The sequence below is a fragment of the Hibiscus syriacus genome, unplaced genomic scaffold, assembly GCF_006381635.1.
Source record: "Hibiscus syriacus cultivar Baekdansim isolate YM2019G1 unplaced genomic scaffold, ASM638163v2 tig00110893_pilon, whole genome shotgun sequence".
Lineage (NCBI taxonomy): Eukaryota > Viridiplantae > Streptophyta > Magnoliopsida > Malvales > Malvaceae > Hibiscus > Hibiscus syriacus.
In genome coordinates this window covers 7,584,992-7,657,080 of record NW_024062901.1, presented here as the reverse complement: position 1 = coordinate 7,657,080, position 72,089 = coordinate 7,584,992, and the positions used below count along the sequence as shown (strand labels likewise).

The 72,089-nt window shown below is 33.7% G+C and overlaps 3 protein-coding genes, 1 long non-coding RNA gene and 3 pseudogenes across 6 annotated transcripts; 1 reads left to right on the top strand and 6 right to left on the bottom strand.

Moving 5' to 3' along the window:
* Positions 1-1,704, bottom strand: part of LOC120145672 — a 6,081-nt pseudogene extending 4,377 nt beyond the window's left edge.
* Positions 1,705-21,590: 19,886 nt separating this feature from the next.
* LOC120145302 (uncharacterized protein At3g17950-like) lies at positions 21,591-23,436 on the bottom strand. Its single transcript, XM_039159180.1, has 3 exons — positions 23,223-23,436; positions 23,007-23,159; positions 21,591-22,139 (listed from the first exon to the last, which is right to left on the bottom strand). Exons 1-3 carry the CDS (start codon positions 23,232-23,234, stop codon positions 21,696-21,698), a joined length of 609 nt encoding a protein of 202 aa, XP_039015111.1. The 5' UTR covers positions 23,235-23,436; the 3' UTR covers positions 21,591-21,695.
* Positions 23,437-29,183: 5,747 nt separating this feature from the next.
* On the top strand, positions 29,184-31,575 carry LOC120145143 (actin-like). 3 transcript variants are annotated; one of them, XM_039159034.1, is made up of 5 exons: positions 29,184-29,283; positions 29,901-29,973; positions 30,067-30,460; positions 30,628-31,241; positions 31,498-31,575. In XM_039159034.1, exons 2-5 carry the CDS (start codon positions 29,914-29,916, stop codon positions 31,561-31,563), a joined length of 1,134 nt encoding a protein of 377 aa, XP_039014965.1. In that variant the 5' UTR covers positions 29,184-29,283; positions 29,901-29,913; the 3' UTR covers positions 31,564-31,575. The 3 variants fall into 3 exon arrangements, with proteins under 3 accessions (XP_039014965.1, XP_039014966.1, XP_039014967.1); XM_039159035.1 differs by having other exon boundaries at positions 29,198-29,285; positions 29,906-29,973; XM_039159036.1 differs by having other exon boundaries at positions 29,245-29,278; positions 29,897-29,973.
* A 25,254-nt stretch (positions 31,576-56,829) lies between these two features.
* LOC120145285 lies at positions 56,830-57,543 on the bottom strand. The gene is made up of 2 exons (XR_005518117.1): positions 57,444-57,543; positions 56,830-57,107 (listed from the first exon to the last, which is right to left on the bottom strand). It is a non-coding gene; the product is annotated as an uncharacterized LOC120145285 (long non-coding RNA).
* A 155-nt stretch (positions 57,544-57,698) lies between these two features.
* On the bottom strand, positions 57,699-60,174 carry LOC120145671. The gene is made up of 6 exons (XM_039159447.1): positions 60,124-60,174; positions 58,736-58,933; positions 58,586-58,648; positions 58,396-58,482; positions 57,851-58,088; positions 57,699-57,775 (listed from the first exon to the last, which is right to left on the bottom strand). The coding sequence occupies exons 1-5, from the start codon at positions 60,172-60,174 to the stop codon at positions 57,927-57,929; spliced, it is 561 nt and encodes a 186-aa protein (XP_039015378.1). The 3' UTR covers positions 57,699-57,775; positions 57,851-57,926.
* Positions 60,139-62,104, bottom strand: LOC120145670 (annotated as a pseudogene).
* Positions 62,105-64,484: 2,380 nt separating this feature from the next.
* LOC120145669 lies at positions 64,485-66,920 on the bottom strand (annotated as a pseudogene).
* Between the last annotated feature and the right edge of the window lie 5,169 nt (positions 66,921-72,089).

Sequence of the window (72,089 nt, the reverse complement as noted above, 5' to 3'; positions counted from 1 at the left end):
GGCCCCAGCTTCGGCAATGGCCACACGATTATTTGCATTGCATTTGGCAAGAAATCGGATTTCACATGCAGCCATTCTCTGGTCTTCAGGATTGCTGGATGCAAGCTTGTGAAGGAGAACTTCAATCTTAGCACGTTCAGCAGGCGAGCAGGTAGATATAGTTTTACTGGGTCGAGAACTACTAGGTCTTTTGGGTGGTTCAATACCATTTGCCTCACACCATTGAGCTATTAGACAATGCAATACATAATTAGGTGTAGAGCAGAGCTACTGAGCATCTGTTGTGTCTTTGGGCATGTTCCATGCCCTTGCTCCAGCCATTTCTCGATGCAAGAACGTTCATAAGTCTACAGAAGAGAGTAATGGAACCTGTTATGGATATATCAAAAAGGTTCTTATAAACAAGACTTTAGAGACTGCATGCATGTGCAATTGCGCAAAACATGTATACACAAGGTTCTTATAAATGTCATTCGATTAGCATCCATTTGTTTGACGACATTAATTTTAGTTGTCATGCAATTTATATTGAACATCACAATAAGGCCAGGACCATATCCAGAACTAACTTTTAATGGCATGATAATGTGAAATGATGCAAAAAGCAGGTCAATTACCAAATAAATTTATCGAGCAAAATTGAGCATGTACCGTCATTTAAGTAAATAAATGAGGAAGATATTTTCAAGACCGAAATAACTAAATTCGTTGAATTGAAAATCTCGGTATATCATATTCATGAACAAGAAATCTACAAATATACCTGCCCAGTTGAAACAATGACTGGATCCTTCACTAACTCCAGGGATATTGGACAGCGGAAATCATCTGGTATAACTGGAGTCTTGTGATTTTCATCAGTAGTTGCTTGCCCACTGCTACTTGGAGGAAGATTCTTTTCTCTTGAAGGAGCATCCAAGCTAGGATTTTCTGTTTGTATAAAGTCCTTGATTTCCTTCAATAAATTTGACATCTTTTCAAATGTTTGACCAGGATCTCCACCACTAGCAGAAACCATCTCATGTAGAGCAAGCGATTCTTGAGTAAGTTCAGCACTCCCCACCAATTGTAACTTCTTAGCCATTCTTCTAAGCACATCTGGATCTAGTATTGCATCGCTTTTGTTGTATGATGATAACAGATCCTCGTACAGCTCAACAACAGGTGCATCAACTCTTCCTTTAGATCTTCTGAACTGAGCTGGTACAAGTTCCACCTAAACATAGAAATGTTATACATGTAACTCATTCTTATGTTAAAAAAAGAAAAAACGAAGCAAGCTGAAGTTGCTTTAGGCCTCTCCAAATCTACTTTAACTGTGTTCAGAGTAGAATAGATCTAGTTTTGGTTGCTATCATCCAGTTTTTCCATGCTTATCACATGCAACTCCAAGAATTACTATCTTCCATTTCTAAGATGACAATGATCCATTAAACCATCCTCTGTTCAAACAGTAAAGGCCCCATTATGACAACGGAAGAGTAGAAGATCATAGGAAATTCCTCTCAAAACCTCCTCCAATCGAGCTGTTACTTCAAGAAATCTATGCATGATCTGCTCCCTCTCTAGAACCTGTTAGCAGGTCACAAGTAATTTCTCAACAAATGGCCAGATGTGATAAACCAGTCCACCAACATATGTGGTTTCAGGCAGAAAATCATTCCGAACAGAGAACTTGACTTCATGAGAAAGGAATAAGGCCATCCTTTTCTCAGCAAAGTATTTAGACCATTAATCTAGCACATTCATGAAAGTAATTTATCAATAAATGGTCGGATGTAGCGAGTGATAAACCAGTCCACCAACATATATAGTGTTTCAGGCAAAAAATTATTCCGAACAGAGAATTTGACTTCACGAGAAAGAGCAAAGCATTTAGATCATTAATCTAGCACATTCATGAATTGAAGCCAATAGCCACTACGAATGGCCACACATTACTGCCCATTAAAAGTAGGGGCATGAGAATAACTTTTAAGGTGAACTTCTTTGTCAACTTCAAAAAAAAAACCAAAAGAATTGAAAATACACTGAGCCATCACTGATGATTCCAAGAAAAACCCCAAAACCATTGAATATCACAATGCAGTTATGCGTCGTTGCTTGAGCAGAATTTCCCAGAAACATATAATCAAGGCCAGAAACCTAGGGAGCCATATACCGGTGCTGCTGCTAATCGCTACCTCCCCTCCCCTTTTCTTCCTCCTTCATCCCTCGCTCAAATTTTGATGACCTCAAAGAACTTTCTGAATCAAAGACCAGAAACACTGCAACAGGAGCTTGACAAAGTGACTCACAGATGCAGAAACAATATCTCCAGAATCATAATGAAAGGGTTATTCTCATCCAGTATAGGCTTCCAAACATGCTATGCTGACCGCATATACACAGTCAATTACAACTATAATGATGACACCAGTTAGTTTCAGCCTAATATTAAATGCAAAATAACATAGCCAGAGTTTAGCAGAAAAGGACCAAGAAGGTCATATTAAAAAATTATTCAGATTTGACATAATCTAGACACAATGGAGCAATCAAATAAATGAACGTTGTGATGGTGTTAATCATCTAAGTGTTGTTTTAGTAATTTTAAAATTAAATTTTATAAGAATGATAAAATCTTTTAAGTTGATCCAATCATACCCTAAACAAAGATCGGTGAATCTTTTTTCAATTTTAAAAAAGTAAAACCTAAAATTAGTCGAGATAACTCATAAAGTTTTAATTTTGAGATGAAATTTCGATAACGTCAAGGAATGCTCAAAGAAACCTACAATCAGAATATGTCGAAGACGCCTCTACTTGGTTGTATCACCGAAGTCTTCCACTAAGCAAACACAGTGTAGAACTCCTTTTACATTAATACCTCTACATCTCATCTAAGCATTGAGAACCCTGCATGAATATGTCTTTGCCCTATAATTTATACCTCCACATCTAGCTAAGAGAACTTTTACATGGAAAAACTTTTACATTTGGACATAATGGAAATGTCTGGGCATCCTAACATAGATCTTTGCATCTATCGTTAAGGATTTTGTGTAATGCCTTTGCATCCTAATATATGTCTTCGTATTATACGTCAATGATTTTGTACGAAGAAGCCTTCAATACAATATCAACGTCCACATCTAGCATTGGGATACTTTTGCATGTAAATGTAAACCTCAACATAAAACATCAGAAACTTGGCATGAAGAAGCCTTCACCATATATAGACCTCTAAATTTAGTGTTAGGTTTTTATTTAGAGATGCATATACCCCAACATATATATTTGCCTCTAACATTGAGAACCTTTGCACAAAGAAATCTTTGATCCTTCTCTAAGTAATACATTATAGAAAGACCTTTGTTCATAATTATATAAGAGATTCTCAACCTTCTTGATTACTTCTCCACTATTAAGCATTGATTTCTTACTTTGAAAACTCTCAAGGTAGAGTTACTTGGAGTTACCTTCAAAGAATATTAAAATATCTTCATCACAATATTAAAATGCATACCACATATAAAATATCTTCGCACTTAGTGTCGAAAGCCACAAGAAGGAGAAACCCCTATCAACCAGGTTATTCTAAAAAGGGAAACCAATGATGATTCAAATAATGTAACAATAACCAGTGCAAGCATGCACTATCGTTTACCAATTAGTAAAAGTGGACACAGCTAGTGCGTCGAGTATCATATCCACATGGATTAGTATTACTTCAAAAAATTATTGTGCAATAAAACATAAAGGTTTGTATAACTGATGTAGCAATGTAACGAAAAACATAATAGAACAAAAGGAATTACAACACAAGTAAATGAAGCAATGATCAATTCATGCAAAAGATTGTGAAATGTCAAACATCATCATGCAATTAACAATGGTGTAGCAACATGATTGATGCGTCTAGCATTAACCTAGTAGGTTATTCTTCTCTAAAAAATATTCACCAACAACTTAAAAAGATAGACTATATTTCTATAGCAATCCAAATAAACACACTAAGAATTCTATGACAAACCAATCAGCAAAAAATCTCTTTTATGATAAACGTTTCTCTCGCATGAACAGATGCTACTCATGATGCAACTCATCTCTCGACACATTACTGCAGTTTATATCTCTACAAACAAGTAAAAATAATGCTCAAGCAACACCAATCAAATTTACTAAGGCAAAGCGAATAAACATAAAATTCATCAAGTGTATTCAACCATAATATCCAGGTTTAACATCTTAACATAAGATAAAAATAAATCATCTTAAACAAAATAAATCCAATTCTCAAGTTCGATTCAAATTACTAAGATGATGTCCAATGGATCGTCGTCCATCGCTCTTATGATTGTTGCTTCCACGTCCAAGTGTTATTTTCCCTAAGGATTTTATGCTTCCAAAGTCAGTGATAAGAGAAAAAGAACAAAAAGAGGCTATGAAAATTAGGGTTTCCAATGATGAATAAGTTGTGTAAAAAGTGTATTATTTATAGCCTCCAAAAGTCAAACTTTCCACCAATAGAAAAATTCTTTTTTTAAAAAAATCATTTTTCTTTAAATTCCAACATTTTTTCCGTAACTATGGAAAGTTGTCTTATTTTAGAAATTTCTCTTATTTTGTCTATTGATGTATCGATTACTACAGTAAAGATTTCACAATCATGTCTATCAACTACTTACAACAACATCTATAGCATCAACTGTTGCAAAATAATGAAAAATAGTGTTGTAGTATTACAATCTAAAAAATTTCGTTTCAATAATAAAGTTAAAAAAATGTGAAATTAAAATAGAACCTGTAATCGGATGAAATTGAATATGTAGAAGAAGAGTTTTGTTGAGGCATGAATGAACAGTTTCCTTAAGACAGATTCGTCCTCTCCTTGGTGCTTTGAGTAACGTTTGACGTCGGTCTCCCAGAATACAACACAAACGTTCACAACAGTAAGCACAACCGTAGTGAACAATCGAACACAATCTTTGTCTTTATCTATCATCGAAAAATGACTTTTGAAGAATCGGAGAATTGAAAGGAAAGTACATGAAAGAAAATAGTAAAAGTTGTGTGTTGAAATGTGTCACAACTTAGCCTTTATATAGGGAGAGGATTGAAAGGTTATGACCTTTATTGAAAGGTTAAGACCTTTAAATGAAATGACTTAACCATTTGATTAAAAATCATAACCTTTTAATCAAAAGGTTATCATGGAAAGACATGACCTTTAGAGTGAAATGAAATAACTATTTTCATGAAAAGACTTAATTATTTTCATGAATAGTCATGATTCAATCAATTCATTTATATTTTTCCTACATCAACAAATGTCACAGCATCAAAGCTACCAACTCACTCTCAATATGCAAATCATGCAAAATGTATAAAATAATCTAATTATGATCCTAAAAATACTAAAGTGCAAGCTTAACCTATGTAGAAATTCTATAAATAATAACTCTTTTGGAGAGTTATCACACACCCGAACCTAAGTGTTTGCTTGTTCTCAAGAAACTAACATGCATGAAATGCAATAACGATGAAATTATGTTGTCAAACTAAATTATTTTCCAAACTCACTTTTTCAATTCTCAGAATTTAAGATTGCTTCCACCAATGTAGTAGCATCATGATCTTCAATTAAAGAATGTATTGTCAACTTACCAAATTTAGAATCCATAGCGTATTGTAATGTGCAAGCAAGATGTATTCAATCAATACTTATTTAAATTAGAAAAAAATTGATCTTACTCATTTAAAATTCCAGAGTTGTAGAAACATCTTCCTCATTTATTTCTTTTGTTGGAACCACTGTCTGGTACCTCTAGTATTTTTCCCTTCTTAATGCTAGAGCTAGTGTTAGACACCTCTAGCATTTTTTTTCCTTTTCAATGATGGAGCCAATATGGAGTACCTCTAGCATTCTTTTGTTTCAATTTTATTACTATATTAAGTTTTAGGCACCTCTAATAGATTGGAAATTTGTAAAATATTTTCTCTTTTTTTATTTTTTTCTCTAGAGCTAGTTTTATGCACCTCTAGTATTTTTTGTCCAATTCAATGTTAGAGTTAATGTTGGGCACCTTTAGCATTCTTTCAAAAGTTTGAGTGTATGCTACAGTACCTATTACTGCTGTGAGATTTGTTGGGTTCAATTATTTCTAATGTATCTAAGTATTGAAAGAATACACCTATTGTGTTAATTCTTTTTTATAGAATTTTAAACTTAGCAAGAATCTAAGGAATTCCTCATATATTTTAAAGTTCAAAATTTATCCTCATCAAACATCATCAAAAAGGCTAAAAAAAATCATTAACTATGGTAGCATTCCATCATAATGTAGTGATAGTATATGAAAACAATGCACAATATAAAAAATAACACATACAACATGACATTACAAAAGCAAATGCAACATGAAAAAAAGAACAACACGCCCCTAAACATGCGATGTGCATTATCCCTAATGTATGCAAACAAAGAAATAAATCATTAATTTAAATGTATAATGTAATGGGACAACAATCCCCTAGTGAGTTGGGTCAGCATTGGTTGGTGGCATTTTTCTCTCAAGCTCATGTTGTGACATTGTGACCAACAATAACAGTACAAAACTGAGGATGATGTGGTGATCAATATAGGCACATTACCTGAAACAATCTCAAGATAAAATCATTAAAAAAATTAAAACACAAATCTAATCTAATGTCATAAATGTCTTATTGAAAGCATGTAAAAGCATGATTTCACATAGTGAAGTGGAAGTTTGTGGTAACTTGTCATGGTTCTAAAAAAATGATGTCTCTTTATGTTTGTTGATGGTTGTGTTACTCTAGGTCTTTTATACTTTTGAGATCGAAACATAGTTCAAAGAAGGACTCCCGCTTGCTGGAATCAGTCATGAAGCACACTTCTTTATGGTCACCATAAAAATGTAATGGCTTAATGAGATGAATTTTCAGAGATGATCTTTCATCTTCAAATCCTTGTGAGACCTTTCTTGATGCCTTATGATAACTCCCCAAAGGAGTTATCATTTAAGCTTGTTTTACCTAGGTTTAACTTGGACTTTAGCACAATTAGGAGCATATTAAGATCATTTGTGCATATCTTTGCATAATTAGCATAATAGGAACTAGTTGTGAGACTTTGGGTAAATTTTGTTTTTTATTTCTAAAAGATGGAACATTGATGATGTGGCATTATTGTATGCTATTGGTAACACTGAGAAGTAACGTTGTACCGAAGCCTCTAGTAGAGGATTAAAGGAAGCATGAGACTCCTACTTCAGCGAACCTTAAGTAGGTAATACTTGACTATGATCATACATGTACCTACTGCTTCGTACCATGTTTTTAGCATGTTTGTGTTTATGAGACTCTTAATGTTGTTGTAGATTAGCGATTATACTTCTAGGCTTTGTAAGTTCAGCATTCAGATTTTTTTGTTCACATTTTAGCTTGAGTCGTTAGTGGAGCACTATCATAGCAGGACTTCCAACACCTCTTCCAGAGTATTGTACTATAGTTTTAGTGGCTATGTTTATTCATAGAACCTTACTTCTGTATTTGGTTTAGCAAAATTTGTGTTGTATTTGTTTTAAATTATGTGTCACATAGCTTCGATCTATAAAATTGTTTTAGTAATTGTCATGTATATATTTTGGTACCATTTTGTATCTTTTGAAATGAAATAAACATGTTTTGAAAATTAGGGGTTACCACGGCAGCCCAATGTGGCACTTTAGGCATCGGGTTTAGGGTGTTATAAGAATATAAAAAGATAACACAATTAATATTGTTGCAACACAATTGATGTCTCTAGTATTAACCTAGTAGGTTATTCTTTTCTCAAAAGTATTCACCAACAACTTACAAAAATAGACTATATCTCTATAGCAATCAAAATAAGCATACTAAGAATGCTACGACAAAATAGTCGGCAAAACTTTTTATGCTAAGCATTGCTCTCACAGGCACTGATGTTGCTCATGATGTAACTCATCTCTCAACACATTATTGGGTAGTTTATATTTCCACAACAAGCCAAAAAAAAGCTCAAGCAACACCAATCAAAGTTACTAAGGCAAAGCGAATAAACATGAAATTCATCAAATATATTCAACTATAATTTCTAAGTTTAACATCTTAATATAAAATAAAATAAAATAATCTTAAACAAAATAAATCACAATTCTCAAGTTCGATTCTAAAATGCTAGATGAAGTTCAATCGATCATCAGACACCGCTCTCACAGTTACTCCTCCCCACGTCCAAGTGTTGTTTTCCCCAAGGATTTCATGCTTCCATGGTCGACGACAAGAGGAATAAATAAAAAGAGGCTATGAAAATTTGGGTTTTCAAGAATGAATAATGTGTGTAAAAAGTGTATTATTCAAGCATCCAAAGGTCAACCAATAGAAAAATTCATTTTTGAAAAAAAAATTATTTTTCTATAAATTCCAACCTTTTCTTTCAGCTATGGATAATTGTCTAATTCCATAAATTTCTCTTGTTTTGTTAGCTGACGCATCGATTGTTATAGCAACGGTTCTGCAACCATGTCTACTAACTACTTACAACAACATTTGCAGCATCAACGAATGTCACAGGATTAGAGAAACAATATCACAATAAAATATCAAAATTCTCCCAAAAGCAACCAACTCACTCCCAATATAAGTCATATAAAATATATTAAAGCAATCTAAATAAGATCCGAAAAATGCTAAAGTGTAATCTTGACTTAAGTAGAAACGCTATAAATAAAAACTTTTTTGTAGAGTTATCAATAAGTAGACTTTATCCCGAAAATGAGAGTATTGAAATATCTTTGTCATCCAACGAAATCAAGAAAGAGTCATTATAATTTTATTGCGAGTATCATATTAAGTTATTTTATGCAATTTCTCTATCAAGGGTATAATTTATTATAACTTCAAAGATAATCTCTGGAAACTACCAACTTTCTGTCAACAAATAACCTCATATAGATCTATCAGCTTGACAAAGCCTCCAAGAAGCTCATACCCTCTTGACATAAGCCTATTCAACTACAATATATAGACAAGATCTGTGACAAAATCAACGTGACATACCAAAGCGAAATCCAATATCTAACTTCTAGATCTATCTAATTCATTAATCTATAAAATTCATAACTACCTTATTACTAACATTACCAACTAGGGTCATTATAAATACCCCTCATCCAAGATCGAGAAAGGGGTTAAACCTTCAATTATACACGCAATCGTCATCTTTTTTATGATCAATTTTTTTAGAAGGACACCAATCAATAATTATTCTCTCACTAATTACAATTCTTTACTCAAATTACAAGGAAAAATCGTCAATGACTAACGAGAATAACTGATTCTCATCATCAAATACCATTTCATCTTTAAGACATTTAAAAAATAATTTTTAAAACATATGTATCGTTCATTTTCTTTTATATCTAATCATCTCGTATTTAATTTACACATCATTTAAATATTTTATTGTACAATGATTAAGGGGTAAAATGGCCACAATAATGAGGTTGGGAATATTTAATTCCCAGAATAATGTGTTCCCCGGATTAATTCCCATCTAGGGTGAATTCTACAGTACAAGGAGAAAGTCTCCAAGAAATTTTGGCTTCTTCAGGCAAAAATGAAGCCTCCGGGACTACCTGACATCTTCAAGCCATGCAGAAGACCCCGAGATTACTCGGCGTCTTTAGTGTAGAGTGGTAGGTTACCTCCGACTGGGAAACAGGTAAGTAATAATGACATATTAATTATTCATTAATAATCGGGTAGGTTGGTGGTTAGTGGTTGAACGAAAAATTAAAAAAAATATCCGGGATTTTATAAAATGGTGTCTTTTGGTTGAGAATTGGGGAGTAAAGTAGTGGTGAGGAAAAAAGAGAAAAGGCAAAATCTGGAGAAGAATTGAAAGAGTAAGCCTCCGAGAAAGATTATTAAAGAAAATTTTGAATGAAATTTTCTTTCAATCTTTAATCTGTTAGTATTATTTGAATAAAATTTTATTCGTATTCGAATAAAATATCTTTATTTCATATTATTTAATATTAAAATATTAATTTTAATATGTTGTTACAGGTAAAGAAGAAGTGAGTAAGAAATTCGAATAGGTTTTTTATAACATCAACTTGTTGGAAGAAACTCTTAAGTAAGTGTAAAAATATATTATTTAAAGTATTTTACGATTTATTGTTTACGATTTATTGTTATGTAAATATCATTATTATAATTTTATCATTATTGATTTAATATTTGTAGTAGAAATGTTAAGATAATTAGATGAACATATTTGATTTAATATTTGTAGTAAAAAAATAATATTTATTATAATGACGAAAAATAATATTTATTATAATGACGAAAAAATAGCACCATTAATTATCCGTTAATAACCCGGGTAGGTTGGTGGTTGGTGGTTGAACGGGAAAGTATAATGAATACCCCTGGATGTTATAGAATGGGGTGTTTTGGTTGAGAATTAGGGAGTAATAAATTCGAAGTAATAGTAAGTACTTATAAAAAAAATCAAAGTAATAAATTTAATCATTATTATAATGTAATCATAGTATTTAATCATTATTTTTATAAAACAATATTGTTAATATTTTACATTTTTTGCAAGGTTAAATAAATTTTAGCAGAAAAATAATTTTTATTATAATGAGGAAAATAATATTTATTATAATGATGAAATAATGGTACCATTAATTAGCCATTAATAACCCGGTAGGTTGGTGGTTGGTGGATATAATTTCCATTAATAACCCAGATAGGTTTGTGTTGGTGGTTGAACGGAAAGTATAATTAATTAGGGAATAATAAATTCGAGTAATAATAAGTAGTTATAAAATTCTGAAGTATAAATTTAATCATTATTAGAATGTAATTATAGTATTTAAGCATTATTTTATTAAAAAAATATTGTTAATATTACATTGTTTCAATCTTAAATAATATTATAGCAATTAATTTAATTTAATTTTAATCATAATTTAATTTTCGTCATTATTATGTTTGTACTTTTTACCTTATGATAATTAGTGTAATTTGAATAAGATTGACTTAGTATTTGTAGTAAAAATGTTAAAATAATTAGATCAACATTTGATTTAGTATTTCTAGTAAAAATGTTAAAAAATATTGTTAATATATTTACATTTATATAAAAAATATTGTTAATATATTTACATTTTTAACTTTTAATAATATTTATTATAATTTAGTAAATAATTTATTTTCATTATAATCATAAATGTAATTTATTGTCATTACTATAATTTATTTTAATTTATTCTGAATATATATTTTTATGTGTAAAGAAAATGAGCAACAAAATTTTCTGATTGTCCATTACAATGAATAGATTATGGAAAATGAGGGTCGGAGTTATTTTTCAGTCTGAAGCATCTATTAATATGATTAAAAGGGACATCACATTGTAGAATGAATGAGAATATATAAAGTAAAATCCGAGCTACAGTTGATGGTTTGAGGTATAGTTTTATGGTATGTCCCAATCTAGTCAGGTATGTTGTAAACCACTTGAAGAATATGATGATATTACAACTATGATTGAATTACCTGACCAACAAATATTCCAATTATTGAGTTATTGTTGAGATGCATAATATATCTGTTGTGCCTAGGTCATCAAGAATATGGTTGGAACTTCATCTCAAATGGCTTTCGAAAGTCAGTTTGATAACTCGACATATAGTCGATAAAAACTTCGTGGCGATGTTGGAAACTACAAACAAAGTTGGTGGAACATTTGGAGCCGCAAAGTATGACACTGAAAATCGCTGGTGTAACACCCCCAAGTATTGGTCAAATTATGTGTTCATTAAATTTATAGTCAAATATTTATAGTTGCAGGAATACATGGACCAAACCCGTAATTAGACCATTTTCCTTTATCAGTAAATTTAAACCCCTTCTTTAAATCGTGAACCTTGATACTCAAATCCCTAAACCCTAAATTATCAAACCTCATCGACCTTCCTGCGCGTCGCCGTCCGGCCAACATTGAGCGCTCCATGCCACCAATCAACTCCCCACCAACCGCGACCAAAGCCCGAGCATTATCAAGTCGTGAAACACCATATATCGCCGTGAATCGATGATTGTTCACACGATTAGAATCCCAAATTTCGCCGTTGTTTTCTTCAAATTCTGGTAAGAACCTGACCCATCTCGTCGCCTCACAATAGTCCAATCGTCGTGGGTAAGTTACCGATCACTTTTATGGTTCTTTTCAATTGTGATTTTGGCTTGATTTGGAAATAAATTGGTTATTTTGGATGTAAGGATGATTTTGGAGTAATCGGAACACCAACCGGACCTCCGTCGCCACCGCACACGCTGCCTTGTCCACGCTCAAAGGAAATTTCTAGAATCGGGTCGACCCAACCCGCCTGACCCACTGAGTCAACCCACACTGAGTCAACTCGGTTGATTTAACTCATTGGATCGTTGATCGTTGACTTTGAATGAGTCAACCCGTTGATCCTTGACTTTGACTGAGTCAACCCGTTAACCGTTGATTTTGATTTTGACCTAAAGTCAAATTTTCTAAAAAACCCTATTTTATGCTTTTCGATGTCCCAAGTCCGATTTTGAAGTCCGTTTTACCAAATTCGCACTCGGTAAGCTATTTTTCAATGTTTTATCGATTCAAGTTGGTTTCTAAATTAAGTTCAGTTTTTGACGTAATTTGGTTGCTTGGCATCCTAGGAATTGAGGCATTGAATCAAGTTTGAGGGTGATCGAATGGAGATTAATTGGTCGATCGTATGGCACAGAAACCGAGGTAATACATTACTATTTCATGCTTTATGGAACATGTTGGTATTGGTAAATGTATTAATGAAAATGTTTGTTCTCATCTGTGTAGTTAATTATTCCTACATTTGATACGAATGAGGTAAAATTTGGTAATTGAATATGGCTTAGATTACTAATATAAGAAATTTGTGGACCGTTAGAATTAAATTACAAGTTCTGTGATTAAGTGATAAAGCAATCAGCCCTGGATTTGTAATTATAATTATCTCATTAAAAGTTAAATGACAAAGGTACTTGGATGAGAAATTATGAGAATACTTAGGTTAAGTGAAATTACAAAAATACTCTTATGTTGTAAAAAGACAATAATTGTCCTTGGAAGTTGGATAATAACTATGAAAAGATATATTGATCCGATGAAACTATTGATGTGCATAGAAAATACTAGTTTTGCTTAGAAACCTGGATAACCGATTTCTAACCCCAAGATGGAGAAAGATTTAGGAATTGTGAATTCTTGGACAAAATCGCCTGATAAATAAATCACTAGAATGGTGCATATATTTGAATCAAAGAAATAATGAGTACCCTTGATCTATAAATAACCAAAATACCCTTGGAATGCAAATGACCCAAGATATCACCAAGCTCAGGAATGATTAGATATCCTCAAGCTTTGAAATGGCTGAAATAACGTTAAGCACCAAAATGACTAAATTATATGACCTAGTTGAACAGAATAAAGAACTGTATGTATTCAAATTTCAGAAATGACAGAATTATTCTAGAAACTTCGAAGTGATCGGGATAAACTTGACTAATTGAATTGAGTACCTCGATGACCTTGAATTAAGTGAATGAATTGGATAAGTCTGAAAATATTGATGATCAATTTGACAAGAATTGTTTGTATTAAAAAGTTAATATTATGGAAGTGCAACGTTTTGACCGATTAACGGTATTATTGATGGAACTTGTACAGTTCAAGTTAACTCGATATTCTGATAGATTGACACAAGCGTAAATGCTCTGAATCTTTGTTTTTCCCTTATCCGCTCAAATCACTATGAATTCTCTAAGAACCTAATACCCAAAATGCCCCTGATTTTCCTGAATAATAGAATCACTCCGGTCATATCTGAAAACATAAGTAACTCAATACAAATGACTCTGAATACCCTTCTAATTTCATAGTGCCTCCGAAAAATGTATGAATACAATATGATCTTGATAAATCACATTTTGATAACTGATGATTCCGTCAGCTAATGAACTCTTCCAATAGTGATTCTAACTTCCGGAATTATCCGGAATTATATCGGTATACTGAAGATCCGTGTTTCTCTGCCCGATAAGATTATCCAGTATCTCCGAATATATCTAAAACCTCTAGTGTATTTCCTTATCACAAGGATGTTTTCTCTGATTTCTGTTATGATTTCTGATATCATGGTTACTGACTGAAAATTTTTATTTATAGGTTCTGCATCGACTGGTAATTCCTTATGGACCTAAGGTGACCCTTGGGTAGGCTCTGCGGCCCCGAGAACTTTCTTAGGTAGGCCTATGTGGCCCAAGAACTTTCTTGGGTAAACTCTCAGACCCCAAGGTGCCCCCTTAGGTTATGCAGTTCTGGGGAGCTGCATATGGCCATTCGGTTGGAGGGACTATTATGGTTTTGAAAACATGTTTTAAATGGTTTTGTGGGAACACACTAGACACCCTATCCTGATCTCCTGAACCCAATCTTCTGAATATTTCCCTTTGAACGAAAAACTTAATGTCTGTTACTACCTGAGATATCAGTGAGACCTCAGCTCAGCCTAAAAATCTATAGATGTCTGAATCATTAAGGAAACATATAATTATCTGTTATCTGCAGTTCTTCTTCATCATATGGTAGTTCTGTATTATTGAGCTTTCCAAAGCTCACTTTTTTACTCATCATTTCAGGTTAAAAGAATCGTATCAGCGTAGCTATCTACATCGGTAAGGGAGTTCCACCGGCGTTGCTTGCGGAGTACGGTGTATGTGTTTAGGGGGCATGTAGGGTGTATTTTGTTTTATATTTGAGTCTAGAAATTTATTTTATTTATGAATATTGGTAAATTTTAATTTGTTATTTATAATGTTTTATGACTTTACGTGTTTTAACATAAATTTTTATTTTTACCTGATTTTTATTGTGGGTCGCTCCGGTGGCCCTAATGTGACACCCCGGATCGGATCGGGTCACCCATATCGGTCTAAAGGGGTTATAGCTAGGAATAAATACTTGATGATTTCAATGAAGATGAAGAAACTGAAGAACACATTTTGGCTGAGGATGAAGATATTTTCGATGGTGATGAACCTGATATCAATATTGATGAATATCTGACATCGTATCAACCTACCCTCATATGCACAAGATATTATGATGCAATGAGGGCACCTGAATTCCCAAAGATGCCACATTTAACTTCAGGCTACATGACTGAATCATCTGAAAACCCTGGTGAATTATCAGTTGGAAAGCAATACAGAGGGAAAAAAAGAAGTTACACTGGAGAATAAAGAGTATTGCATAAAAGGTCATGTAGATTGCAAGGTTGCAGATTTCAACCAGAAAACTTTGTACGTGAAGTGTGTTAAATATAGGCCCACGTATAAGTGGCTGATCAGAGTATCCAAAATGCAGAGGCAAGATGTTTGGGTTATCACAAGGTACAATGGTCCACACATATGTTTGCAAAACTCTATCGAACAAGACCACTGATTACTGGAATATGATGTAATATGGCAATATGTGAAGGTGTTGGTTGAACAAAATCCAAGGATCACTTGCTCGTGTGTTAGCTGCATCTATTCGAGACCAGTTCGGATATAATGTAAAGTACGAACCTGTTTGGCATGCAAAGGAGAAGGCAAGATGATGTGATTGTGGCCGCTTTCAGGCGTGGAGATATCCGTGTACTCATACAATCGCTGCATGTATGCATACCTGAATAAATTCATACACTTATGTTGATGAGTTATTTCACTTATAGAGGATACTAAATATATAGCCATGAGTTCAGACTGATCCCAAATGAATCATATTGGCTGAAACAACATCATGGTGAATGATTGCCAAATCTACTGCTTCGTTGAAGTCCAACGGGTCAACCTGAGTCTGCTCGTATTCATACCAGGATGGATAACCATATTAGAGAGAAATGTCAACCGAAGAGATGTGGATTATGTAGAGGTGAAGGTCATTCAAAAAGAAATTGTCTAAACCTTCCACGGTACAGGCCTCACTAGTAATCTTATTTCTATTTGAATGAATAATTGAATTTTTTGCCTATTTATATTTCAATGAATGTTTAGTTTTATCTATTTTTTTAATTAATATGATGGATATTGTTGAAGTTATATTTTAATGAATGTGATTAATATCAATAGTTGAATTAATGTGATTAATATCAATATCTGAATTAATATGATGGATATTTGTTGAAGTTATATTTAATGAATGTGATTAATATCAATAGTTGAATTAATGTGATTAATATCAATATTGAATTAATATGATGGATATTTGTTGATGTTATATTTTAATGAATGTGATTAATATCAATAGTTGAATTAATATGATTAATATCAATATTTGAATGAATGTGATGGATATTAATTCAACTTAAAATTTATTAATTCAAACATATAAAGCGTTTACAACTCTTGTTGGTGCCGGGATGTTGTTGAATAATAATGTTGAGGTGCACGTTAGTTTCGTTGTGGTCGTTGCGGTTGTTCATGAGTTTGTTCATCATAACCAACGTGCTCATTCACCGGGGGCATATGATCTGGTGTTGTAAATACATGCCCACCACCACTCTACTCTTCCACCTGAGGACAAATACTCGTATTTGACATCATAGATGTCATCTGATAAAAATCATATGTTGCTCCAAACATGGGAGAGAACATGGGTGATTGATGAGGAATAACCTGAGGAGTATAGGCTGTAACACCAGAATCACCAAACACTTGATGAAATGATCCTGTACCGCCAAAATATTCTGATGGGATAGTATCCATTGTCGCTTGTTCTGCTCCATGGTGAAATGAACTCCCACTCCGTCTTGGTTTCTCGGCTTTACCAATTTTTTTTTCTTATACTGTATAAATTGTTGTCTTTCTATGTTCGTTGTCAAGAACGGCTTTCCATGTTCCCAATAATAATTCAGGTAATATGAATTCTGGAAGTCAAAGTTATCCGCTTGAATGGGAGTGAGAGTTGGCAAGTATGAAGCCTTGTTGTTCCAATGATTAATATAGTTGGCATGCCTCACAGCCTAATCCTCACTGTGCCTACCCCTTCCATCTAATCTGTGGAGAGCGTCATAATTCTCTGGAATTTGCGGAATAGGTTGGTGGAAGTCGAACTGCCTCAAAACTCTATCGAAAAATTGGAACTCAACAAAAGAGAAATAGATCAATGGTGTAACAGCACACCAATATTGACAACCCTCCCACATGTTGTAACACACGACATAATTTCTCCATGATCATACGACCTCCAAATAAACTACAAAACAAAATTATATAATTATTAAATAATTAAATAATTATAAAATTCAACTAAATAAATAAACAATATTAAAAACTAAATAAAAATAAAATTCACTAATTAATTATATATATACCTCAACTTTACATTTGATGCCCATCTTAAATCTAAACTCTTTCACATTATCGTGTCCCAACCCCGTTCCTCCATTTTATGCCTCCATCTGTATATCAATCAAAATAAAATTCGCTAAATATTTTTCCTATACAAAATATTTGTTAATTAATTTAAGATAAAATATTTTAAATCAAAATATTACCTTCCGACAATAGGAAAGTCAATTGTAGTTCGACTAATCGATGTTAACCATGGAAGTCTGTGCCAGACCCACGATTATAATAACATCAGACATCCACTGATTTCCATCGTACACACATCATTTACAAGTAATGAAGCCTTGCACATATCGCGATACAAGAACGTCAATATTGTCGATCCCCAACTATACTGACGGGTATTCAAAAAGTTACCCAAAAATGGAAGATATTGTATATGAAAAAGATTACCGGTCCGACATCAAGACTCCCCCGATCAACCGTAATATATATGCTCGAGTGCATATATAATGTCTTGCTCAGTACTATTACGACCGAGCTTAAACTCATTCGCCAACCATGATAATCTCAAACGTGACCCTTTTGTAAATGTTTTTTCTGGCACATTCTCAAGGTACACCCCGCACATTTCAAACAAGTCCTAATTATTTTTCCCACCACTGCCATTCCATTTGTAGGGACCCGAGTTGTAAAGCCACGTCCTCTAAAGTGATCGTACATTCACCACACGAAAGATGAAATGTATGAGTTTATGGTCTCCACCGTTCAATTAATGCACTGATCAAACCAGTGACCAACCTATATTCTCTTACAAATGATACATCGTAAAGCCCACCATTTGCAAATTCTGGACAATAAGTTCATCTGGCTTCTCACAAGTGTTCACTCGACTACGAATGACTCGTTGTTCGTCATCCTACAATTTGTTAATCCATGTAATTAGAATTAATTCATCGTTCTCAAATAAAATATATTATTCGATCATAATATTAGTGCTCCCAAATGACTAGAAATGTGTCGATAATCTAGTCTCAAAAGAACATTTTGTTCTGCTATGCTTCAACAAATCTATAAAAAAATTAAAATTTTCAAATTATAATATTAATCATAATTAAAGAAACTTTAAACAACAAAATCTATTAAATCAAAATAATAGTCTAATTAATTTATTTTCAATAAAAACAAAACAAAAAAATTTTAAACTAAACTTATCAAACCACTCAAATACAATTTAATATGTAAAATCAAAATAAATATTTCAATAATTTATATTACTCGATAAAAAATAAAAAAATAATTTAAACTAAACTAAACTTACCAAACTACTCAAATACAACTTAATATGTAAAATAAAAATAAATAGTCTAATAATTATAATTTAAAATTAAAACAAAAATTATACTAAAAATTACACGAAAATTTAAATTTAACTTACCAAACCACTTGAATACAGTTTAATCTATAAAATCAAAATAAATAGACTAATTAATTTATTTTTATAATAAAAACACAAAATAAAACAATAAATTTTAAACTAAACTTACCAAGGTACTCAAATATGATTTAATTTGTAAAATAAAAATAATTAGTCTAATAATTTATATTACTCAATAAAAAGATAATGTAATAATTTAAACTACACTTACCAAGTTTTATTCATATACAACTTAATATGTAAAATTAAAATAAATAGTCTAATAATTATAATTTAAATTAAAAACAAAAATTACACTAAAAATTACACGAAAATTAAAATTAAAATTATCAAGTCACTCGAATACAATTTAATATGTAAAATCAAAATAAATAATCTAATTAATTTATATTTCAAAGAAAAATTAAAAAGGAAACAATAAAAGTTACACTAAATTTATCAAATCGCTTGCCAGAGCACTCGAGTTCTTTCTTCCTTCGATCGAACTCTCAAGCTTACCAAGATGCCCAAATGCTCTCTTTTCTCGGACTCACTCAAATTCTCCAAATTTTCTCCCTCACCTTTCACCCAAATTTTAACTCCCCATTGTTTTATCACTTACTGGTGCTCCATTATTGGTGTAATAATGACACCATTATTATTACACCCGCTCCCCCGTGTAAAGTCTGCATGTCGTTGATTCCCACGCAAGTCATGCATCAGCTGGTTCAAAAGACGCCGCATATTCCCGAAGTCTTTTGCATGGATTAAAGACGTCGAGTGTTTCCGAAGTCTTCATTTTTGCCTGAAAACGCTAGGTAGTCTCAGAGGCTTCATTTTTTCTTAAAGACGCCGAGATTTTTTTAGAGACTTTTTCTTTGTACTGTAAAATCATCCTAGATGAGAAATTAATCCAGAGACCGCATTATTATGAGAATTAAATATTTCCAACCATGTAAGAGGAGCCATTTTGCATGATTAAGGTGAAAAGAGTACGTAAAAAATAAATAATAAAAGAGTACGACCATTTTTTTGGCGTTTGCCATTTTGGCTTTTCAGATACAAACAAATTATTTATTTTAATTTTTACAAAAATAATTTTTTTATTTCTAATTTTTTATATAGAATTAAGAACTTGATTATATATCCACTTATGAATTATATTAACACCATGATACCAATCATTGTGTGAAGGAATAAATATATAGGACAGAAATTATGTACATGTTTATGTTATGGGGGTGATTATCCTCTTTCTAAAGATAATATATCAGAAGATACGTAATGTTATTGTTTATAAAGTCTATAATTTTCTTTTTTAATATACAATTATTGCCATCTATCTCTTCAAACTGTGATATTTTTCTATTTAATATTGTGATGTTCTCGTCACGAGTGCTCATCCTATCTACCACATATAATGGAATACTCGATGTGAAAATAAATAGTCAAAATATCATTTTTGATATAGCTTATTACGGATTAATTACTATTTCTCAAAAGACATGTATAATACCATATAAAATGTTTCCGTTATAAACTTATTGACCTCTTTTCTTATTTTTAATGTGAAATTAATGTTTTTCACTTGACTTCAATGGCGAAACCACAGCTTGGTAGTAAGGGTGGGCACGTGCTCACCCTGAAATATAAATTTTTTTCGATTAATTACATATTTTACTAGTGATGTCCACCCTGAAATTTTTCATGCTCATCTTGAAATCTGATTTTTTTTATTAGTTACTTATTTTACAAACGGTATCTTTCCTAAATTTATTTGTACTCGTCTCATTTAAATATTTTATGTTGTTAAACATATGTGTGTTTACCCTTAAAAATATTTCTAGATCCGTCACTGTTTGACTTAATATAAAATAGTTCTTAAACTACACCTACTCTTTTATTTAAATGTCTAAATTTATTTTCGGTCAATACATATATCTAACGTTATATTTTAAATGTCTATGTTATAACATCCATTAAAAAATCATTAATTGATACATATGTTTATATATATTTTTTTAAATTGTTTTTTTCTAAAATCTTAAGAAAAACTTAAATCTTTAATTTCAAATCCCTCTTATCGTCGCGAGCCACCGGTCGTTGAGTAGTATCCATCAGTCGCCGTTTACTCATTAACAGACGTCGACTTCAAATCTCTAAATTTCTAATTTTTAAACCCGAAATATTTGTCCCTTACTTTGCTTCACGTTGGCGTGTCATTCATTACCCTGCCTTCTCTCATTTGCAGATCAAAATTCACCCATTACCTCGTTCACTATCCTTGCAGATCAAAAGGCTTTTTTTTATTTGATTTGTTTGTTTTCAGCCGCATCAGAGGAGATACAATTCCTGGGCGTTCAAGCATGGATGACGTAGGGAAACTAGAGTATTTAATGGTTTGAAAAATGATTTTAAAAAATAAAAATAAAAAATATATACATGTAAGTTAAAATTTTTTAACGGTCATAATAAGATAAATATTTAAAATATAACTTCAGAAACATTAGACATTTATATTAATCGAAAATTTTTAGAAAAGTTTATAATTTGGGATATTTTATGTTGAGCATTTTCTCTTTTAAGACGTGACACTTGTATGATTGATGGTCATAACCCATGGGCACACTCTACAATTCCTAATCGATAAAAAAGAAGAGGTTGGTTCATAAAATTTTAAAGGTCAAAACATTTAATATTACTAAACGGAAGTGTAACAATAATAAATGACAAGGAAACTAAAGTTTAGTCCTTACTATAAATCCTAAAGCATACGAAATTGACTGTAGACCGAAAATTTAGCAGCAAAGGCCATAATTGGAGGTAGGGTTCAGGGTTGTCCACATATGCAGTTGAGCATAACTGGAACTCCATGACTGTTACCATCATCAGTGTCTGCAACATGGAGTGAAGTGGTTCTAGGAGGAGCGATGCAGCCGTTGATGAATAGTGGGTTTGATTCTATACTGGGTTGAGCCTGCAGGGCGAGCTCGTCGGGTCCATCGACGATGGAACCCCTTCTATATCCGCCGGCTGCTCTTCTTTCCACCGCAAGGAAATGGCCAAGCGATGGAACATTGTTTGCATTCTGGGTATCATCCCTTGAACATAAAGAAAACAGCCACACTTTTGATCTGTTGTTTTTGCTTCGTTTTTCTCTTGTTGCTTCTGCTTTTCTTCCTCTTATGGATCTTCTTGAGAGTTCCAAGATGCTTGAAACGCCGATTAGGCTCCCCAGTGTGATGCTCTTTTCAAGGAAAAATGACCCAGTTGACTGAAAACCAATCAAGCAAGAGATATTGGTACAAATCCACCAGCATAAATCACTGGAAGCAAAGGTAAATTTATGCATAGGATTCTTAATTTCTCAGAAATATTAGTTCTATATTGTTATCCTGAGAAGATGATCACATTTCAAGGGCTGTTAGCCTATAGAAGCAGAAATTTCCAACCCAGAACCTGTTAGAAGACATGTTGATGATACAATAAAATGAAAACCAAGATTTTACATGGGAAATCTTTTTAAAAAAACCACATGTAAAAGAGTAAAATTTTCAATAATTTCGATAGTTACAGAAGGATTTAGAGAAAACAACTTTACCTCTAAACCCAACAGAACCAAATCGAACTGAATCAAACTCTAACCAGGGATTTAAATTGTGGTTGCGATCGCTTTGCGTTTATCACGATTGAAGCAATAGCTGGTGTTATTACGTGTACCGTAGTTATAAAATAACGGTTTCAGACAACACTTTTACCGCTACATAACGGCTGCTGTTTCGATAGCTTATGGTTATTTAAAGCCCGACTCTAACGTAACCAAATCAAAGTCATGCTGAACATTAGAAATTGAATCTCAAACTTGTTTGATGCAAGTGAACTAGCCTATACTTTCAGAAAACTTGGTCAAAAAGAAAAAAAAAAGGAGAAAAGGAAGATTGAATGCTGCATTGACACTTATTGCCCTCCTAAAACAAGCAATTCTCCGGTAAGAGAATGATCTAATAGCATTGTTCAACCTTATTAAAAATAGGGTATTAACCGACTACTCAATAATCAACAAAAGAAAGAAACCAGTTCTCCAGTATAATCGAAACAACCAAACCAAAATATGTCTAGTTTTGCAGTGAGACTGAGTGACCTGTGTGTCCGAATCTGAAGATGAATCTGTTGAGGAAGTTGGGGAACCAGTGGGTACAGTGTTGAATGAAATGGAGCCTGAGTAGTCGTGGTTTCTAGTAGGCAGTCCAACCCTCACATTCAGGGGCTGCAATCCCAGTGGCCAACCTTCTTCCTGCAATTAAATCAAATTAGAAAAAGGGATAAATCAATCAGAGAGAGAGAAGACAAGCACTACCTGGTGAGCCATGCCTCTGCTAAAGTACTACCCAAAGTCGGATTTTTGTATGACTTGATTGATCTTAGTAAAACTAGATTTGAAACATGAACCCTGAAAACAAAAGAAAACCCTAAAAGCTATAGATTAGTGAGAACTTGAGCAAGTTCAAGTAAATGTAAATGAACTTTGAAGAACAATATAGGTTCCATTCATGTCATGAGAGAGAGAGAGAGAGACGGTGAAAGGACAGTAAAAAAACAAGTGAAAGATGGTCAAAGAAATGGAAATAAATGAGTAAAGCATTATGTTGTTCTGCTTTGCAAAAGAAAACAGAAACAAAATCATTATGTAGTTTGAATAAAATAAATTAGAATGAGAAGATAAAGGTCCAGGAGCAGTTCAGATGCATGAAAATTAGAACTTGTATAACCTACTTGCTATTGAATATGTTGTTCATGATGCCATGCCATCTATCATAAATGACAAAATTCGTATGAGCTTTATTTGGTAATGGAGTGAGACAAAGGAGGATCCAAGGAAGTGGAAGAGAAAGGGGCCAAGTGGTTAACTTTTGCCCTGTTGGAGGGCAATAGCAATTCACATAGCCATTAAAAATAAGTCTTTTTTAGAGTAGTGTTTGTTTTTACTGTGTAAGGTCTGCAAAGCTCTTATATATGCGCCGCGCAGACCACGCGTAGACATTGGATTTGTTATTTTAACCTCTTCAAAGGGGTTTTATATTTAATTTTATATTATATTTGATTTTAATTTTAATATTAATTTTTTTAAATAAATTAAATATTATTTTTTTAATATTATATTATAGATATTTAATTTTATATCATATAAATTATTTTATATATTATTAAAATTTTATATTTATTTTAATTATTTTGATTTAAGTTTAAATATAATATTTTTTTGGATTTGTTATTTTTAAATTATATTTAAACTTTTTATACAAAATGTAAGTATTTAAACCACATTGCTTAATAAAAAATGATTTCATTGTTTGATAAATAAGATTTTAAAATATAAAATATTATAAATTATGTTTTTAAAATTTTAAAATATAATCACAATTAAATAAAAAAAATAATCATAAAATAATTTGATAAATTAAAAAATATTTTCTAAAAATATCATATATTTATAAAAATAAATTATGAATATATATTTAAAAAAATTAAAAGTATTACATAATTGCATATTTAAAAAAATCATATAATTTAATGATCATTATAAATTTTATTCTATAAAACTTATAAAACTAATAATACATGTGATTATGTGAGACTAATAATAGAATTAATAAGGTGGTGTTTGTTTTTCTAAAAAATTTATAATTGTAGTTGTATGAATTATTTAAATTTCAGTATTGTAAAACTAAAATTATTTAAATCTCAGTATTGCAAAACTCTTTTAAGTTTAAAAAATCAGTTTTTTTATATTTCAGTTTATTTTAGCAGTCTGCAGACGTTAAAAAACAAACAGTCTTCTTCTTATAGACTGTAGACTTTTGGTCCACCTATTCTGCTTCAGATGCCTATAGATGTGGTCCACAAACTGCAGACCTTTTACATCTGCAAAAATAAACACCATCTAAATTTTAATAAGTGTGTACCTTTTTTAGGTTTGGTCCACAAAAACAGTGGCGTCGGCCCATGTTTTCAACTTTTAGGACCCTGCAATATTCACGTAATAAATCGAACGGTTAAAAAAATTAACCCATTAGGTCAATCCAAATTTTATTTTGAAACTTACGGTATAAGAAAAACTTATTACGTTTACATAACGAGTTTGTCCGACCATTACGTGGACGTGACAAATTTTAATAAAATATAATTTTTATTAGAATTTATTACCTTGGGATGACAAGTTTTAATAAAAGAAATATTTTGTATTAAAAATCATCACATCAACGCGAAGAGTTTCAAGTCATTATAATAAATATCATAAATCTAAATTAATTTGGGAAATGATTTAATGAGTATTTTTTTACCCACTTGATTAGTTGGGTCAATTTTGTCGAAATCTCTACTCTATAAAAACCCAATGAACGACTGTTCCGCGTTATTTGATGTGTCGTCGGCCAAAATCAAACCAACTCTTTGATAAATGAAGTAACGTATAGTCTAATGGGATGAGACACTAAATTCTTTAAGTAAAGTCAATGATTCAAATATTGACGTTCTTGTATGAAACAAATTGAGTTTGGAGGGTTCCCCATAATGGGTCTTTACAAAGTCTGATTTGAATTAGTTGATCAATTGATCGGATATCATTGATTAATTTTAAAAAAAAAGAAGTCCCATATTAATAAATAGATTGTGTTCATATATGTTTGTTTGTTTTTAAAGATGTTAATGTTTAATTATTGTTCGTTTAAATTTTAAATATTGTTTTTATGTTGTTCATGTTATTTTGTAAGGTGTTTGTGTTCTCTCGTTTAGCGTTTGCAAACATATCGATTTATATGTTAAAAAATGTTAACTAAACAAATAAACAAAAAAAAAAAATATTTTAAACAAAACCAACAAAATAAAACTAATTCTTAAATCATGTAGGCTTTATAGTTTGAACTCAAAAGTTTACATTGCGTTCAGTTTAATTCATACTTTCAATAATATTTAAAATAAAAAAGAAAATCGGATAAACAAGTTTATAAACGAACCCAATAAATAAATTTGTTCGTGTACATAAACAAATCGAAAACATATTTATTTATATTCGTCATTTATTAAATAAACATAAAAATTATATTTATAAAAATTTATTTAACTTAAATAAATATAAATAAACTTTATACAAACAATTCACGAGCCTTTAATTGTATTTATTTACACCCTTAAGTAAATAAAAAATTAAATTAGCTGACTATTTTTCCCATATGTAATGGGATAAGGGGGAAGTAGGGTAGTAGGCTGCCTCCAACGTTAGGTTGAGAGCAACTTCCGTACTTATTTGTGATATAAATATTTTTTTATTAAATTAAAGTAATTATAAAGTAATTCTAATAGAATATTAATGTTAAAATTTAAAACCTCTAAAAATAACAATAATTTTTAATTATGAAATAATTTAGTTCGTAGGTTATGACAGATTATCTGTCAGGAATTGCATGCTGCACATTGGCAAAAGCTAGAAGTGGCACGCAGTAATACACTAACCTTGTAATCATTTTTACAAGGTTGTTTGTGGGATGATGAAGAGCATGGCTGACTATTTTTCACTTTTGTTTTCGGTTATATACTTCACGGAATGAGACTTATTATTCATTCTTAATCTTCCCCAAAGCATGTAGACCTAATTCATTTTGGTCCTTGAATTAAAAAAAAAAATCTAATGTAAATGTAGCTCTCATCGTGTTTTCTAGATTAATGTGACCCTTCAACTTATAAAAGAAATTCAATGTGACCCTTTGACTAATTTTTTCTATCGTTTACCGTTAAATTGATGATGTGGTGTTCACGATGCTGACGTAGTAGTCCACTGTAGTTGATGATGTGACAGATGAGCTAAATTATTTTTTTTTTGATTTTGTTAAAGGACTAAATCTTTTTTTTAAATTCAATGACTTATTTAATTTAAAAAAAAATAAAAAATATTTTAAATTATAAATATAAAATTATTCAAATATTTTAAAAATTAAATATAAAAAACAATAAAAATTAAATTATTAAAAAATATAAAATTTTAAAAAGTTGAATATATATCATAGGTTATACAATGATAATTTTTTATAAAGTATCAAAGAATTTAAAAATATTTTATAGATATATTATAAATGACATATACATGTTACACTGTTGATAATTAAGATTTACAAAATTTAAATTAATCGAATCTTATAATTTTTAGATTAGTCTAAATTTACTATGCATTCTAATTATTTTTCTTTAAGTCTCGATATTTTTTATGACAATGTTGATAACATGTATATATGTTATATATAATATATGTTTTTAAATTTTTTGATGATTTATTATAAGTTATTATTTTATAACATATGATATATATTAAAATTAATTTTTATAATAGTTTTAGTATTTTAATATAAATATACACTTTTTAATAATTTAATTTTTATTTTTAATTATTTTATATATTTAGTTTTTTAATATTTGAATAAGTCCTTTACTTTTTAAAAAAAATAGGCCTCGAACAAAACCTAAAAAAAACAATTTAGTCCATCTGTCATGTCATCAGCTACAGTGAACTGCCATGTCAGCACTGTGAATGTCAGCATTTTAATGGTCAATGACGGAAAATATTGGTCAAAGAGCCACATTAAGTTTATTTTCTGAGTTTAAGGACTACATTGATCCAAAATATATAATGATGACCACATTGAGTTTTTTTTTTAAAGTTCAGGAACCTCACATGCCTTTTTGCCTAAAATAAATTTAGATACACTTTAAATAATTGAGGACTAATGTGTTCTGAAAAGGAGATAACGCCTCTAAATATACAAATTTCAAACTTATGAGGGTTTGATGAAAGATATTGGATAAAATATTTTACAGTACAATAATCAAATAAGACAAAAAAAATCTGATAAAGAGAGTGGTCATGACTGATAAAAAAAAGTAGATGTACTCAAAGTTGCATTTAACTCAAACTTAAGAGCCAATTTAAAATGAAAAGGAATCAATTTAAGATGAAGAATATAATTTAAAAGATCTCTTGTATTAGTTTTGATGTCATTTCAAATACTTAATTAGAAAAGTTAAAACAATTATAATTGATCTCTCCTCATTCTTTTTTTTTAGATATCACTGATACATATAGGGTTTTTTTTTTTAATGAGAATAGCAAAAATTTATTACATACACGTAGATAAAAGAGTCATTGATATCTTTATTTAAAATGAGAAACAATTAAGTTGAAAACAATAAAAAATAATAATCGAACTTTTAAATTCCTAAATGATAATATAAAAAATTATTTAATACATTAATGATGTAAGCTTTAATTTTAATTAGGTATGGTCATGACATCCGAATCCGACGGGTTCCGACCCGACCCGACCCGATCAGATTGGGACAATTTTTTTAAAATAAATTTCGGGTCGTGTCAGGTCGGTTTTTTTAAAGGTGATATTCGGTTCGGGTCATATTCGGGTTTAGGGGAAAAAAATACCCGACCCGAGAAATATAATTTTACCTTATATATTTAAGAATAATTACAATAATACCCCTCTATATATTATTTTTTCAATTAAATCACTGTTTTTATTGAATAAATTATTATTTTGGGTTGGTCGGATTGGGTTCGAATTTTGTCTCAAAAAATCGGGACGGATTCGGGTGAGATGGAGGGTATATATTTTTCTGGTCGAGTCAGGTCGAATGAAGAATATAAAATTTTTGGGTCAAGTCGGGTTGGCCGAAACCCAACCCATGTCCATCCCTAGCTTTAATAAATAATTAGTCATTATTTATGTCATCAAAAGATTTTAAAATTAAAACTATAAACTTATATTATGTATGAAGTTGGATTGAATTAGAAATGGGTGAAAATAATTTTTTTAGATGAATAAAAGTAAAATGACTACTTAATTAATTCTACTAACAATCTCACTTTCTAATCCTAATATATCCTAATGTATAAGAGCTTGTACTGGAAATGATCATCCGACTCAGTTGATAGAGTGTAAAATTCTTAATCTTGAGGTCGTGGGATCAAATTTCACGGAAGACATTTCATAATTAAAAAATCTACCACGAAAACTGCTCTAAACCTATCAACATTCATAGCTTTATCTTAAGGAAAACGAAGGCAAACAAACCCCCTGATTTTACAGCATATTCAAGACTGGGAAACCGGTTTTACCGGTATAGAGACCTGTTGAAGCGTTCCTTGATCATTTTTCACCCAAGATGAGCAAACAACCGAAGCACCCTGTAAAAGGGCTAAAATAAGTATTAAAAAAAAATTCTCTGCGTTTTAAATTTCAAAATTGTAATCATTTTTCACCTGCCATTTTATTTTATTTTTTCCTTCTTCTTTTGGAATCCAAAGCGGGGGCATCTCAGATCGTCTTCTCTGGTTTTTCCACTTTTCCTTTTTGCTTCAGGTGAGTTCTCTTTCCTTCTGTTTGGTTACCGAGAAAGTATATGGGAAGAATATTGACTAGTGTTTATACTAATGTTTCAGGTTTCGATTTTATAAAATAATATACTTGTTGATTTTTTTTATCTGATTTTGATTCGCATTGTGATGATTTGGTAGGAATTGTATTGAACCAATTCCATTTTAATTAGTTTAGTGTTTCTTGTTTGGAATCTTTGGATGATTTGTGATTCTTTAGCTTCTAGTGTCTTGGACTAGCATGATATACCATCTACATTAATGTTCAATAAACTTCTTTTCTTTTTGTATTTCTAATTTATTTAGCTATGAAAAATTTTAAAAATGTGAATGTGATTATATGAAGGGATTTTCTTCTCTAATTTAATCATAGTAGTTTTCTTTTTTTTGAATAATTTCTTTGTGATGGATTACTTGATTACGGACTAAAACAATCATAAATTTTCTTTTGAATATATCTTTGAATTGCAATATCCCGGTGGATGGAGATTCATTGGCTTTATACTTATATCATCGCTCATAACTGATTCAGATCATGCTTGTTGAATTGTGAACTGCTTCCTTTATTGTTCTGATTCTGATCTAGTTCTCATAATATTTCAGCTGGAGATACAATATGGCAGATGGCGAGGATATCCAACCACTTGTCTGCGATAATGGAACTGGAATGGTCAAGGTATCAGATTACTTTCATCTTTTTTTCCTAAGGTTTTTTTCTTTAGATTTATATATGATTTCCCCCCCTAATGATTCATTTTACACTTTCTAGGCTGGATTTGCAGGTGATGATGCTCCAAGGGCTGTCTTCCCTAGTATTGTGGGCCGTCCACGACACACTGGTGTGATGGTTGGAATGGGACAGAAAGATGCATATGTTGGGGATGAGGCTCAGTCCAAGCGAGGTATTCTGACTCTGAAATACCCTATTGAACACGGCATAGTTAACAACTGGGATGATATGGAAAAGATTTGGCATCACACCTTCTACAATGAACTTCGTGTGGCTCCTGAAGAACACCCAATTCTTCTCACCGAGGCACCTCTCAACCCAAAAGCCAATCGTGAGAAAATGACCCAAATCATGTTTGAAACCTTCAATGCTCCGGCAATGTATGTTGCTATCCAGGCTGTTCTGTCACTCTATGCCAGTGGTCGTACAACTGGTAAGCAAATGATTACTCATGATCTCATGGACAAATTTTGAGCTAAACTACCTCAAAGTGAAATTTACACTATGATTTGTTTTTAGATTTATTAGGGCAAATTGCTATTTCTCCCCATTGTCTCGTCCTATCCATGTGTTAACTGTTCTCTACGATATTTTATGTAGGTATTGTTCTTGACTCTGGAGATGGTGTGAGCCATACTGTCCCTATTTATGAAGGATATGCCCTCCCACATGCCATCCTCCGTCTCGATCTAGCAGGTCGTGACCTTACTGATGCCCTGATGAAAATCTTGACTGAGCGTGGTTATTCATTCACAACTACAGCGGAGCGCGAAATTGTGAGGGACATAAAAGAGAAGCTGGCCTATATTGCACTTGACTTTGAACAAGAGCTCGAAACTTCCAAAACTAGTTCTAGCATTGAGAAGAACTACGAGTTGCCTGATGGCCAGGTGATCACCATTGGTCCTGAGCGTTTCCGATGTCCTGAAGTCCTTTTCCAGCCTTCCATGATAGGGATGGAAGCTGCTGGCATTCACGAAACCACATACAATTCTATCATGAAGTGCGACGTGGATATCAGGAAGGATTTGTATGGCAACATTGTTCTCAGTGGTGGAACTACCATGTTCCCAGGAATTGCAGACAGAATGAGCAAAGAAATCACTGCCTTAGCCCCAAGCAGCATGAAAATTAAGGTGGTGGCTCCACCTGAAAGGAAATACAGTGTCTGGATTGGAGGCTCCATCTTAGCCTCTCTCAGTACTTTCCAGCAGGTATTTTCTAACTCAAAATGCTGACTGACTGCATGTAGTGGCTGTTAGTGACTAATTGACTATTCAATTCACATAACAGAATCTATGCTCTTACCATTCATACATTCACATAACAGAATCTATCTTCTCACTCAACATGGTTTGGTTAATTGCACATTTGCGAGATTTGGACATTTTCATTCTCATTTCTCATCGCTCTAGCATGCTTCAGACACATACTAAAGACGAACATTTACGTATTGTCATTGGAATGCAGATGTGGATTGCTAAGGCAGAGTACGATGAATCGGGCCCATCTATTGTGCACAGGAAGTGCTTCTGAATCTTCAGAAAGCAAGAAAAACATTGGCCTGTTCCTCCCCAAAATGATTTCAGCTCTCAAGAATTTGTTTTTTTCTTCTTGTTTTCTTAACGTTCATTGTGGATATAATGATAGAGTTCAAATTGGTTAATTTTATTTTCCCGTTGAGCAGTTCTTTATCATTCAATGGCCTGTCAAGGTATTATGCTTATTGTGAATTCTCAATTTTTTCCATTTCCTTTATCTTGTTTATAAATGAACAATCTTGTTTAATGCCTCTACTGCCCAGTAAAGGTTAGGGGGTGTAATTAAGTCGAGCTTAAGTTTGATTTGAAATTTGGTTTAAGCCTGATCGAATTTCACTTTTAAAACTCAAAGTACAATTCAAATAAAAACCAAGCATTCAAACATACTCTGTTATACTCATTTTACTCGGTAAATTATACTAAAAAAATTTGGATATAATCCCATACATGGTCACTAACTGTTTCTTCAACCCACGAGAGAAGGCGGTGAGCCAAATTTGAATATCTCGAAAGAATCTGCTGAGAAGAGCACAAGTGGCTCGAATTCTAAGTTTGCTGACCTTGGTATCGAATCAAGAGTTTCGAATGTCGCTCCGGCTGTAATTGTGCCGAACGACACTCATCCCCATCCCGACTGAACAAGGTGAATAATAAAGGGAAGAGTGTGCAGGCGATAGGAACTCAAGGGAGGAAAACAATGGATACAGGTGGCAAATTGGCCGCGAGTGGAAGCTCATCTGGGGCTATGGGTTTCACTGAGCCTTTAAAGACGAGTACTGCAGACACATAAAACTGTGTGTTGGCCCATAATATGCCAAGTGTCCAGGGTGGACAGGAAGTTCAAACAGTGTACCGTGAGCCTAATATTAATTATGGGAACCATACTGCTGTGACGATTTTTGAGCGCATAGCAGACAAATTTCGTGGTGAAAGGTCGTGGTGGTACATGAGTCTCAGTGGCTAAGAGCTTGCGGATGAAATTTTTTTTTACCATAAACCGCAAGTGCGAATTGTACTTTCAGATTGTGTTCAAACAACAACTTCAAGAATTGATGCTGCTGTGAAGGACACCGTTACGGCTATGAACAAAATAATTCTGTTGGGTAAGGAGAACAAGGAACTGTTGATTGCAGCCAACTTGGGCAGTGAATCGGGAATGGAGGTGGGTAGCCTCCAATTCCTCAGTAGGTTTCGTTATGTTAGATTTTGTCTTCTGGAATTGCCAAGGGGCTGTTAGCCCTTCTTATCGTAGGTATTTTCAGCATCGTGTTCGGGACCATAGACCAAATTTTGTAGCGCTGCTTGAGACAGAGTAAGTGGCACGAGAGCGGAGTCTGTGGTGGCTAAATTTGGTTTCCATAATTCTTTTCGTGTCGAGGATAGGGATTTTAGCGGCATAATTTGGGTGTTTGTGGAGTTGCGAGGTGCAAATGGACATCATGTCTATTTTCAATCAATTTGTTCATTGTCAAGTTATAACTGATGATCTTGCACGACCTGTTTCTATTACGGTGGTGTACGGCGGCCCGCATTTATCTGACTAGAGACATTTTTGGACTCATCTTGGAAATCTAAAACCATGCCAAAACAATCCTTGGCTATTGGGAGGTGATTTCAAGAAGAGAGGAAAGGTGGAGCTAATAGGCGGGTGAGTGTAAGCCGTGACTTTGTCAATTTTGTTATTACTTGTGCTTTGCTAGATATTGGTTTTCAGGGGTTGCCATTTACTTGGTCTCGGGGCGGGATCCATCAACGACTAGACCGATGCCTCGTGAATTCTAATTGGTTGACTATGTACCAGGACTCTACGATTTTCCATTTGGATCGTGCGGGTTCTAACCACTGCCCCTTATTACTTCGGATGAAAAGTCTGCAGGAGAATCCAACCAACAAACCGTTCCAGTTTCTTTGTGCATGGCAGCATTATTGGGGAAACCGGGTTATTTCCCACACGAACGTAGTTTTAAACTTGATCTGAAATGTCAAGATCAAAACCACCAAAGGTTGCACAGCGGACAAACCCGTCAAACTATTGAATATTGAAACACAATGGAAAAACCGAATAAAGAATAATAAAGGAGAGAACACACCAAATTTATGAGGTTCGACAAGAATATCGTCTACTCTTCGGGCACCACACCGGATGATAACTTCACTATCAACAAAATATTACAACAAATGAAATTCTTTAGAATTCCCAAAGTGAGAGAATGAAGAAAACAAATGGAAGAGAGAACTTGTTTTGGGATGATTTCTAATGAAATACTTATGCCTATTTATAGTTGAGTTTTAAGGACTAAACTTATAAATAACCTAATATTTTAGGGACCAAAATGAAATTCCCATGTGCAAAGTTGACCACCTACCAAAGATGAATTTTCTACTAAGTTGGCCACCAACCAAGATGAAATTCCCATGTGCAAAGTTGGCCACCTACCAAAGATGAATTTTCCAACTTGTCAAATTTGACAATTTACAAGCCAAACATAACAACTCTCCACCTTGGCTTGAAATTACCAAGCCTACTCAACTTCTTCAACTCCCCAAATTTGATGTTGTGCCTCTAATTGTGCTCACAAGTTCCATATACCCTAAGGTGCTCAAACTTTCAGGATGTTAATCAAGTTCAAACAATGATTGAACTTGATTATTGTTACTACCTTGGTCATCATATCTGCAAGATTTTTTGTTGTCGCAATTTTCTGAAGCAGAATCTTTCCTTCTTCAATGATCTCACGCACAAAGTGATACCTCACGTCGATATGCTTAATCCTTGAATGGTATACTTGATTTTTCGCTAGTGAATAGCGCTCTGACTATCACAAAAGAGACTAATGCGACTTTGAACAACTCCCAAGTCTTCCATCAACCCGTTAAGCCAAATTGCTTCATTCATAGCCTCTGAAACTGCCATGTATTCTGCCTCTGTAGTAGACAAAGCCACCGTAGATTATAAAGTAGACTTCCAACTTACTGGGGCTTTAGCAAGAGTAAACAAATACCAGTAGTTGATTGACGCTTATCCAAATCACCATCATAGTCGGAATCAACATATCCAACTACACACTGACCAAGTGCTTCATCTTGTTCAAAAACTAAACCAACATCCATAGTTTGTTGGAGATACCATAGAATCCATCACAGCTTGCCAATGTCCTTTTCCAAGATCATGCATGTATCTGCTCACAACTCCAACTGCTTGTGAAATGTCAGGACACGTACACACCATTGCATACATCAAGCTCCCAACTGCATTAGCATATGGAACTTTTTCCATATAATCTCATTCTTCGTTAGTTTTAGGAGATAACTGAGAACTAAGTTTCAAATGAGAAGTTAGTGTGATACTTACATGTTTGGTATTTTCATTCATACTAAAACATTGTAATACTTTCTCAGATACTGCTTCTGAGTTAAACAAAGCTTCCCTCTATGTCTATCTCTTCTTATCTCCATACCAAGAATCTTCTTGGCCTCACCTAGATCTTTTATCTCAAAGTCATGATTCAACTGAGCCTTTAATTTGTCTATCTCCTTTTGACTCTTCGAAACGATCAATATATCGTCAACGTACAAAAGAATATAAACGAAAGATCCATCTTTGATCTTTTGCAAATACACACAATGATCATATTTGCTTCTAGTGTACTTTTACCTCCTTATAAAGCTATAAAATCACTTGTACCACAGCCTCAGAGATTGCTTCAATCGATATAGCGATTTGTTCAGCTTACAAACCCATTTATCACAACCACCATCTTGTATCCTTCTGGCTGAGTCATATAGATCTCCTCTTCTAAATCACCGTGCAAGAAAGCTGTCTTTACATCAAGTTAAGCTACCTCCAAATTCAACTGTACTACCAAGGCCAACAATATTCTAATGGATGAATGCTTCACGACAGGGGAAAATACTTCATTGTAGTCAATTCCCTTCTTTTGAGCGTAGCCTTTTGCTACCAACCTTGCCTTGTAGCGAACATCTTTCTTGCTATGAGATCAATCTTTCTTTGCAAATACCCACTTGATCCAATTGCTCTTTTACCTTTCGATAATTGTGCCAGTTTCCAAGTGTTGTTCTTTTGGAGAGATTGCATTTCTTCATCCATGGCACTTTTCCACTTATCACTTTCCAAGCTTTGTATTTCTTCTTGGTAAGTGATAGGGATATCATCATCAACAACTAGAAGATCATAGGCCACCATATCAACAAATTGAGCAGGTCTACGAATTTCTCTCCTTGTCCTTGTAACTGTAAGTGGTTCTGGTGTCTTTAATGGTTCTTGGGTTTGAACCTCTTCATCTTTTGATTATTCTATTGGATTTAAAGAATCAGCTGCATCAATTTCTGGGATCATCATCTGCTGAAACTCCACCTGTTTTGGAGTATGCTCCACCTGCTGCGGATTACTACTTGTCTGGACAGCTTCATTTGTTACCTTCTTTACTAGGGCATATTCATCAAAGGTAACATCTCTGCTACAAATTATATTCTTGGTGTCAAACACCAAAGGCGGAATCCCTTCACTCCATGAGTGATTCCCATAAAGAGAGCCTCTTTTGCTCTCGGATCAAGTTTGAATTCCTTCACATGATAATAAGCAGTGGATCCAAATACATGTAAGGAATCATAATCAGTAGCAGGTTTTCCAGACCATACCTTCAATGGTGTTTTTCCTCATATAGTTGATGATGGCAAGCGATTGATGAGATGGCCAGCATATGTCACAGCCTCAGCCTAAAATGCCTTACTTAACCCAGCATTAGACAACATACATCGAACTTTCTCCATTAGTGTTCGATTCATACGCTCTTCCACCCTATTCTGTTGTGGTGTATTTCTAACAGTGAAGTGTCGAACAATACCATACTCATGGAAAACGTCAAAAGAATGGGTCACTTTTATATTTCCCTCCATTATCCATCCTAAGACGTTTGATTTTTCTACCAGTCTGGATCTCGATCATATTTTTTCATTTAAGGAAAATTCGAATCACTTCATATTTAGACTTTATTGGATACACCCAAACTCTTCAAGAAAAGTCATCTATAAAAGTTACAAAATAATGGTTTCCTCCCAAAGACATTGTCTTTGAAGGACCCCATACATCTGAGTGAATATAATCCACAATACCTTTTGTATTATGTATAGTGGTGCCAAACTTCACTCTCTTCTACTTTCACATAACATAATGCTCTCAAAAGTTCAATTTGCAAGCCTTTTCACCTTCAACAATCCTTTCTTTTCTAGAATTTGTAAGGATTTCTCTCCAGCATGTCCCAACCGCATATGCCACAACTGGGTTGTGTCCAAATCATCGCCTCTGGAAGCTGCTGTAATTGCTCCAATAATTTTACTACCTTGGTAGTAATACAAATTATTTTTCATGATGCCCTTCATCATCACAAGTGCACCATATGTGACTTTTAAAACTCCATCTCTCATAGTGACTACTGAGCCTTTGGATTCCAATACTCCCAACGAGATGAGATTTTTCTTCAAACTGGGCATGTATCGGACATCAGTCAGAACTCTGGCTGATCCATCTTGATTATTCAATCCAATTGAACCTATCCTAACAGTTTTATAGGCATTATCATTGCCCATATAAACAACTCCTGCATTTAGTTCTATTAAATTGGAGAACCGCTCCCGATTAGGGGATATATGATAGGTACAACCCGAATCTAATATTCACTCATATAAATGGAATGTTGTTGATGAAGCAACCAATGATATGTCAGAGTCATTTGCATCATGCTCTATAACACATGCATCTGGAGTAGTTTTTCCTTTCTTCTTCAGCTTCGGACAATATTTCTTCCAATGACCTTTCTCACGACAAAAGGCACATTCATCTTTTCCCAGTCTGGACTTCGACTTTGATCTCCCTCTCCTATTTGGCGTTTAACTTTTCGAGTGACCTCTTGCCACCATGGCCTCCGCTCCTTCGTACTTGATTTCCTTCTTGGTTTTCTTCCTGAGCTCATAACTATACAAAGCAACAGTTACATCTTTAAGGGTAACATTATCCTTACCATAAAGTAACGTTGTCTCAAGGTGCTCAAATTCATCTGGAAGAGATGACAACAACATCAAATCCAAATCTTCATATTTGAAGGTTTCATCTATGGCCAGTAAGTCTGCCGCTAGCTCATTGAACGCAGTGATGTGTTTATTCATATTGGTGCCTGGTTAATAATCAAATCTGAACAATCTTTTCTTCATGTGGAGATGATTCTGAGAGCTTTTCCTTAGGAATTTTTTCTCCAATGCTTTCCATATCTTACTTGCAGAAGTCTCGTTCTTGTAGCCATACTTCTACTCCCTGGAAAGACAAGATCGAATTGTGCTGTAAGTCAAACAATTGATTGTACTTCATTTTTTCTCCTCCATATCTACATGTTTTTCTTCCTCAATGGTGATGTCTAGACCTTGTTGGAATAAAGCGTCTAACACCTCGACTTGCCACATGCCAAAATGACTGGATCCATCGAACAACTCCACTTAGAAATTTGCATTTGACATCACCCTCCTCACCGGTCCAGATGAAGAGCTTGATGTCTCAACTGATCCGTATTTTGGCATTTTAATTCTAACGAACAATATTCAATAGCACGAACTGTATCCTTTCAACAATGGGACCACCAGGATAACCTCAACTGAAGTTCTAGATACCAATTGTTGGGGAAACCATGTTCTTTCCCACAGGAACATAGTTTCAAACTTGATCTGAAATGTCAAGATCAAAACTACCAAAGGTTGTACAGCGGACAAAACCGTCAAACTATTGAATATTGAAACACAATGGAAAAATTGAATAAAGAATAATAAATAAGAGAACACACCAAATTTATGAGGTTCAACGAGAATATCATCTACTCCTCGAGCACCATACCGGATGATAACTTCAATATCAACAAAATATTACAACAAATAGAATTCTTTAGAATTCCCAAAGTGAGAGAATGAAGAAAACAAATGGAAGAGAGAACTTGTTTTGGGATGATTTCTAATGAAATACTTAGGCCTATTTATAGTTAAGTTTTAAGGACTAAATTTATAAATAACCTAATATTTTAGGGACCAAAGATAAAATTCCCACGTGCAAAGTTGGCCACCTACCAAAGATGAATTTTTCAACTTGCCAAATTTGACAATTTACAAGCTAAACATAACAAGCATCATCCTAACTTCAAAAATATTCTTCGAGAGGTTTGGTCTACAGATAGAGATGTGGTAAGCAATCTTGAATTGGTCCAGACGAAACTTTTTTATTGTAATGTTCAGCTGTTTGGCCATATTGGGGCGTGGAAAAGACAGGTCTTGGTACGACTAAGGGGCATTGATCGTGCTTTGCAAAATACTTACTCTGAGTTCCTCATTAACTTAGAAAAAAGTTAGAAAAAGAGCTTGAACAACTGTTTGAACATGAAGAAAGTAGTTGGATTCAAAAATCCCTATGTAATTAGTTTATCGATGGTGATCACAATAAAAAGTTCTATCACTCGTATGCCAGATATAGACGTAAGAGAAATACTATTCAAGTTCTTAAAAGATCAGATGGCTCTTGGTGTTCGGATCAAGGAGAATGGTGTTGGATTGCAATTGACTATTTCACTACTCTTTTTACAAGTGATGGTGATTAGGGACTTTCCCACTATTCCCACCGATGATTTCCTCATTTGTCCACACAATCTATCGATGTTAGAGGAGTGGTTTTTATTATGGAGTCATTGAAGGCTCCTGGATTCAATGGGTTTCAAGCTTTATTCTTTTAAAAGAATTGGGATGTGGTGGGAGCTGATGTGTGTCACCTGGTACGTAAGTGTTTCGAAAAGAATGTTGTAACAACTGAAATGAATAGAACAATTCTTGTGCTTATCCCCAAAACTGAAGTTCCAAAATCTATCGCACAGTTTCGACCTATTAGCATGTGCAATGTTCATTACAAAATTGTAATAAAGGTAATTGTTAACTGTCTGAAACTGATTCTTCCTAGCTTAATCTCGAAAAACCAAACAAGTGTTGTTCTAGGATGTAGCATCACCAAAAATATTATTATAGTTGTTAGGATTGATGAAGTTTAATTGGACAACCGAATATATTGCCAAGAGGGGGCGAATTTACTTTTTGATATTTTTATGGAGTAAAGAGTAAAACAATGATAAATATTTGTGCACAATGATTTATAGTGGTTCAACTTTCTCAACCAAAGTCCACATCCACTACCTAAGCTCCTCACTTAGGATTTTCCAACAAATCCACTAATTTGTTCTTTCTTTTTCAAGGACTAAGAGATAAACTTTACAAATTCCATAGGTTTTCAAAGACTTAACTAGAACCAAAAACCCCTTTACAAGGAAAAAGATGTAAACAAAAAAAAACCTCTAAAAAGGAAAGTGTTTACAAATTTAAAGCTCACAAAACAAAATATTTACAAGAGAAAGAGAATAAAGAGTTAAAGAGCTTTTCTCTTGTTGATCAATGCTTGGATAGGTGTTGGTGACCTTCTTCAAGTGTATTGAACTTGTATTTATAAGTTGGAATGTATTTATGGCCGTTTCTAGCCGTTGAGGATGATTTGGAGCCGTTGGGGATGAAATTTTGTGCAAAATAAAACTACCCATAACAGAGGGTATTAGTACTCCTACTAGGAGTATCGATACTACCTTTGTAATTTTAAATCAATTAGCTGTTACTAGCCGTTGGGGCTTGACAGTATCGATACTATGCCTATAGTATTGATACTACTATGTAAAGTAGTATTGGTACGCCTTAGGGTATCAATACCTATTTTGCATTCTGGAATTTTAGCCTTTTGGAAAACACTGGTAGTATCGATGCTACCTATAGAGTATCGATACTTCTCTTACCTTTGGTATCAGTACCACATGAACAGTATTGGTACTGTTCATATAGTGTCGATACTATAAGAATAATATCGGTACTACTTGTCCAGAAAAACGTTTTATGCTCAAATTCTAGTTTAATAGACTTTGAATTATTTTTGAAAACTTTGAATAAATTCAATTAAGTCCAAAAACATTTTGCCTTAATTTGTTATATCAAAATATTATAAAACATGGTTCAACAATCTCCCCCGTTTTGATATAACAAAACATTTGAAAATTATTTTTGGCAAAACTCCCCCTTAATAAAACATTTAATTAAAAAAAGATATATTTTGGAAAACATTAAAACTCCCCCTTTTTCATTCTTGAAATTGAATTTTTCAAACCATACTTCTCCCCTTTTTGTTATATCAAAAATAATTCAACTTTAAGGTTAAAAAATAACAATGAAAAATAAGCGGTAAATTTTATCAAAACTTCATTTGAAAAATTAAAAGCTCCCCTTAATAAAAGCATTCAAAACAAAACTTTGACTTTAAAGGCTTGACACTTAAAAGACATTGAATTTCAACAAAGATGAACAAACACGTTAGTAACACATTAAATTCAATATATCCAAGTCTATATAAACTTTATGAAATACCAATTGTTAAAATTAAGTGCATGTGCATAAAGCTATCCAAAAAATGTCATGTATTTGAAAAATTGATTTCAATTGTTAGGGAGATATCATTTGCACTAAATCACATGCATAAACATATAAATTTAGGTCAAAAGTAAAAAAAAAAATTCTAAAATCAAAGAACTTGAAAAATTGATATCAATTGTTAGAGAGATATCATTTACATTTAAAACCAATTTTGAACAAAATTCATTATGATGAACTATAAATTATGAAAAATCATTAAAACTTTAAAATGTTCATCATAAAACACTTTTCAACATACATGAGATGAAAAACTATTCATAATCATTTGAGATCAAAACTCATGTATGCTTAAAACATATAGACAACCAAATAATTAAAACACAAGTATTAAGCTTAGAGGTTACCCATTCCTTTTCAAGTGTGGCTAAAGCATCTCAATTTCTTCACTTTGTCATTATTTCTTCCACATACCTATAAGAGAAATTTATTTGGATTTTGGTATCCAAATTGCTTTGGATACTTGGACGTTAGTTTCAATGCCCCTTGTTCCCTTTGGAACCCATACTTGTTTGATTTTAAAACATTTTCCTTTCTTTAAAGGATAAGTATGTTCCAAGTGGCCATGAAAATGACAATGTGAGCATTTTGCAATTTTTATCATAGATGAATTGATTTTAGAAATGATTTCTTTTTTTCTTTTGCTAAGCTTTCAAGCTTAACTTTCAAATCAAGATTTTCTTTTTCCAAATCATTGATTTTGAATTTAAAAGCTCAAAATCATTTTCAAAATTTCATTTTGCTTTTCAAAAATCTAATTTTGCTTTCTTTCAAAAGAAAATCATTTTCAATTTTCAATTTTGAAATCAATTTCTTATATTTTGAATTCATGGTATCAAATTCCAAATACAATTCATCATAGGCAACTTGTAACTCATCAAACAAATAAGAATTTAATTCACTAGAGTTTGAAGTTACCATTGAATCTTCATTGATGGCCATAAGGCATAGGTTGGCTACTTCATATTCATCATTGGAGTCATCTTCATCAATTCAAGCTGCCACAAATGTCTTCTTCTTACTGATCCCTTATTCTTTAGGAGGGGACAATCATTCCAAGCTGCCACAAATGTCTTCTTCTTACTGATCCATTCTTCTTTAGGAGAGGACAATCATACTTGATAAGCCCCGTTATTTGACATTCGAAGCACATCGAGGGACTCTTTTTTTTTGCTTGATTCATGCTTCACTTCATTAGAAGTCATGAATCTTTTAAAGAGCTTGAGCATCTCTTCATCATCATCTTCTTCTTCATCAACCTCTTTATTTGTATCTTGATTGCTCTCATTGATGGATTTGAAGGCAATGCCTACCTCGTTGTTCTTATTATTTTCTTCATCATCTTCTTCGTCCTTTACCATCAACTAAAGAGTAAGAATGAAACTGATAAACTCAACAAGAGTGAGTAACTTGAGGTTTTTAGCTTCGATAATCACCATCTTCTTTGATTGCCAAGACTTTGGAAGAGAGTAGATCATCTTCCTCACAAGCTTCTTATTAGTGATCAATTCTCCAAATCCCTTGAGATCGTTGACAATCACGGAAAATCTATTGTCATAGCTTTGATGTCTTCATCCAGTTTCATCTTGAAATTCTCATAGTTATGATTGAGAAGACTGATTTTGGTTTCCCTCACTTCATTGGTTCATTCTTGAGTGATTTGGAGCTTGTCCCAAATCTCCTTGTCATTTGAATAAGATGAGACTCTTACATATTCATCCGGGCCTAATGCACAAAATAGAATGTGTATAGCCTTTGCATTGAGTTGGAACTTCTTCTTCTCTCCACCACTCCAATCGTCCATCTCGTCGGTTGAAATGGAGTATCCTTTCATGATAGAGTTCCAAGCTCCTAGATCGTTTGCTTGAATAAAAAATATCATCATATTCTTATAATAGGCATAATTTGCTCCATTAAAATTGGGTGGCTTGTTGACCGGTTGAGAATCTTCAATATAGTAAGAACTGAAGGTCGAAGCTATCTTCTTGGTTGTGTCAGAAATTGGTAGAACTTCTTCAATGATTGTCTCAAGGTGGTTAAACCTTCTAATGAGTCAACCTCTGATACGAATTGTTAGGATTGATGAAGTTCAATTGGACAACCGAAGATATTGCCAAGATGTGGTGAATTGACTTTTTGATATTTTTTGGGAGTAAGGAGTAAAACAATGATAGAAAATTTGTGCATAATGATTTATAATGGTTCGACTTTCTCAACCAAAGTCTACATCCAATACCTAATCTCCTCACTTAGGATTTTCCAACAAATCCACTAATTTTTTCTTTCTTTTTCAAGGTCAAATAAATAACATTTACAAAATCCCTAGTTTTTCAAAGGCTTAGCTAGAACCAAAACCCCTTTACAAGGAAAAATATGTAAACAAAGAAAGCTTGTAACACCAATTTCCCGTATACATTTTCGTACACGAGTCACATATGTCGCATGACTTTTGAAACATTCTCGATACTTGAAAATCAGTATAATTTTTGTTTTCTTTAGATAAACCATTTAATAATATAATTTATAAGACATTCTTCAATTATATATATATATATATATATATTAAACAAGTCTACTCCAATTAGTAATACTAGTTCATGTTATTCATATTTAAAATCAATATAAGTCGATCCAGTTAATCTATTACAAACCAATTTCCAAAATATTTAAATAGAGCTAATAGGACATTCATAAGTACATGTCGCTAAACTAAGTCAAAAATTACATCATAGGATGTCTTACTGATGTTGCAGTATATTCCTTGATGCTTGGAGTTTCTCGATACTTGTTAGTTATAATCTCAACTTTTACCTTAGCGTGAAACCAGCACACACTAAGTATTTGCTTAGTGAGGCATAGTAATACAAAATGAATTATACTTAAATATAAGCATATCCCAGATTATCAAAATACAAATGAAAGTCGTATAATTCATATCAATACATTAAATAGGCTTGGTGAACAAACCTTAAATCAAATAACATGATAACTATCTTTAGTATGCCCAACATACCTATCAATCTGTATTTTCTAATTTATCCTTTGTTTGCCAAATATATGTTGAATAAAAATGCATGGTACATGAGTTGCACCTAAATGTCGTAATTAAAACATAAGTATATCATAACTATCAAAATATGAATTTATTGTTTTCATAACATTATAATTTCTTTGGGGTGCACACGTTGTGCCGATACGATTGTTCATAAACTTATTATGAATTATGTGGGTTGCACACTTAGTGTCGATATGGTCATTCATAAACATATTATGAATTTTGTGGATTGCACACTTAGTGTTGATACGGTCGTTCATAAAAATATTATGAATTTCGTGGGTTGCACACTTAGTGTCGTTACGGTCATTCATAAACATATTATGAATTCTGTGGGTTGTACACTTAGTGCCAATACGGCCGTATTATGAATTCCGTCGGTTGCACACTTAGTGTCGATAGTACACATAGTACTGATATAAAAATGCAACATATGCATTTAACAACATGCATCTATAACTTTTAATGTGCATAATAAATGCACTCACTTGGTATGCCTCACTAGTATACTACAATGATGTATGACTATTCGATAACTTTATCCTTGCCTTTTTTCTTGCTTTACTCTGGAGCTTGGTTACAATTTACACAAGCATCCATTAAGTACACATACCATACAAATGTTAGTATATTCTCTAACATTTATACTTTAATAATACTCAAAAGTACTATTATTTCCAATTTCTATTAAAATTCATCCTATCTAAAACATTTCAGGCTCAATAGTATCGGTACCCCTAGTATGGTATCGATACTTCTATATTATGGTACCAATACTCCCTTCAGTATCGATACCGTTTTTGCATTATGTAATCCATGGTATCGATACCTTCCTCTTAGTATCGATACCCATAGAAGTATCGATACTCATTTCATCAATATCGATATTGTTCATCATATTTTCCCAAATTTAAACATATATTATCGGTACTGTTATTCCAGTACCGACACCCTTACCCAACTTTTACCCCGTTTACTTTGAATTTTACACAAATTTCACATAAATCTCTTACTCTTATCTCCAACCATACCATTAAACTCATTATCACTTATCTAAACTAACTTACCTCCATAAATCTCCTTATAACATCCAAAATCTCCAAAGAACACTCAAAACTAAGAATCACACCAATTTTGAAGCATGCTTTTGATCACATCCAAGGCTTCTAATATCTTATTTACTCTTTTGACAAGTTAAATTTATTTGTATTCCTCAATAAAAACTCATATTTCATCATATCACTTAATAACCCATTTTCTTTAATCTCAAATAATTTACTAATCACTTTGTTTTAATCATCCATGAACCTTCTTTTTTTTCTTTTTCTTTTTTTCTCTCCCCGAATCCCCTCTATTTTTTTAAAACCACCCGAATGTCCTCATTCTCTTCTCCTTTCCCTTTTGTTGATGCATGTGATGATTTCTCTGCCTCTGCCAGGAGATAAGCCTCTGATAGATTTTGATTGCCTCGAGATATCTCATTTGTTTTTTTTATTTTTTCCTTGTTTTTATTTGTTTTTCCACTTATGATGGACTGATGGATGTACTTTCGATCACTGTAGGTGATAACGTTGGGCGGTGGCTCTGCGACCGGCTCAGGCGCACGGGGAGAGAGGCGGTGAAGCCCACGCACCAGTGAGAGCTGAAGTGTCAATCGATGGCTGTTGTTGCTTGATTCATTAGGGTTAAAAACCCTAATATGTTTAGGGTTTGCCAAATAGGTTGGTTTCAGTCTGGGTTTGAGTTTGGATCCGAGTTAGTTGGGTTGGATCACTGTTGGTGGGCTACTGAGTTTGAGTTTGTATCTCCTTTGGGCTTGGTGTTGTAATGGTTTGGACTCCATTTGGGCCAAATTTGTAATCTATCAGATAAGATAAAATTAATAAATATAATAATAATAATAATAATAATATAAAAAGAGTATTTTTGAAGACACTGACAAAAACGAGTGTTTACATAAGCAAGATCTACCAACCAACCTTAAACATGTATATTCCTATAGACTCGAGATCAAGTTCAACCAATATTAATAATCATCCATTGTTGTTTAAGACAGAGAAATGAAACTATCCCTAGACCCATTCTACAACAATCTCTCGAATTCCCTTGTATTACTCAATTTTAGTCTTAGAACAATTTAATCTTTGCAGAATTAAACTAATTATCTAGTCACAATTATATTCCTGTGTTTGATTATATAATGCAAGATCAACTTAGTAAAACAACAAACAATAATAACATATCAAAATTTTATTTTATTTTGATTATTTATTATGTATGTGTTTGATTCAGTTTATTTTTTATATGTGTTTTATTACATTTATTTTTTAAGATTCATTTTCATCAAAGGTTTTTTTCATACCCCAATTTTAGGGAATTTTTTTTCTTAATTTATTATGGGGACTAAATTTAAATTTTGACAAAATTCAGGGACCAAAGGAAATTATCAATTTATTTTGAAATCAAATCAGAAAGCATCAAAAGTTTAGAGATCTATGGCATAATTTGTCAATTTTCTTTTTTGGATGGGTTTTAAACCCTAAAATCAGTAGTGTTCCACTTTTAGTAACCTTTCTGAGAAAACTTTAAACCATATTTCATCGTCGTCTGAGCATTCATTATCGACACTGTCGACACCATGGTGTTCCTAGAGTTGAAAGGAGTCAATCTGTGTCCTCGGATTTTCCATTGTTGTCAGCGTGTGAGTGGGTGAAGAGGAGCAAGTTTTTGACGAGTCATTATCGAGCTCTCCTTCATTCATCGTTGTGAATTGAGTTTGGTAGGTAACTTAAACTTCTCTAAAATTGAATTATAGAAAAAATGGTGATCGTCCGACTATCGTAGGCCAGCCCACACGCCCCACGCGTCGCCCCCTAGGCATGGGCTTCGTCTGTCGCTTGGGGGGTCTAAACCGGTCTGTTTGAGCCGAGTTAAGCCGTCAAGCCAAGCCGTTGAGATGAGTCGAGCCGAGCTTCTGTTGACCGTCGTTGACCCGTTGACTTTTTTAGACCATCTATCTTGAAGTTTTTTGACGTCCCGAGACCGATTTTACAGTCTATTTTTCCAAATTTGAAACCAGTAAGCTTTCTTTGATATTTTATTTTCTGATTCGATTTGATTTTTGCGTTTAACCTTTATTTATGATGTAATTCTTTTATAGTGTATCCGATCTATTATGGGACGTCGAATTTAAGTCCAAGAGGGATCGAGAGGTATTAAATGACCGACTGATATAGATAAAAAGATTGAGGTAATACTTTATACCCTATGTGTTCTTTATGGTACATGTTCGTAATTGGTCAGTGTATAGATAAATATGAGTTGGTTAGTGTTATGGTTGGTTATTCTGAACTTACTCTGATTCTGGTATAATGTTAATGAAATAATTAAGACTCGAATGACCGTATAAGAAACTAGAGGACCAGTATAAATTTTAAGGAATGAAGTTAGCCTTTGAACCATAAATTCTGATATTTCCTATTAATAGTTTTTATACTATAAATATTTAGATGTGAAATGATGAAAATACCCTTAAGGTTTAAAAGGGACGTGGATTGTCTCTAATGGTAGAATTAATCTAAGAATTTAGATTCGATTCGATAGGACTATCAATTTATATGATAAACCCTTATCTATACAAAATTTTTTGAATGTTAGATGTCAACCTCTGAGAAGGTACTATCTAAATTTCTGATTTCTGAGAAACTCTTGAAGACTATTTTACCGAAAGCACCCTATATAACTGGATTTATTAAAAATGACCGAGTTACCCTCTCTGTGTTTTAAAATGATCGAAATACCCTAGCTCTAAAATGACCGAAATACTCTCGAATTTTGGAATAACCTAAATACTCTCATGACTTAGATTAAGTGAATGCCTTTGGATAAGTTCTAAAAATACTGGAAAAATTCTCTCTATAAAGTTGGAGAATTATGGAGTACAATATGAGTATGTTGGACTTTTATAATACTCTTACACTATAAAAATAAGGATATATATGATATGAATAAAGTTTGTGTCTCTTCAGGATTTGTTTAAGGAAGATTGTGAAAGTGAGCAGTTCAATTGCATAAAGTAGTTATTATTAAGGAATCAACATCCATTAAGTGCCCCTAACATAATTGTTGCTATAGCCATAATGACCCTTGGCTTGCCACTAACATTAATGTATTTATACCGAGTTGCCACTAACATTAAAGCTATGGATAGCCATAATGACTCTTGGCTTGCCACTAACATTAAAAGTTCTCTACTTTCAATCAAATTAGGTTTATTACTTTCATAATTAAATTGTGCCACTTTGAATTTGAGTACTTTAACAAATCTCCACCTTGATAAGAATCCTGCAAGTGCGAAAGATCCAAGATAAAACACACAAATTCAATGAGGCACAACAAAAATAATTCTTCATTTCAACGAACAAATTCTTCACCTCTTCTACAACACCCCTCCAAGGGGTAATCTTTAGTAATGAACACCGACCAAGTCCAAGCAATGCTCAAACTTGATTATAGGGGGTTGTTTGATCATCATGTTAAAATGATTTTCGTGAGTGCTAACTTTTCTCACAATAATGTTACCTCAAACAATCACATAACGCACAAAATAATAACGAATATCAATATATTTCATCTTCTTATGAAATATTTGATCTTTGATTAAGAATATAACACTCTGAATATCACAGAAATCCGTACTAATCTGAAGGTTTTCACTAAGTTTACCAAAGAGTCGTTTCAACCAGATCGCTTCCTTACAAGCTTCAGTGATCGCATTGTACTCTGCTTATGTAGTTGACAAGAAAATCGTACTCTAAAGAGTTGCTTTCCCACTAATGGAATACCCTCTAACCATAAATGCATACCTCATAAGTTATCTTCTCTTATCTAAATCTCTCGTAAAATCAAAATCAACATACCACATGACTTCATCTCTAATTCACCCGAACTATAAGCAAACATCATAGTACTGTAAAGTTACCTGAAAATCCATTGAACAACTTTCCAATGTTTTTTACCGAGATTCACCATGTATCTACTCGCTAAACTAGTAGCATACGCTAAATTTGAATGCTTACAAACCATAGCATACATTAGAGATCCCACCGTACTAAAATATGGAACACATGACATGTACTCTACCTCCTTTTCTAAATTTATCAAACAATCCGATGAAAGTCTAAAGTAAGCTACCAGTGAAGTGCTCACAGGCTTCGCACACTGCATATTAAACCTGCGAAGAACCTTTTTAATGTAACTCTTTTGACTTAGGTACAATATACTTGTTTTTTGTCTCTTCTAATCTCCATTCCAAGGATCTTCTTCGCATAACCCAAATCTTTCATCTTAAATTCTTTGTTAAGTTCAGTCTTTAAGTGTCTAATATTTTATTTATTGTTAACGACTATTAACATGTCATCAACATAAAGAAATAGATATATGGGTGAACCATTGCGACCCTTTTTAAAGTAAACACAACTATCAAAGTTACTTTGCTTAAACTCGAGAGAAACCATAAAAGAATTAAACCTCTTATATCATTGTCTGGGCAACTACTTAAGTTCATAAAGAGATTTCTTCAATGAAAAGATATGGTCATCTTTTTTTGAGACCGATGAAATCCTCTAATTGTTTCATGTAAATGTATTCTTCAAGTTCACCATGTAAAAACGTTGTTTTCATGTGTAGATGCTCAAGCTCATCTCACATAACAACTATTCCAAGAACAGCTCTAATAGAACTATGTTTTACCACTGGAGAAAACACATCATTAAAGTCAATTCCTGGGATTTTGTTAAATCCCTTCGCAATTAGTCTTGCCTTATATTTAGGCTTTTCAACTCTCATAATTCCTTCCTTCTTTTTTTACACTTGTTTACATTGAATAGTTCGCATTCTGATGGGAAGTTTCACTAAATTTCAAGTGTCATTCTTGTGAAGTGACTCTATTTCCGCATGTATTACGATTATTCTCTTAACTAAGTCTTCGTAGCTAATTGCCTTTAAATAGGATGATGGATATTGGTTCGTATTAATTTGTTCAGAAACACTCAAAGCGTATGCAACTAGATCAACCTCTATGTACCTTTTTGGGGCTTGATTTCTTTTCTGGGTTTATTTCGTGCAATAGACGACGATAGATTATACTGTTGTAGAGAAGTTTTATTCTCTATGGGTATATCATATACAGATTGTTGAAAACATTTTTGATGTTTTGATATAAAAAATTAAGTATAAATATACTTTAAGATTTTACAAATTATTTTCTAAGTATATTCGAATCAATTTACTCGAATTTCAAGATATTACTTCAAGTCTTTAAAAGATCAATTTCAAATCCTTACTAAAGTATAAAATTGTGTTTTAATCTTAAAATATTTTTGAAACAATTTTCACAAAGTATTTCGAACCAAAAAACGAGCCAAATATCAATTTTTCAGAGTAGTGTACCGATGCACTATATAATGCATCTATGCACCCTTGAATAAATTGAATTCCGAATGCATTTTGTGTATCGATGCACAAGGCATGCATCGATGCACTCCTAAATAATTTGAACATCGAATACATTTTATGCATCGATGTACAAATCATGCATGGATGCACTCCAGGCTTATTTGAAACATCAAATGTATTTTATGCATCGATGCACCCCTAGTGTACCGATGCACTAAGTCTTCCAACGGTTAAAATATTTGAATTTTATACATAGTGTACCGATGCACATTGCCTATGCATCGATGCACCATATACTCCCAACTGTTTTATTAATTGTTTTCACACAATAACGGCTCTATTGACTCCACTAATGATCCCCAACGTTCAGAAATAATCCAAGGTGTATTTAAACAAGCTTAGGAGCCATTGATCAACAACAATTATCAAGAATCAAGAAAGAATCAAAGAGAAAGCATCAAACCTCAAGTTTGAGCATTTTCAAGCCTATTTCATTCAATATTCATTTTTGCTTTCAAGAACACTTATTGTGCTTAATTGTAATATTCTTGAGTGTTCTTTCTTTGTTCTAGAATTGTGTAAACATCTTTCCTTGTGAGGATTTTCTTGTAAGTTTGCAAAATTTGTATTGTTCTCTTTGGGAGAGAGTATTCTCAAGAATTTGGGGTATAATTCTTGAGGGATTTGTAAGGTTACTCTTTGTCCTCAAAAGAAAGACAAATTAGTGAATTTATGGAAAATCCTTAGTGTGGACAGCTAAGGTAGTGGATGTAGACTTTGGTTGAGAAAGTCGAACCACTCTAAATCGCTGTGCAAATATTTTCAATTTTCTGCAAAAGCTTCCACCGAAATTTTTATTGCCAATTTACCCCCTCTTAGCCTATTCCGTCGATCGATTAACTCAACACAGATCTTGTTTCCAAATTGAAACTCCACTATTTTTGTGTACACTATGCTTCTTGCAAATCCTTAGTAGTTACACTGAGGGTTGATCCTCGTAACATAGAAGATTCATCAAATATAACATCTTTGATGATAACTATTTCTGTTTACGGGACATCACAGCTTATATCCTTTTACTCCTGATTTGTATCCTATCAATATGCACTTCATGGATCTATGATCCAATTTACCATTGTTTACATGAACATACGTAGGATAACTAAATATTTTTAAATCAGAGTATTCCCCAGGCATGCTAAAACATACCTCTTGCAGAGTCTTTTTGTCAATAGCCATGGATGGAGACATGTTAATCAAAAAAAAAAGCTAGCAAAGCAGCTTTAACCTAAAATGATTTCGATAGACTAGAATTGGAGAGCATACAATAAACCCTCTCCATTATCATTATATTCATTCGCTCAGCAACACCATTTGGTTGTGCCATATGACAAACTATCAAGTGCCTCACAATCCCTTCTTTCTTGTATAACTTATTCAATTCATCACAATGGAAATCTAAGCCATTATCAGTACAGAGGTGTTTAACTTGCCTTTCAGTCTGTTTCTCAATCATTATCTTTCAATTCTTGAATGTGGCTATCACATCACTCAAACTACTTTAGGAAGAAAGACTAAAACTTTTAGGAATAGTCATCAATGATTGTTAACATATAGTTTGCGCTTCTATGAGAGGTACTCTAAACAGACCCCATATATCAAAATGAATGTTATCTAATGTACCCTTCGTGTTATGGATTCCTTTGGCAAAACATACTCTCATTTTTTTCCAAACATGCAATGTTCGTAGAATGATAGCTTACAAATTCCTTGACCATCATCAACTCTGTCATGGCAATTTTGCTCATATACCCCCAGGCGCATATGCCAAAGTCTAGTTACATATTCCTCTAACAGCGCGAATGATGCAACAACAAAATCACCAGTAATCATAGACCCTTGGAGAATTTACAACCTTCTGTTCTTTCTATCTACCTTCATCACAATAAGTGAACCCTTTCTAACCTTCAAAACTCCATCTCAGCGGAGTACTTATACTCTTTTTTATCGAGGGTACTTAGTGATATTAGGTTACACTTCAAATATGGAGCGTGACGAACATCATTCAATGTTCTAACAATGTTATCATGCATATAAACTCTGAAACTGCCAACACCTACAATCTTACATGATGCATTTTTACCCATCAATGTAACACCTAATGACACAAATTCATAGGGTGCAAACCAAAGTCAAGGATCCACTTCTCACTCGCCTTCGTAATATTGTCAGAAGCTACTAGGAGTTTACCCTTAACATCTTATTTAACATCTGCAACACCAGATCTCTTTGTAGATTGTTCTTCAGCCTCTCTCTTTATCTTAATCTGAAACTTATAACACTCTATTTTAATATGACATTTTTTTTACAAAAGCGACAAGTTTTACCTCTGTTAGAAGATTTTGATCTACCCATTTCTTTACCACCAGAAGAATACTCGCCTTTTCTTCCATGGTCTAAGCTAGTCAATCCATGTGCCACCAGACCCTCTGTCTGAGACTCACAACCATAAACAGATGCTTCATCTTGTCGAATGAGTACAAGCCATTGTACACCGCTTTAAAAGTTAGTGTTTCACGGCTGTACAAAATTATGTCTTTGAAAGATGAGTAGAAATGAGTCAGTGAACATAAGAGGATTAGTCTTAAGTTTTCTTGGTAATGCTTCTCTTCTAAAGTCTATAGATCAGAGACAATTTTCTTGAATATGGTTAGGTGCTCTTCAAGAGACGAACCTTCTAACAACTTGAGTGAATAAAGTCACTGCTTTAAGTGCAACTTACTGGTTAATGATTTTCGCATGCACAGTTGCTCTAACTTGACTCACAACGAAGCAGTTGTCTGCTCCTTCAAGACATCTTACAAAATCTAATTTTTGTATGTGTAAATGAATATGTGAAAAAGCTTTATGATCCTTACACTTTTCATCATTCTTCTATTGTGTTATCAACTTCTTATTAAATCCTTCTATTGTATCATCAAGATCTAATTGTGGAAGAACATCTTGAATCTTCACCGGCATATAGGGAACCTAGTGTGTTGATCTAACAGTAGAATATCATACTTCATTGTTACCATAATCTTAAACCCGAAGCTTTTATAACAATTTGTTATAATATCGAAACGATTATCGGTAAACAAATAAACATAATTAGAAAACAAAACAAAAACAAAGAACACCAAGAATTATGTGGAAAACTCAAAATGAAAAAACACGAATAGAGGAGAAAATTTTCACTAATATGAAGGAAGAAAATACAAAAGGTGAGAAAGAAAAACCCTTTGTATCTATTTATAGGGATAAATACTTGATTACAAAGGAAACTAAATAAAGTAAAAGTTACTTTATAAAAAGCTAATTTAATAAAGTTCTTTGCTTTAGTAAATTTATATACTTTTAATCAAACTAAGTTTATTAATTTCTTAATTAAATTGTGCCACTTTGAATTCGGGTCAAACTTTAACAATATTATTTTTTTGAGTTATTCGCAAGCTTTTCAAATCGTACATCAAGTAACTTGCTTCGAATTGTTAAGAACTCGAGTTGAATTCGAGCTTGAATCGAGTATATTCGATTCGAATGTTAACTGAACTTTGATCGAGTCAAACTCAAGTAACTCAGGATATGTCACGTCTCATTTACAACCCTACCTTTAACATATTTTTTTTTTAAAAATCAATATTTTGAGTTTTCATTGAATCAATATATTTTATGTTTAATAGAGTCATTTGAGTAGTAATAAAAAGCCCTGGTCTGTGGAGGACACTGATAATGTTGTTAAGATTCATGAACTTGCTGCAATCTATTCACTAAGGTTCTCTGTTCGACCAATAGTTTCTCATATCAATATTTTAATAAAATATACTTTAATTTGTAATATAATTATATATGAAAATGCATTATCTTTTAGGATTAGATTTACTATTTTATTAGGAGTTAAGATAGAGTTTTATTATTTTATTCATTAATTACTTAGGATTCATGTTAACTCCTCACCTACATAAACGAGACTCCATTCCCATTGTAAATCACATCTTTATTGAATAACAATACAACGTGAGTAAGTTTTTGCATGTATTGATAGCCTTGTGCTTTTGAATCATTCTTTATCACTTAGTTCTTCATGTTCTTCGTAAATGAGATCTCAACGCTCCGGTTTGCCTCTTAATTATGATTAAGAGGCCTCTTAATTATGATTAAGAGGCCTCTTAATTATGATTAAGAGGGCTGGTTATAGTCAATTATCGAGTTTGCCTAGTTAATTTCGGCTAGAAAGGTTCAGAAGACATCAATTTATCTTCATCATCATCACCATCACCATCACCATACATACTATAGGAATCTTCAATTCGAGTTCTTTCATTATTTTATTTATCTTTTCGTAATTCGTTTTACATATATATTCATCATAGTGGTCACATTATCTTTCTAATGTTCACTTTCTTGTTTGATTCTGTGTTAGTAACGTTTTTTAGCTAAAAAATTCTAATTTGGCTAAGTGTTTCTATCTTTATACGCTTGTTTATCTTTTTTTTTATCCTTTTTGTTAGTTTCCATTGTCTTGTTCATCACATATTGTTCTTGTTTGAAATTTCCAATTCAATCAATAATCCTAAGGGGCTTTGTGTTAACTCTTAAATTGCCTAAGGGAGTTCTTCTTTCATCTTTCATCGATTCTTGTTATTTCGTTTGTTTGATTCATTCTTCATTGTTCTTTTCATTCAATTATTGTTCTTGCTTCATCATTAAACTAATCAATATCTTCTTGTTTGATTTCTAGCAACTTTACCCATAAAGAACCCTAAACCATCTTTAGTTTGTTCTTTGATTGAGTCTAGAGCCTTAGGCTTAATTCTTCAACTTCGAACAACATTCATCACTCCATTATCATCTCCTATCACCATGTAAATGTTGTTATTCGAACTCAGGACTTCTAAAGAGAACACCATCTCTTTTATCATTTAAATCGTTTAGTGGGCTCATTTCTTTAATTCTTTATAAGCATAAATCACTGTGCTTTATCTTGAGACATATTGGACAGTAAGAATGATGATTAAAATCGCAAATAGCAAAAATAGTAAAGAAAATTCAGATCAAAATAGTAAAGCAGCCTGTGGGTTTCACTGCGCTTTAGCTTGGATTGTGAATGAAATTAGTCAAAATTCAGAACCCTTCAAAATAGTAAAGAAATCATATTCCTTCTTTACTCATCCACTTTAAATCAAATGATCATGTCTCCATGTTTTTTTTTATTATTATCTAACCTTCTGATTTAAATCTATGTGGATATGATTCTTAATCATTTATGAATTTAAATAATGCTGATTTAAAGTTGAGGCACGATTCATTTTTGTTAAATGTTCAATGTATAACATGATGATTCATGTGTGGGGAATCTCCCAAAATCTTAATGCAAATTTTAAATTACAAAACAATTATGGGTCCTGATTCCATCTCCTAAATAAGTTCTAATATTTTTTTTTTATCTTTATTCATATTTTTTTTAAAAAAAATATTCAAAATTCTAAGAATATGTATAACATTTCACGTAATTGATTCCTAATCCTTTTATCATATTTAAAACACAAATCTTTAAAATTATCCAAATTTAATCTCTAAAATCATATTAAACTCTAAGATTCTGTAAGTATTTAATCATAATTAACTCAAAACGATCGATAATATGAGATTCTATAAGCATACTTTAACCCATAACAATCGCTAGTATTTAACCATACTTAACCCATAACGATGGATAAAGACTACCGTTTTCAAAATGCGAACACCCTTCATAATTATTTCGCTATTTGTTTGTAGTTTTGTAGTCATGTCCACTGGGATAATATATGACTATTAAGCAATGATAACTAAAAGTAGACGAAGAATTAGAAGGGCTTTTTTGCTTCAATAATTCTCTGTTTCAAGTCATTTTAAGGATTTGACCATAGATGAGAAATCACTCATCGTTCCCAAAACAATGAGAAACTTCGTTACTCGAGAAATGCAAATAGCCATTAAAGTTTACATCTAAAATTTTGATTTTGCAGATCGTCAAAGCTAGTTTCCATGACGGAGCTCTACGCTTCCGCTCTTCAGACTCAGACAGAGACTACAATATCAAGTCAATTGCATGAATGCAGGATAATGTCATAAGCTGGCTCGCTGTTTTGTACAACATAACATTCTCCAAAAGCAATATAACCATTTATTTTTCATACTAAGATAGCAAGTCTTCTATACATAAATTTCAAGAGTCTCGTTACATCATTCTACAGTATAACAAGTCCAGTAGTCCATTTAGTTCCTGCAAAAAAGAACTGAAAATTGAAGAGAAGAATCATGCTTTTATTAACAGTTATGTTGTGTACGCATTGCAGATGGCTCACATCCACCTCCGGCTTCTACCTCTTCGTGACACGAGATAAATACGACATATACCATTTTCTCCCAAGTCTAGACACAGATTGCTGCAAAACCAGAGTGCAGGTCAACAACCCAGCAAAATAGCTGATAGTTTCACCATTGATATTCCCTATACATAGTAATTTATGATATGTAATCATACAAAATATTATGAAAACAAAGACTAAAAAAGAATGCTGATTCATCTGATTTAAACACTAAAAATAACTAGGAAACATATAAATAAATCCTGTAAAACTTAAGATGTTATGATATATAAGCAGTTTCTATTAAGGCATTTCTAAGAAAGCACCCACAAAACTCACCCGCCCAATTTAAATAAGTTAAAGAACAGTACTAGAAAGTACCATTCAGGTATCAATGTAAGCAGGCTACATTACCTCAGTCTTAGCACCAAACTCTAGAGTGCTGTCACAGACATGACACTCTGCTCTCTGTGGGGAACCATTGAATTTTTCAGATTTCACAAATGCAAATACCTACAAGAAAAATGATAAATCAGTTAAGACTAACAGGAAGCCTATCAGTGGTTACTTTTGTAAGAGAAGCTACTAATGACTAGGTTAAAAGAAAAAAAGGATATGGTGCTTTCTGATTTCTGAAACAAAATAAACGCAAGATAAAAAATTGTTAGGATTCACCTCCCACAATTAGGGCATGCCCCCTTCAGAGCTAACCAAATCATTTCTCCACAGTCTTTGAAGCACCCGAACTGAAGAAAGTATGAATTAGAGTGATTCCAAAGTAGCAGTCAAAAGCCAACATATCAATTTGTTAGAACTCTTACCAGCAGCTGATGCAAGTGGATAGCCAGTCACGAACCAATGCCCATAAAGAGAATGCCATTAACAGTGGAAGAAACTCTAAGTGGCTGCTTGGCTGTCATAGGGCATATCTGAACTGAATGGTTCTTGATATGCTAGACTAATTGTGTAAATGATAGGCACAAGGCACAAAGTACAGCCAAATGCAAAATCAGGATCCATATGCTCGCTAATGCCAACTTTGCGACAAATCTTCCTGCCCTACATCCAAGAAAAGCTCATATTCAACCAGAACAAGCACGAATAAAAGGAAATCTTCCTACCCTAGTAACTCATTTAGCATATAGACGTATCATATAAGACCTTACCACATCAGATATAGTAAAGATAAAAAAATCAGGGAGCAACATAATATAAATGGGTTTGTTTTCTTTTTTACTTGTATTAGGCTTAACCAGATATAAGTAACGTGAACCTAGAGCTGAATTGGGACATACGTAAAGCATTGAACAGGCATAAGAACCAACAATGATATGTAGAACAAATACATAATACAAAAAAGAATTACCTCTGCATCTGCATAAGTAGAATGTCGCCTTATACTGCATCGAGGGTACTTAACAACGGATTTAGAACCATACCTACGTAGCTTTAACTGTATATAAAAGCAAAAACATTACTATGCATCAGTCAAAATTAAATTAGGGAAAATTAGTTGGCTGATAAAAAATACTCAAAATTTACACAAAGTTAGTTACCTCTACTCTATCAAACATGTCATCAACAATCAAAGGCTGCCCACTGTAATATGCATCTCGTGCCTAATAATTTCCAAAAACAGTTTGTAATTAGTTCAGTGAACAATTGCTTATTTTTTTAAATAAGAGAAATTAAGTTAGGTTTCTTACTTGGCAATAGAGGGCCTCTAAGGTTTCTTGACTGGCGGTTTCGGGGCCAACGAACAGGCAAGATGGACCTTCCTCCTTGGCGGCGGTGAAACCCTGGCTCTCGCTGGCGGAGAAACCCGAGACGCGAACGAGAACGACGGTTGTTTGGTCCGGAGTAAGGGTGGGTTTACGACGGAGGAACCTCCGATGAAGCGAGGTCTAATAGAGTGGACATGCCAGCCATGAAAAGGTGGCGGGTATATTACAACTGCCGTGGCAAGGCAGACATTTGGCGTGTTGAAACCGGAAACTGGAAATTTTTGAGACCACGAAAGGGGGGGAATGAAGGATTGGCTTGGCTTGTAAGTTGTAAGGATCTTGAAAGGGATTTGAGGCAAATTTTATGGCTTGAGGCTGTGAATGGTTTTTGTTTTGGGAGAGCTTAATATCTGCTCCACTGGCTCTTATATATAGGATAAACTGCGTCAGATGCCACCAAACTTTAGTCGTTATATTGTTATATCATTTAACTTTCAATTTTATCAATTATAACATTAAATTTCATTTCTGTTTCAATTATACAATTGAAATTGTTAAATCTTTAAGGGCACGATGACGTAACCAATTGTAAATAATTTAATAACCCAATGACATAATTAAAACGAAAATAAAAATTTAGTACTATAATAGATAAAATTAAAATTTTAATGGTATTAACAAGACAATGCCTCACTCTTTCGTCGTAGTTTGGATTGTTATGTCCAAGAAAAGTAAAAAGGGTAAATTACACATTTGATCCTTATATTCTGGCTCCATCGATTTTGATCATCACTTTAAAAAAAGATCAGACTTGCTCCCTATATTTTCGATTTATATATTTTGATCTCTCGACCGAGAACTCTAGTTAACCAATAACAAAAGTATAACTTGGCGTTTAAAAAAAAAATAAAAACAACATGAGTAACCTGGTTGGCCCAATGGATGTATCATCCTTGACCTGGGTTTGAGCCTTACCCAGTGCATTTCTCTCATTCTAATTAAATGTATAACATCTAGTCGCCATTAATTGAAAAATAGCAATCAATCAAATAAATAAGAAGACCGTTTGGGTCGTGGTATTAAATTGAGGCCGCAACGCAGTGTAACGACCGCATTGTAATGGTTTTGAAGGCCCGCGATACAATATTATAGCAATGCAACCGTCCGCACAGCCGCAATATGTAAAATCTAGTTATGGATGCTACGGACGTTACGTAACGTGTTGCGGCTGTAGCTGGCGTAATTTTTTAAAATGTTACGGTTGTCGCGGGTGGTTGCGTTGCTATAATATTGCTTCGCGGTGGCCTTTAAAACCGTTACGATGCGGCCGTTACACTGTTGCTTCTCCTTCAAGTTTCTTATGCTAATACATCACCACCACTTGACATTAACGAGCTAGAACTGAAAGGAAAAAGCTGCATCTCATCCTTGAAGGCCCTTCATTTTTACCTTATTGCTTTTCGGATTCATGTGCCGTGTTCCAAGTTTTCTGAGTAGAAAGGATCCCATTCATGGCCTCCCAGTTTCCCAAATGAAGTACTTCCAAGACTTCGTGTTCAGGGAATTCGGAATTCACTTCTTTCCCATCTTTCTTTTTCTTCCTAATCGTTTCGACTCTGTCAACACCCCTTAATTGTGAGGTCGAATGCATCTTCAATTGTTTCCAATCGAGCAGGGTTGCATAGATCACATTCGGGATCGGTTTATGACCTCGTCCCTCTTGCTTCTCTTTTCTCTCTTGGGATCTTTGCAATAGTTTTTCGATGTTGGTGTCGCCGGATTTAACCACACTGGCTGGTATCAACACCGAGTATTGTGTATAATCCTTGGGGAAATGCCATATATATTGAACATACGCTGAACCTGGATGGAAGAAAACTGGAATGCAACCGGCCAATATCGAATCGAATATTGACCTCATGGGTGTAGTAATCCCCTGGAGGTAAGCAAAGATGGAACTTTGAAACAACTTCATCAAATTGTCTGCCTTGTGCACCTCTGGCTTTGATCACATTCTAGGAACCTTCATTTCTTCCTTGAAGCTAATCACTGATCAATAATTTCGTTGCGGATTGACTCGTTCTGGATTAGGCCTTCGTGCACCTGCGAAGAAAACAGCAACCGCCTCTTCAGTCTTCTCATTCTGTCTGCCATTGAAACACATCATCACTCTTTTGAAGGGTGGAAATACGTAGGATGCAGTATTGCAAAGCGTTGTTGTTCCAAGGACTTGACTCGATCACCAGCATCGTCATGTTCTTCGATTCAGGGAAATTCAGGAGTCCGTTCCCTCAATCAGACACATTTTTGGGTCCCTCCTAAAATTGATTCATCCAGCAACCAAGAAATGATCTCGACCCCACATTTTTGTCCATTCAGGTCTACCTGCAAACCACTTGACAAGCTCAACCGCATCATGGTCTCTCTAAAACCAGTAGGGTCCCAAAGGTACGACCAACATCAAGGCCTGCATAGTATGGAACATAGATTGCCGAAGCCAAATACGATCATTAATTAAACACTTATACTGCTTCATCCTGTTGTGAAAAATAACTTCTAACAAGAATGGTTCGTCGAAAACCAGCCCGTTTCGAATAATCTTTTCATTTCTTGGAAGAGGGGAGCCTAAGCCTAGGTTTAATGCAGACACACATCTGTCCATGCACCAAGTGACTTGAGTTATCCAGCTAGTCTTGGTTAAATTTCCTGGGGATGTCATGAATGAATATGATCGACCCGAACAGGATGATGGAACAGGTTCGGGTTTTACCACATTATGTGACTTTGGTTCCGGAACAACTTTGTTCACCTTTGTCCTTGTGATTTTGGCTAAAGAAGCGGCGGCGGCGGGTTTAATCCTGCTTCATCCCCTGCTACGCCTGGCTCTTTCCCTCCTGCCTCGGTTGCCATTGCATTTCTCAATTCTCCTTCAAGCAGTTTGCCACTTATTGTTTCAAACGTTTCGGTTTCATTATTTTCAGACATCAACGAAGCAATTAACTGATCAATATCGATATCCCTGTCGATGTAGAACTTAATAGGCTTTCTTTTGTTTCCGGTTTCTTCAATGGCTTTTTCTACATTGTCTTCAATCTTAACAGTTTTAACATGAGAAGAGTTCGTCCCTGCTTCATCTTTAGCAACATGATCATGTAAAGACTCTGATGAACTGATGAAACCAGTTCGATTGTTGCCTAGGAAACCATCTGCCCTTTTCACAAATGTTACAGACGAAGAATACAGGTAAACAGTGTGAACCATATAAAAAGAGATCAAAACAATGTACGAAGATTGGCTTCTGCAAGGATATTTTACAGTCATTGGCTTCTCCATTAACGTTTTACTGATCATACAGTTGTATGTATATGATTCATGCAGAAACAAAACACAGTAACGGTAAAGAAAACCTGGGAAATCATCCAAAAGGAAAGCAATGCTGGAATTTCTGCTGGGGAAAATGAGAGAAAATGGAAGCTGTTTGAACCATTCAAGATCTTTGATCAAATGATTTCTAGTTGATCATAATGGTCAAATCTATATTAAAAACTGTGTATCTGATGAGAGATTGCCTTAATGGATGGCGATCACTTTAGTATTTCGAAACGAAGTTCTTGAAAATGTCACTGTCGCTGAAATTTTCCCCGACAATCTTGGTTGGAATGACATTTGCTCATATAAAATTGGCAAGAAAAAAAGATACACTGGAGCTTCTGTTCTTTTGAAAAAAAAATAATATGTTCCTAATATTATTTTTCTTTCAACGTGATTCTCTAATTCAAAAATAAATATAATGTGACTATTTGACCACGTTTTTCATCGTTGACCATTATACTAATATGGTAGTTCACGGTGCTGACAACAATCCACAATGTTGACATGACAGTCCACATGTAGATTAACGTGGCGGTGACATGGTAGACTGACTAAATTGGTAACTCAACAAGGTGATAAACTGCCATGTTAGCACCGTGGATCGCTACATCAACATCGTGAATTGGCACACCAATACTATAACTGTCACAACAACTAAAAAACGTTGATCAAATGATCACATTGGATTTGTTTTATGAGTTGAAATGTCACATTCAAAGAAAAATATACGAGAATCACATTAATTTTTTTTTAAATATACGACCTCTTTTTGCCTATACAATTTGCACCATCGGCCTAAAACTCATGTTGACTGTTTCCTTTCTATTTAGATCCGATCTGATTTGAGATATGCAAAAAATGTTCAAATTTAATATGATCATGTAAAATTAAATTGGACAAGATAAATTCATTTTCTTTAGATCCAAACATCAAATGGTAATGATAAGGTAAATTAAAGTTTCAAAGAGAGTACTTAGGTTGGGTCTCGATCCAAAATTTAGAATTAATAATATCCGTATGTTGATTCCAATTAAGATAAATGAGTAGTGGATTAATTAGAATAATGAGCCAAGATTAGGGTTAATGGATGAGATTTGGACCCATAATAAGTTAAAAAGATGATTTTTTTTTATTAAAAATAAGAGTTGGGGACTTGGAGGGCAGTTTACCGAGTTGTAGGAAACTGGTTGCACACCAAGTTGTCCCAACACTAGAGTTCTAAACGAATTGGAGTCGAGTTTGAAGCTCGAGTCGACTTGAAAATTTTAAAGTTGAGCTCGAATTGATTCGAAAACTCACGAGTTTAAAACTTTCAAGCTTGACTCGAAATCAAAAATTGAAGCTCGACTCGAGTTTGAAAATATTTTAACTCAAAACGTCTTAGACTTAATTCGATTGAAGCTCAAATTCAAGCTCGGTTCATGCTCAAACCTAAACTTTAAATACATGAAGACCTTATATTGAATTTAAAAATAACAACATAAACTTGAAATACATGAGACCTTATATTGAATTTAAAAAGAACAACATATAAACGTTAATATTATCAATAATTTATTTTAAATTTTAATATATTATTTTTTTCATGTAAGAAGTTCGCTTCGACTTGTTAAAATATCGAGTTGAGTCCATTCCTTTTTGATGTTAAACTCAAATAACTGATGATCAATCTCGTCTCATATACAATCGTACCCAACACCACTTAGGCGTGAGCTTAAGAGAGACAAAAAGAGGAGTGAACTCTATTTGTGATCTCCTTCAGCTTTCTCCGTCGCTCAGCGTCCTCATTTCCTCTCAAGAGAGTTTGAGCACTAAAGGAGAAAAAAAATTCTCATCCAATTGGAGAAACCTGAAAGGAAAAAGAGAAGAGCAAGTTGATTGAGAAATAGTTTAGAGGCTCTTGCTGTTGAACTTATAAGGTGAGCCTTTTTTTCGTGTAGATTATTATGAGGGATCGCCTTCTGATATTGATAAAAATTCATCTGATGATCCTTCTAGCCATCTTTGTGGCTCAACCTATTACCAAAGATCTTATTGTTGGTTATTAGATGCTTTTACTGATGATACTTTTGGTACACATTGAAATCTCTATTTGCTTCTCCTGTGTGAATAAATGATCTTCTACTTACAGAATGGCCAAAGCATAACGACAGTATTCCTGCACTGCCTAGCATGGGCCAAGCATTTCAGCACCCATGATTCCATTAGGCAAACAACAAACTCAAGCGCAAATCCAATGAGAGAAACCTCGGATGGGGAAGATTATGCGAAAAAAATAGTTTCCAATATCCAATAATGCATGCCAAAATTGTTGGAAGAATATATCATTACGCGAAACTATATCAGAGAAGAAAAAATCTAGAAACAACCAATAAGTTCATACACTATAAACACCTGTTTTAAGCTGTTGTATCCGAAACCGAAGGTAAACGGCAAAAACCGAAACATCAAAAAATAGATAATGGTGTTCCGCGATCGGAAATGGCGGTACCTTCCGCGTGATATCAAGAAAGGGTGAAACTAATATATCAGCAGAGTGCACTCACCTTACAAGACTACACAATGCTTCAAACGAATTGAAGAGGTGAAGATCCACTCTAGGCATGATCGTAATGATGCAACTTGTATAATAGTACTTTGCCAGCAGTATTTCCAACTGCCAGGAAACCGCCACAGGGACTGAAATCCAGACAGCGAGGATAATGTAAGTTCTTATTTGGTGGAGGCCAGTTAGAGTATACCGTAAACGATGGGACATGCATCAGTTTCAAACTGTTTTTCTTCATGATAGAACAGATGGCCAGTATTTGAGCATCACTATTGAACTTCATAAAATCGACTTTGGTGGTTAAATTCTCGACAGTCTTGATCGGTTTTCTTTTCCTCCCAAAATTCATCCCTGTTGTATATGTTCACTATCCCACTGTCGGATCCAGCTGCAAACATTCTTCCATTTGGCGATGTACAAAGAGCCGTACCATTAATGCAGCCTTCATCAACAGCCTTATGGAAGCATGTTCTCGTTCTCAAGTCCCAATGGTAGACCTCTCCATCACCACCCGAGCTCAGTAATTGGTTACCGTCATCGGCGAAAGCTAGGGAGCGGACTGTTCCGTTCATCTTAAGTGTTCCAATCAGTTCCTTTGTTTTGGATGACACCAGCAATATAGCCTTCATTTCCCACAAATGCAATTGTACTAGAATCCGGGAAATCTCAAAAACTTCCAAGCTTTTTTCCTCCCTACCAACCAATGGTCCTATCTTATCGACTTTTTCTTTCACCAAATCAAACAGTATAAGAACTTCCTCCTTCCTGATATAAGACCTTGGAACCATCCGGTAAGAAAGATGCTTTATGAACCGGACAATCTTCAAGAAAAACACTTTGTATTTTGGTATTCCGTTTACCATCGATCTGGAAAAACCTGATCCTCCGATCCAATCCAGCAACAAGAAGTAACTGAGCGTTCCTATGGAACTGAACTGAATTTAGTGGACCGTTGGAAGGTTCTTCAACATTTGCATCCACTAGTCTCGAATACTCGAGAAGCCCTGGCAACAACTTAACCCTACTCTTCACCAGCAGATCTTCATTTGTCCTAAGAATATCATCAACAACTTCACCATTTCCAAAAACAGAGGCTGGCAATACACCCTTTTCTTCATCAGAAGATTCGTCATCATAACTACAATCATTCCTTAACCCCGAATCTAAATCGGCCCAAAATGTTCCAGTGTTCAGCTTAGCATGTTGAGCCCTCAATCTGGAAACATACTCAGAACCAGAAATCACACTCTCGCCGTCTTCCTTCCTCAGCTTCCTCAACCTATTAACCTTAGCTATGTTTATAGCGGTTCTTTCCCCATCATCCCCCAAACAGCTTTCCTCCCCTTAGGAATCTTCTCCTCATTATCACTTTCCTTGGACAATTCCACATCGTTTGGGGATTTGTCCAAAAAGAACAAGGCAGAACCGTCTTCAGCAACAACATCTTGAGCATTTTCCTCAGCCTCTTTACCGAATTCAACAGGGGAATAAATCGACCCAAAAAGAAAATTTTCAAGCCTTTTCATTTCATTCTCTTGCTCATGCTCAATCCGTTTTTCTTTTTCTTTCTTTCTCCTTTTCAACTTAAAGATTTCGGAATCAGATTCCAACCCATTCTCAGGATCTTTTCTATCTCCGTTATTTGAGAGCACCTCATCATCCCTTTTAGCCTTCACTCTGTTTCTAGACACTGGATTTTGTGATATCACTCATTTTTCCTTCGTTTGAAATTCTGAAAGGAAAAAGAAGAATCAACACCCAATGAGCTAAGGTTTACAAGTAAATCCCCGAACAGTTATAATTTCATCTTAATTTAAAAGAAACTAAGAGTAGAGCCCACAAGTTTTGGATTAAAAAATAAGAAAAATAGTTATTACATCACTAAACGAGAAACAAACAAACCATATAAATAAGTTTGAAAATCTATATGTAATGAAAAAAACACATAAGAATGTAAATTATAAAAAACAAATGAAACATTAGCTAAAGCACCAGAATTAGACTAAAACAAAACCAAAGAAATTAAAAAAAATGAACTTTTACACAAAGAAAACAGGCAGCAGCGTTACAAACCAGACGGAAAACAGAATCCAAATACTTAAATAGAAGCCAATAACAAATAATATGTTAATAAACATCAAATTAATTAATATAATAAAAAACAATTAATTAGAACTTACTATTGAGAGCTTTGACGATGAGCCGAAATGAAATCTTACACGATGAGAGGCTGAGAGCTCCAACCATGAAAGTCTCATAAAAATTAAGAAAAGAAAGATTAGGGTTTTCTAAACGCGACCGGCATTAGTTTTCTAAACGAGTGACACACTGAGTGAGCCGAATGCAAAATATTAGGGCTTTTAGCTTTAAGGAAAGTATGGAGACTTAAACTAGGATAATCGAGTAGTGCATCTCTAGGGTGTATTATCTCTGTATTTTTTTAATATTTTTGTAGTAATTTTCATGATTTTTACTTTTTATTCGTTTCTGTTATTGATATTTATGAAGGTTTAGAACGGGTTTACTATCGTTTGACTTCTGTGTATCATTCTCTCTACTTTTAATTTTAGTCGGGTCTTACGTTTCTGTCTATATACAGAGATTTTTTCGCAGGGATTTTTTTTTTGCAGGATTACTGCCCATTACAGACGCACATGATTTAATGATATTAATAACTGCATAGAATACTGTTCAACTATGTATTTTTGATTTATTTACATGCTTGCATTTTATCTATATTTTTAATTTTCTGACTGCCGGAGGTCTTCCACGGAAGCTACTCTCAACCTGGCGTTGGGGCAGCCTACTACCCTACCTCCCCTTACCCTATTGCATATGAGAATTGGGTTTTGTTGTTGTTTATTTTATTCATTTTTTCTTTTCTGTTTATTTTATTTTATTAATTTTAATATTTAATCTGTAAGATGTTTATTGGGTTTGGGTTGAGATATTTTTAGTTTAGTTCAGTCTTGGATAATTGATTTGGGCCATGGATTATATTATGGGTTTAGGGTTTAAGTAAACATGGTTAAATTTTACAACTAATCCATAAACTTATCAATCTGTTAAGATCAGTCTTGGATAATTGATTTGCCATGGATTAATATTATTGGGTTTAGGGTTTAAGTAAACATGGTTAAATTTTACAACTAATCCATAACTTATCAATCTGTTAAGATTCAGTCGCTCTACTTCTATACGCTTAAAAATTTTCCATCTACTTTTTGAATAGTTGGTTTCCAATCCTTTGAATATCTTCTTTGATTAATTCCATCTAAAAATTAGGCACAATCACAAATTTAACATTTAGCCGTTACAACACGGACCAAATGATTTCGGTGATAAATTATGTTATTTCCTTTAGGTTACGGGTTTGAGCACCAAAATACCAAGTATGAGCATTTAATGTCAAATTGTTGAAATTATCTTTAAACATATATTAACTTGTACTTATAAAAAAAAGCATTTAGCCTTTACAGTTTTAGTCACTTTGGTCATGCTCTTGTTACTGCCTTTAATTGTCCCTTAATATTCTTTTTTCCCCTTCAAATTAGATAAATCCTTTACAATTTGATGGAACCACTTAAAATTATACCCATATAACAGTCTTTGTCCATGTATATATAATAAAATAGATAAACCTTTAAAAATATATATATTACATATAATGAAACTGAAATTTATTTGATAATAAACAACTATGTATACTACTAGTGTCTAGTAGTAGTAATGAAAGTAACTTTCTTTTATAATCTAAGTCCAGCCCAGCCCGCATATTAGGTTAAATTATAATGCTTTTTTAACCTTTAGCTGTTGACAACTGTCGTAACCGTCTTTCGGTTGGGCCCGGAATTGGGCTTCGACTTGGATTAAAAGAATTGGAGTCGCCACCGATCATTTATTTATGAAAAATGGGTTGATCGGATACCTTATTTCTTACCTGATCTGCGTCGTACCAAAGATGTGTCGTCCGGGAGTCGGTTACGGTCAAGGAAGGATTAGCACCCTTGAACCACCCTTTCGGTACTATGTAATTTCCAGTTGTCTTTAGTTAAGAAAAATGTAATTTACATTAAAAGTAAACAGCGATCCAAATCACTTGCCTTAGAATACTTTAATTGCCCTTAAAAGATCAAGAAATGTATTAGATAAAAAAATGCAGATAAAACACATAAGATAAAAATGGAAAAATAAATGAAACGAGGGGAAAAAATAGTATGTATGAGGGTAATAACAATAACAAAGATATAACAATAGAAAAAAGACATATATATATAATAGTAACGAATAAATAACATATGAAATAAATAAAGGAGAAAAGAAAAATAATTAAATATACATATAAAATGGTAATTTAAAAAAAACACAAAGAATATATGTACGTAAATATCCAATGTAGTATTAAATAAAACGAATAAATGAAAAAATATACATACAACAATAAATAATAATAAACAAATATATATATGCGTATATATATGATTATATTAGAAAAGAAAGGAAAAAAATACATACACATATATATATATATATATATATATATAATATAAAAATTTAAAAAAAAACACAAAGAATATACGTACGTAAATATCCAATGTAGTATTAAATAAAACGAATAAATGAAAATAAATATCATACAACAATAAAAATAATAAACAAATATGCGTATATATGATTATATTAGATTTAGCTAGGCGGGTCGGGTTGCGGGCTGTGTATTTAAGTTAAAAAATCTGTTTTAGCTAGGCGGGTCGGGTTGCGGGCTGTGTATTTAAGTTAAAAAATCTGTTTTAACTCTTATTTTTCCTCCTCCAAACCGAAGCCCTTCCTCTCTCCCTCTCGTTTTCTGGACGTTTCATGTGTTCTGATGAACCCATGAACGCCGCCGCCAAATCCAGATTCCGGCCGTCGTTGCTGGCGCCGACCACCGTTCGTCGCGACAAAATAAAAGTTTCGATTTTTTAAGAGCCCTTTGCCTCCTTTTTCGAATATCCGAATACTTTTTTTGGAAAACAAGCCTCGGAGTGTAAATCTAAGATCGAAGGTTCAAAAGATCCACTCCTTTGTCATCGGCCAAAACGTTTTCTTTGGTGTTTTCAAGCACAAAACGCGAGTAACTACGCAGCAAGTAACCAGAACGAACAAATAAGGTAAAAATGCTACCTTTATTTCCTTCAAACGTTGTACAAAGATTCGGCTTGCTTCTCTATATTTGCTATAGCTGCGTGGTTTTTTCAGTATCCCCCTATCCCCCCCTGTGTGTTCTATTTATATGGGATTTATAGCCTAATATTCTAGAGTTTGATCTCGCGTAGAACACTAATATTGTGTTTGTTGTTTGCACGTTTGTTGGAGAGGCTCCACGTTCGCCGGGGTTGTTGCGTGAGAATCGGTGTGGACTCGTGAGGCAAGGGATGCGACGCTCTCATGAAAGAAAACGGAACCCTGGCTGACTCCTATTGTGGACCGTTGGATCACATCTTGATCCAACGGTCAAGGCGCTTGGCGGCTGAGGCAGTAGATGTTTGAGTTTCTGGAAACCCTACCCAATCCGAGGCTTGGGCCACCTGTATTGGGCCTTCTGGGCTGTTGAAGACGGGCCATTTGTAAGGCCTGTTGCAGAGACCTGTTTAAAAAAAATGTACATGTATTAGTTTAAAATAATAATATTGATATAATATATACATGTAATATATAATATATAAATATATATATGTTCTTTCGGTCAAGAAAAGTGTGTCTACAGCTGCCCCTCTTTGCCCATAGTCGTGTAACGGGGATAGGGCAAAGATTAAAATACACACTTTTCTGCCACATCGAATATCCTCTGCCGTAGAGTTGACATCCGATATGGGAACTGGTTTGCCAGTATGAATCACGAGATGACCCCCTCATCGTGAGGTTGAGTTAAAATTGGAAAATTCTGAGCCTGAATCCTTCGTCGTGAAGTTGAAAATGAACTCGTGAAGTTGAAATCGAACTCAGAGTTCTGGAAGTAGCTCATGGATTGTCTTCTAACCAAAGATACTTCGTTGTGAAACTGAAATTGGGAAATTGTTTATTGACAACCAGCGGTCCCTTCGTCGTGAAGTTGAACTTGCGTTGTCTGGAGTCCAATATCCTTCGTTGTGAAGTTGAAATTGGCTCTGAAATTGAGAAGTTGACAGTCAGCGGTCCCTTCGTCTTGAAGTTGAACTTGTACTGTCTTGAGTCCAATATCCTTCGTCGTGAAGTTGAAATTGGGAAATTGTTTATTGACAACCAGCGGTCCCTTCGTCGTGAAGTTGAACTTGCGTTGTCTGGAGTCCAATATCCTTCGTTGTGAAGTTGAAATTGGCTCTGAAATTGAGAAGCTGACAGTCAGCGGTCCCTTCGTCTTGAAGTTGAACTTGTACTGTCTTGAGTCCAATATCCTTCGTTGTGAAGTTGAAATTGGGAAATGTTTATTGACAACCAGCGTCCTTCGTCGTGAAGTTGAACTTGCGTTGTTTGGAGTCCAATATCCTTCGTTGTGAAGTTGAAATTGGCTCTGAATTTGAGAAATGTTTGTTGACAACCAGCGGTCCCTTCGTCGTGAAGTTGAACTTGCGTTGTCTGGAGTCCAATATCCTTCGTTGTGAAGTTGAAATTGGCTCTGAATTTGAGAAATTGTTGTTGACAAGCAGCGGTCCCTTCGTCGTGAAGTTGAACTTGCGTTGTATGGAGTCCAATATCCTTCGTTGTGAAGTTGAAATTGACTCTGGAATTGAGAAATGTTTGTTGACAACCAGCGGTCCCTTCGTCGTGAAGTTGAACTTGCGTTGTCTGGAGTCCAATATCCTTCGTTGTGAAGTTGAAATTGACTCTGGAATTGAGAAATGTTTGTTGACAACCAGCGGTCCCTTCGTCGTGAAGTTGAACTTGCGTTGTCTGTAGTCCAATATCCTTCGTTGTGAAGTTGAAATTGGCTCTGGGTAAAACCTGCAAAGATGTGCATATATGCGATGGTATGGATGTCATGCTCTTAGGTATGCCTAAAAATGTATGGGCAACATATGTTATTCTGGGCTCTGGAGAGAAATCTTGATTTCCGGTGGCCTGTCGTTGTTGACTCTTGATTTTGAAAGCTTGAAGTTCCGATCTCTGCAAATGTCTGAATCTGATGTGCACATTCTGGGTTTTTTTTTTGGAGATGCTCCTCAACCATCTCAAGCATGTGCATGAGCCTTGATCGGCTTCTGGGTACCTGTACTTTTCAATGAATCTTTGTACAGTAATATAAGCTTATCTTTCACAAAAAATAAATAAATCATTAGGTTTAAATCTAATTCAAGATGCTCGAAGGAATTAGAGGAAATATGTCTTTATTCACAAGGGAGGAGAATGACAAATAATACATGGAAAACATTCTAAAAAACGAATACACGATGATGTGTA

Bases quoted from the DNA above. Each gene is read 5' to 3' on its own strand.
- LOC120145302 (XM_039159180.1), bottom strand. The intron at 22,140-23,006 runs GTCACTCAGTCT...ATTGGTTTTCAG, and splicing joins CTTCAGATTCGGACACACAG to TCAACTGGGTCATTTTTCCT.
- LOC120145143 (XM_039159034.1), top strand. From the start codon at position 29,914: ATGGCAGATGGCGAGGATATCCAACCACTTGTCTGCGATAATGGAACT. The intron at 30,461-30,627 runs GTAAGCAAATGA...TATTTTATGTAG, and splicing joins TGCCAGTGGTCGTACAACTG to GTATTGTTCTTGACTCTGGA. The intron at 31,242-31,497 runs GTATTTTCTAAC...ATTGGAATGCAG, and splicing joins CTCTCAGTACTTTCCAGCAG to ATGTGGATTGCTAAGGCAGA.
- LOC120145671 (XM_039159447.1), bottom strand. From the start codon at position 60,174: ATGCAGCTTTTTCCTTTCAGTTCTAGCTCGTTAATGTCAAGTGGTGGT. The intron at 58,934-60,123 runs GTATTAGCATAA...CCACTCTATTAG, and splicing joins TAATGTCAAGTGGTGGTGAT to ACCTCGCTTCATCGGAGGTT. The intron at 58,089-58,395 runs GTAATTCTTTTT...TCTTGGATGTAG, and splicing joins CTACTTATGCAGATGCAGAG to GGCAGGAAGATTTGTCGCAA.